At 41.2% G+C, this 57102-nt stretch overlaps 2 protein-coding genes across 3 annotated transcripts in view; both read left to right on the forward strand.

Annotated features, from left to right (window-relative positions):
- CNEP1R1 (CTD nuclear envelope phosphatase 1 regulatory subunit 1) overlaps window positions 1-1981 on the forward strand; it is a 12355-nt gene extending 10374 nt beyond the window's left edge. Inside the window, exon 6 of the mRNA XM_061138459.1 lies at window positions 622-1981. Within this exon, the coding sequence (XP_060994442.1) occupies window positions 622-663 (42 nt within the window). The 3' untranslated portion in view covers window positions 664-1981. The remainder of the gene's footprint in view (window positions 1-621) is intronic.
- A 15324-nt stretch (window positions 1982-17305) lies between these two features.
- Window positions 17306-53285, forward strand: HEATR3 (HEAT repeat containing 3). Of its 2 annotated transcripts, XM_061138460.1 has the most exons (15): window positions 17306-17601; window positions 17733-17905; window positions 19772-19859; window positions 21266-21378; window positions 23720-23829; window positions 25995-26135; window positions 27585-27862; window positions 32290-32380; window positions 32486-32643; window positions 32917-32999; window positions 33991-34127; window positions 39659-39747; window positions 44662-44805; window positions 47988-48164; window positions 52538-53285. In XM_061138460.1, the coding sequence occupies exons 1-15, from the start codon at window positions 17467-17469 to the stop codon at window positions 52658-52660; spliced, it is 2040 nt and encodes a 679-aa protein (XP_060994443.1). In that variant the 5' UTR covers window positions 17306-17466; the 3' UTR covers window positions 52661-53285. The 2 variants fall into 2 exon arrangements, with proteins under 2 accessions (XP_060994443.1, XP_060994444.1); XM_061138461.1 differs by lacking the exons at window positions 17306-17601; window positions 17733-17905 and adding an exon at window positions 18105-18250.
- The last annotated feature ends 3817 nt before the right edge of the window (window positions 53286-57102 follow it).

The following is a 57102-nucleotide window of genomic DNA, read 5'->3' on the forward strand; positions in this document are numbered from 1 at the left end:
TTGAGGCTTGGCACATGATAAGCACTCGGTAAATCCTGTATGAAAGAATAGGGCTAGGACTTAAATGTGCATCCTTACACTTGCATATCTCTTCAGATAAGTTACTAGAAATGAAATTCTTTGGGTTATATGGTATGTACTTTTTTTTTTTTTTTTTGGATAAATATGACACTTGGCCCTACAGAAGTGTTATATCCATGTGCATTGAATACCAACATGAGTGTCTTATCATTCCAACCTTAGGTTTGCATTTTAACTTGAGGAAATGAAAGTTTTGATGTTAGAAAACGGGAAAAGTTTTTGTTCAGATACACAGTTTTATTTATGTTTTATAGACTCCACTTGGTAAGGAGCATAAATCAGCCTACACAAGTCGGGATTTTATTTTATTCAGTGGGTTGTTTGACTTTCAGGAAGATTGTATGTGTGTGTTTTAAAGTACTAAAGATTTTAGAAGAAAATTCTATACAACACTTTGAAAGTATAACTATTAATGGCTTAATCTTGACTAAATATAGAGGAGTGTTCTGGTGCCTTATAAGCTTTCTAGGAAAGTGGTGGTATTTTTAATAGAACTGTGTATATATATTTTTTAACCTTTTTTTCTTTTCATTTTTACAGACAGGAAAACTAATTTTGAAACCTAGGCCTCATGTTCAATGACAATCTACACTCATTGTTTTGGGACTTAAAACAACCTTTCTTCAAAAAGTGATACAGCAAAAAGCCATAAAGGATTCCTTTTACAGTTGGATATGTGACTGTCATAGCAACAACGGACAAGAAACGTGCAATATTTCCCCAGATTGTCTCCGTGATGATGACTCTCATTACCAGTGCTTTGGTACCTTTGGTTATCTGTGTTTCAGTATTAGTGTCACTTTAGTACTTCAGATCCTGCAAAGATCTTTGCAGAAGAAGTATGTATGTAATATGTTACTAAGTTAAACTTAGAAACAGAACCTCATCCAGTTTTTATAATGTATTTTTGCAAACTACTGTAAATAGCCAATCAATGCCAATGTTAAAGAGGAAATGTTATGTGGACATCGTTCTCCTGCACCAGTATTTCGGGAACATCCGCTTGCCATCTCCACAGCTCTTTAAAACCGGCTATTACTTACAGCTGTGCCTTTCACTGTATACTCCTCTTTTAATCATAATGCAGGAAAAACATCGGATTGAGCTTAGACTAAGGAAAATTCGTCTCCATTATGTTGTGAGAAATTGTAGATGTTTTGAGAAACAGTTTTTGTTAAACCAGATAGTGAATTTCAGCCACTGTAGTGCTATTTTCCAGGTTCATTGTTTTCATTTAATGCTAAATATACTTTATATTTTTTTAAATGATTTTAAGAACACTCCAAAGGCTTCTGAGTAGACAAATTTAGTTATAAATTACGTATTGTCTGGGAATTTGACAGTCATTGTTTTAGATAATTGGATTTTATGCTGTGGTAGACATGCTGTTACACTAGTGTTGTGCAGGTGTGATTGGTCATCCACTCCATCTCGGGATCACTTGGGAGCAGTGCCACAAACTAGAGTCTAAAATTCTCACTGTTTAGAGAGTGTTAATGACATACTATGTATGCATATTAGCCACATGTACTATAATAACCCTTAAGATTAAACTATTGGGATTGCTGTAAATATTTTAAAGAACTGGAGGTGCCTTTTACCTGTTTATTAGAAGATTTTGAAAAGGTTTAAATTATTTCATGAGCAATCTTTTTAATTTCATTTAATGTAAAGCTGAAAATTCAAAGACAGGACAAAAAATTTTTAACAAGGCTGCCATTTATCTTAAATGTGTTCATCTTGGCTTTCACATGTATAAAATTTTATTCTTTGAACTGCAGCAATAAACCCTCTGCTCCTACTAAGTCTTAAGAGGGTATTCTATATATTCTTCATTGTTTTATTTCCTGTAAATTTTGTAGGTAAATATGTGCATAAAAATAAATACTTTATATATACATAGTGATTGGGCTTTTCCTTGGTTTAAGTCTGTAGCTGAAAAAAATTTTAAACATACTGTGTGTCAGATACTGGTTAGTTCCAAATGAGATATTTTACTCTAACTGTAGGTCCAGTAGAGCAAATTTCAAGGGACAGTTGAAGGTACACAGTTTATCAGGCTGTCAGTACTTTTAATGTGTCTTATTCTGTGTGCTCAGTTACTCAGTTGCGTTTGCCATGGACTGTGGTCCACCAGGTTCTTCTGTCCTTGGAATTTTCCAGGGAAGAATGCTGGAATGGGTTGCTGTTTCCTACTCCAGAGGATTTTCCTGACCCAGGAAGTGAATGGGGGTCTCTTGCGTCTCATGCATTGGCAGGTGAATTCTTTCTAGTTTCCTCCAATAGTATAAAGCTAAAAAGGGATTTTATATGTCCTAAATCCTTTATGGAATCATAAGCTACTTCGTGTATTTAACAAAAGCCTTGACTCTTCTCCCCTAGAAAACTACGTCTGTTAATGCATATACTTCACATGTACATGGAAAGGATTCCAAGGATTTCCTGATGCCAGGCTGCTTGGAATCCATTGGCTCCAAGAAAGAAATTTTGTTACAGTTCCAAAGACTTTGCATACCTTAACTTCTGGCAGAGCAGTTTATTTTCCAGAAAAGTCTCTACTCTGATTGAAATGGCCCAAGGATCCTTGCCAAGCTAGCTTCTTAACCACCAGCACCCTCACCCTCTTGTATGCCCTTCTACACTGTTAGGAAATTACTGTTGAGACTAGTCCTCTAACTTTACAGGTGGGAAAGACAGTCTTAGATTTTCCAAGTGACTTTATATCCACATGACTTACTGAAGACAACCAACACTAAGTCTCTTGACTCAGATTGAAGTGGTGTGTGTGTGTGTGTGTGTGTGTCACTTAAGTCATGAGCCATTACAATGGTATGGTTAAGAATGTACACTCATGCCAAACTGTCTGGATTCTGACCTCAGATCTACTACTTGCTACTTTTGTAACCTTGGGCAAATTATGTAATGTTAGTTTTCTCATTTATAAAAGTGGCATGATGCCAGTCTTCTAGATAGGGAAAGACAAAATGTATAAGATAAAGGTGTATTGCCAATCATCCAGGCTTATATCCAGTATTACTAATTCATGGAGAGCACTTAACCAGCGCTTGGCTACAGAGTCAATGCTCAGGAAATCTAGTTGTTAAACCAAACACTAAAGAGAGAAAACCTTGTTGTTACAGCTACTTTTCCTAGTATTAATATCTCAGTTGAGATAGCCATGAGGGGAGATTTTAAGTTAGAAGGCTGAATGCTAAGATTTGTAATGTAAAAAGCCATAGTGAAACGAACATAGCTTCATTATAACTTCATTAAGTCAAAAGAAACATCATTTATCCTTGATTGCTGTATTCTAATTTTCCTACAGTTATCTGTCAATATCAGACATTTGCCCATGCCCTACCCTAAAAATTCATGTTTTTAAATCTAACAAATTGTTATGAAAAATTTTAAAGCAAATGTAAAAGAGAAAGTGGTATAATGGACACCCATGGGCCTGTTGCCCAACTTTAACAGTTACTAACCTGCTCCTGCTGCTGCTGCTGCTAAGTCGCTTCAGTCATGTCCAACTCTGTGCGACCCCATCCCTGGGATTCTCCAGGCAAGAACACTGGAGTGGGTTGCCATTTCCTTCCCCAATGCATGAAAGTGAAAGTGAAGTCGCTCAGTCTTGTCCAACTCTTAGCAACCCCATGGACTGCAGCCTACCAGGCTCCTCTGTTCATGGGATTTTCCAGGCAAGAGTGCTGGAGTGGGGTGGTTACCAACATAAACGTAACCAATTTTGTCTTGTGTTCTACTTCCTCACCCCCACAGAGGATTATTTTGAAGTAAAGCCTAGATAATTTTTCATTAAAATTATAAATATTCCAGTAAATGTCTCTAAAGATAAGGACTGTTTCAACATAGTCAATAATACTGTATCACATGTAAAGCAATAATTTTGTACCATCAAAGGTACAAAGGGGCTGTCGCCCGCTTCTGCCTTCAATCTTTCCCAGCATCAGGGTTTTCCAGTGAGTCGGCTCGTGGCATCAGGTAACCAAAGTACTGGAGCTTCAGCATCAGTCCCTCCAGTGAATATTCAGGGTTGATTTCCTTTAGGATTGACTGATTTGATCTTGCTCTCCAAGGGACTCTCAGAAGAATCTTCTCCAGCACCACAGTTTGAAAGAATCCCGGTGCTCAGCCGTCTTTATGGTCTGACTCACATCCACACGTGACTACTAGAAAAATCATAGCTTTGACTATACAGACCTTTGTTGGCAAAGTGATGTCTCTGCTTTTTAATACACTGTCCAGGCTTGTCATAGCTTTTCTTCCAAGAAGCAAGCATCTTTTAATTTGGTGGCTGCAGTCACCCTCTGCAGTGATTTTGGAGCCCAAGAAAGTAAAATCTGTCACTGTTTCCCACTTTTTCACCATCTGTTTGCCTTAAAGTGGTAGGACTGGATGCCATGATCTTAGTTTTTTGAATGTGGAGTTTTCAGCCAGCTTTTTCACTCTCTTACTCTCATCAAGAGGCTCTTTAGTTCCTCTTTGCTTTCTGTCATTCGAGTGTTATCGTCTGCATGTCTGAGGTTGTTATTTCTCCCTGTAATCTTTTTTTTTCCCTCCCTGCAATCTTGATTCCAGCTTGTGATTCATCCAGCCCAGCATTTCACATGATGTACTCTGCATAGAAGTTAAACAAACAGGGTAACTATATAATCTTGATGCCCTCCTTCCCCAATTTTGAACCAGTCCATTGTTTCATGTCTGGTGCTAACTTGTTTCTTGACCTATATACAGGTTTCTCAGGAGGCAAGTAATATGGTCTGATATTCCCATCTTTTTAAGAATTTTCCATAGTTTATTGTAATCCACACAGTGAAAGGCTTTCGCATAGTCAATGTAGCAGAAGTAGATGTTTTTCTGGAATTCTCTTGCTTTTTCTGTGATCCAGTGGATGTTGGCAATTTTACCTCTGGTTCCTCTGCCTTTTCTAAATCCCACTTGTAAGATTCAGGTTCTGTTGAAGAAATTTTTAAAAAGAATCAGATAAATTTGAATAGCCACAGTTTGGGGGGAAAAAACCAACAACCTAGGGTCTGGGACTGGGTTTCTGAAATCCCTATTTCTGAATTATGTCTGATTACATTTGTCAACTCATACATGTAAAATATTTTTTCAATAAATTATGTAGGGTGACTCCAGTCAAGAGCTTCCAGAGTAAACAGCGTTACCACAGTGAACACCACTGCTATCTCTTCCATGTATCAACAACTTCAAAGGAAATGGGGAACCCACACGCAGTCCACCTTGAATGTCCAGTATGACTGCAGCATAGATAGTTCCCAGTCCAGATAAGGGCAGGAAGAAAGGAGAAGGATCACAGGGAGAAACTGGAATGGATATGTTCTAACAGGAGAAATACAGTTGGCAAAGTAATGAAAATAAGGCAATTATTAAGTCCAAGGAAAATGAAGGATTGTATAAGAAAGAGAGTGGTTTTAGTGGACATCTTAGACATTTTAACTTTCCTGATGGCTTAGACATTTTAACTTACCTGCAGGTAAAGAGTTTGCCTGCAATGCAGGAAATCTGGGTTCAGTTCCTGGGTTGGAAAGATCCCGTGGAGAAGGAAATGGCAACCCGCTCCAGTATTCTTGCCTGGAGAATCCCATGGACAGAGGGGCCTGGAGGGCTACAGTCCACGGGGTCACAAAGAGTTGGACATGACTGAGTGAATAATACTTAATACTTAGACATTTAGCAGTGAGTAATATTTGCCTTGTCCAAGTAATTTGAATAGCGACAGTTGATTTAACCAAGAATTGTGGTATGGTTTTGTTGGATGAAATAGAAATGGAGGAGAAGGTACAAGAGAGTAAAGTCTTTATATCTTACAGGGCAAGAAGGCAAGAAAGGAAGAGTAATAATAGCTTAATCTTGGGAATATGGAGATAATAACAGGAGAACCAGAGTTGAGAATGTCTGCTTCCTAGTAGACTTTGGCTTGGGGTTGGGGAAAAGAAAAGCAAGGGACTGCTGTTCTTCCTTTTATAACTTTTCAGGTTGTGTATTTATGTAAGAGACTTCTTTTCAGTGAGGTAGCAAAATAATATAAGTTTGCTGTGGGGAGTAGTTCATTTTATGAAACATACAGAGAGTGTTTTGCCAGTTTGGGAGCCTTGCTCTGCTCTTAGACTTAGTCATTTTCTATGTTCCTCCTTTTACCTGGTGTTACCCAATAAAACTTTGGGTTGTTTTTTTTTTTTTTTCCAATTTGCTAGCTCTTCAGTAAATACCAAAAAATTCATTAGGAGACAACGTATTGGAGTTATTACAAGCCAATTCAAGTCTGCGTATGTAGGGTCAGTCCTATCTTTGTCGTTTACAAATCACGTGCTCTTCGGCAAGTAACTTCTCAGTGCCTCGGTTCTCTCCTCTCTGACGTGGCAATGGATGTCACATGGGGTTGTTGATGGGTTAAACAGCTTAATCCACGCAGAGCTCTCAGAGCACTGTCTGGCACATAGCGATGGCTCAGTAAATACTGTCAAGGGGACCCTCACTCTACGAATAGGGAATGGAATCCATTATAATTACCAATGGGTATGGGGGAGATGATCAAAACAGGGATAGGTTCTGCAGGCTTTAAAAAAAATCAACTTCATTGAGGTTAATTTACATAAAACAACTCTTAATTTTTATCATAAAATGCAGTTTTAACTATACAGTTTGATGAATTTTGATAAACATAGTACCCCTGTAACAATCACTACAAGGAAGATGCAGAACAATCACCCCAAAGGGTTCCCTCACACCATTTGCCAGTCAGGTCCCATCCCCAACCCCTGGCTCTGGGCAACGCTTGTCAGCTCTATCACTATAGACGAGATTTGCGGTTTCTAGAGTTTCACATAAATGAAATCATAGTATAATCATATAGTACAATTCTCTTTTGTCTGGTTTCTTCTGCCAAACATGTTTTGGAGATTTTTATCTATGTTAATACATGTATCTGTAATTCATTCCCTTCCATTGCTTCTTTGTTTCTTCATTTACCTGTTGACGGATATTCCAGTTTGGGGCTGTTATTAATAGAGTTTCTGTGAATATTCATCTACAGGTCAGTGTGGATATATTCACTTTTCCAGGAACACCTGGAGTGGGATTGCTGAATCATAGGCTGAGTATATGTTAACCTTATAAGAAACTACCAAACTGTTATCTTTCTTTTTTTCATTATTTATTTATTTTTATCCTCCTCAATTTATTATTGCAGTGGCTTCTCTTGTTGCAGAACTTGGGCTCTAGGCTCATGGGCTCAGTGGTTGTGGCACATGGGTTTTGTCGCCCCGAGGCATGTGGAATCTTCCCAGACAGGCAGTTGAACCTGTGTCCCCTGCATTGGCAGGCAGATGTTTCACCATTGAGCCACTAGGGAGGTCCCCACCAAAATGTTTTCTGAAGTAGTTGCCCCATTTTACATTCCCACCAGCAATGTTTGAGAGTTCCAGGAGCTACACAACCACTAAAAAGGCTAAAATGAGAAAGACTGACAATCCTGGTTTAGGTGATGCTGACTCTGTTGACTTTTGGGTAAATAGGATGCTCTTAAAATGAACTCCCATCACTCTCTTTGGATCAAAACCATTAAGGTTTGTTGCTTTCCAAAGGTTGATTTCAAACTGTGCTGCTGGAGGAGACTCTTGAGAATCCCTTGGACAACAAGGAGATCAAACCAGTCAGTCCCAAAGGAAATGAATCCTGAATATTCATTGGAAGTTCAGTTCAGTTCAGTCGCTCAGTCGTGTCTGACTCTGCGACCTCATGGACTGCAGCATGCCAGGCCTCCCTGTCCATCACCAACTCCCAGAGTTTACCCAAACTCGTCCATTGAGTCGGTGATGCCATTCAACCATCTCATCCTCTGTCGTCCCTTTCTCCTCCTGCCCCCAATCCCTCCCAGCATCAGGGTCTTTTCCAATGAGTCAACTCTTCGCATGAGGTGGCCAAAGTATTGGAGTTTCAGCTTTAGCATCAGTCCTTCCAATGAACACCCAGGACTGATCTCCTTTAGGATGGACTGGTTGGATCTCCTTGCAGTCTAAGGGATTCTCAAGAGTCTTCTCCAACACCACAGTTCAAAAGCATCAATTCTTTGTGCTTTCATCAAAGCACTCAGCTTTTTTTTACAGTCAACTCTCACATCCATACCCAGCTACTGGAAAAACCATAGCCTTGACTAGACGGACCTTTGTTGGCAAAGTAATGTCTCTGCTTTTTAATATGCTGTCTAGGTTGGTCATAACTTTCCTTCCAAGGAAAAAGTGTTTTTTTATTTCACGGCTGCAGTGATTTTGGAGCCCCCCAAAAATAAAATCTGCCACTGTTTCCCCATCTATTTGCCATGAAATGATGGGACTGGATGCCATGATCTTAGTTTTCTTAATGTTGGGCTTTAAGCACAAGCTGAAATCAAGATTGCCGGGAGAAATATCAGTAACCTCAGATATGCAGATGACACCACCCTTATGGCAGAAAGTGAAGAAGAACTAAAGAGCCTCTTGATGAAAGTGAAAGAGGAGAGTGAAAAAGTTGGCTTAATTCATTAGAAGGACTGGTGCTGAAGCTGAAGCTCCAGTAGTTTGGCCACCAGATGCGAAGAGCCAACTCATGGGAAAAGACCCTTTGCTGGAAAAGATTGAGTGCAGGAGGAAAAGAGGTCAACAGAGAATGAAATGGCTGGGTAGCATCATGGACTCAGTGGACACGAGTTTGAGCAAACTCCTGGAGATGGTGAAGGACAGGGAAGCCTGGTGTGCTGCAGTTCATGAGGTCACAAAGTCTGACACACACAACTTAGCAACTGAACTACAGCAAAGGTTGGTTGAGTTAGATGGAATTTAGGGCGACTCAGGATTAAATCCTATCAGGTAGAAATTATATGTTCTAATCTAGGTATTTTTCACAGTGTTTATTTCAGCTAAACAGCCAACAAAGCAGGCAATAGTTTTCAAGGGCAGAAATGTGGATATCCTGCAACATAAAACTGATTTGGCTCATTTTAGGCAAGACCATTAGGTTTCAGCTTTCTTAAAAAATTTTTTTTAATATTAGTTCTCTATTTGAAGAAAGCTTTAACCTGCTAGGACAAAATAAAAAAATTGAAATGCTATATCAGCAATTGGTATTATTTTTGTCACTTCTGCTGTTGGCTAAACAAGTGAAATGACAATTTAAGTCTGAACTTCTTATAGAGAGGCTGTTACTAAAACCTCGGCCTCTCTATAATACCAGTGCTAAATCAGATTCTGGAGACAGAGTTTTGAGTGAAGTAGGAAAAGACAGCTTCATTGCTTTGCCAGGCCAAGGAAGACACCAGGCTTCTGCCTCAAAAAACTGTGGCCCCCCTCGCTGGAGAACTTGATGAGGGTTTTTGTAATAGTGGATCAAAGGTGGGGTCTCTGACAAGATTAGGGTGTGAGCAGAGTCTCAGGTGTTCAGTCTCCTTATCTCGAGCTTTTCTGGTCCCCTTAATCTTGCATCAGGTGTTATGCTGGCTGCTCCTCCTCTGATTAGCAGCTGTTCCAATCTGACCCTTAGAACCCAGGGAAGGTCATAATGGCTGGAAGTCTTGCCTACAAGAAATGGGGGAGAGAAAGGCCTCTGTGCCTGGGATCCCTGTTTTCAAACCTATATATTTCTTTTGGATGTAAAATGTGGTATCATTAACCATGATCTTTTAATCCATATAATTTTGCATGTTTTATCACATATGATACAGATTCCCTAGGTAGTCAATTTGTAACTTTTTTTTAATGTTTGAGATGCACACAAAAAAAGATGTCAGTCATCTAAAAAAATTCCTTACTTTCAGTTTTACTTGAAAATTTGATAAATCCTGATTTTGATCTGGCTTAGAAGGTAATGAAAAAGCAAAATTGTATAATCACAGTTACTTAAGTGATATTATTCCATGATCAGTTAAAACAAATAAAACATATACAAAAATACAATAATCTTTAGATGCCCTAAAGCTAGTCTTGACAAGCTCATTTGAAAACAGATTGGGAGGACTTCCCTGGGTGGTCCAGTGGCTAAGACTGTCTGCTCCCGATGCAGAGGGCCTGGGTTCCATCCCTGCTCAGGGAACTAGATCCTACATGCCACAAGTAAAGACCCCACGTGCCACAACGAAGATGGAAATTTCTGTGTTCCACAGGAAGACCCAGCACAGCCAAATAAATAAAGACCGACCGAGAAAAACTCAAACACAAATGAATTCTAAAAAACGCATGGGAATATACCGGCTCTTCTCTGGAGAGCTTGGTCTTATGGTCTTTGTGCTCAGTCGCTCAGACATGTGCGATTCTTTGCAACCTCACGAACTGCAGAAGCACCTAGACTGAGAATGGATTCATAAAGAGCTGGGCAAAGAAAGTAAGCCACTACCAAAAGGAAGAAAATGTTGCCTGTCTGGGAGAAAAAAGAACTGCAGAATTAAATGGGTTTATTTGGAAAATTACAATTTTTTTAAAGTGAGAAATTTTTAAGAACTCTACAAACATAAGACTGTTGTACTGCGTGGGACTCATGCTACAACTAACCTGGAAACAACATTCCACAATATTCATATTAAGGGTATTGATCTTAACAAAAGATACGAAATGCCGATCTAGACACAGGAGTCATGGGAGGATCCTTGAATGGGGCAGAGTCTTTTACAGCAGAGTCTCTGGCTCCAGGGGCAGCCACTGATCTGTGGCAGGAGGGTGTGGGATAATACGAAAGGAACAGGGACTACATCAGGAAATTGAGTCACATTTCTTTTTTTTTTTAACATTAAAAAAAACTATTTCTTTTTGGCTGTTCTGGGTCTCCATTGCTGCAGCAGGCTTTCTCTAGTTGTGGCAAGTGGGGGCTACTCTTCACAGCAGTGTGTGTGTTTCTCTTTGCTGTGGCTTCTCTTGTTGAGGAGCTCGGGCCCCGCAGTGCATGGTCTTTGGTAGTTGTGGCACACAGGCTTAGTTGTGCCAAGGCATGTGGAATCTTCCCGGACCGGGGGTTGAACCTATTGAACCCTGCATTGTCAGGCGAATTCTCAACCACTGGGTCACCAGGGAAGTCAAATCACATTTCTTTTAAAATTGTTCATGATTAAAAAATATATATATATGCGAAGACTACCTGCTCATTCTAGAAAACCTCCAAAATAAAACAGTTAAAAAGTAAGATAGTTAGACAATCTCCTTTAATTCCCCCATAGTCAAACACAAGTTACGCTTTGGTATATATGTGATAGAAAAGTGTTAGTCCTGTCCTACTGTTCACAACCCCATGGACTGCAGCCCGCCAGGCTCCTCTGTCCATGGAATTGTCCAGGCAGGAATACTGGAGTGGGTTGCCATTCACTTCTCCAGGGGATCTTCCTGATCCAGGGGTTGAACCCAGGTCTCCTGTATAGCAGGCAGATTCTTTCCCATCTGAGCTACCAGGGAAGCCCTTGATATATATACTTTCATAGATATTCCCTCTGCGTGTGCTTTTCTATAAATGGGATTTTACTATATATGCTGTTCTGTAACCTGCCATTTTACTTCATATCTGGTGAATATCTTTCTTGCCTTATGAATAAACACTGTCAAAGGATGATTTTCAACAAGTTTAAATTTTCATGTTTATCATATAAACATATAGTGATCACGTGTCAGTTCCTTAAGGAAGGGACCAGGAAGATGGAAACATTGGTTTAAAGGAGGAACAGAAATTAGTCACTGAGGAAAACTATACTTAAAGAAGACTGCTAGGAAACCATAAATCTTCTAGAAAGAAGAAAACATAGGCAGAACTCCTTTTTTCTTTTTTATTTTAAAATTAATTTTTATTGGCGTATAGTTGCTTTACAATGCTGTGTTCATAGGCAGAACACTTTGACATAAATTGTAGCAATATTTTTTTGGATCTGTCTCCTAAAGCGAAGGGAATAAAAGCAAAAATATACAGATGGGACCTAATTAAACCTAAAAGCTTTTGCACAGTGAAGTAAATCCTCAAGAATATGAAAAGACAACCTACTGAATGAGAGAATGTATTTGCAAATGATATTACTAAGGGGTTAATATACAAACTAAATAAACGATTCAATATCAGTAAACAGACAACCCAATTAAAACATGAGCAGAGGAACAGAACAGACATTTTTCCAAGAAGACATACAGATGGCCAATCAACACATGAAAAGATGCTCAACATCATTAATCATCAGAGAAATGCAAATTAAAACCACAGTGAAATATCACCTCACACCTGTCAGGATACTATCAAAGCTACCATCAAAAAGAAATGTTGGTGAGGATATTGAGAAAAGGAAATGCTTGCACACCGTTGGTGGGAATGTAAACTGGTGTAGCCACTGTGAAAAACAGTATGGAGATCTCTCAAAAAACTAAAAATAGACCCAGCAATTCCACCCCTGGGTGTGTATACATAGATACACACACACATACATATGTGTACATATATGTATATGGGTATGCACTCATACATATGTATATGTGTGTGTATATATATGTGTGTGTGTATGTATATATATATATATATGTATATATATATACATATATATATACGCTAGTAAAGTAATGCTGAAAATTCTCCAAGCCAGGCTTCAGCAATACGTGAACTGTGAACTTCCAGATGTACAAGCTGGTTTTAGAAAAGGCAGAGGAACCAGAGATCAAATCGCCAACATCCGCTGGATCATCGAAAAAGCAAGAGAGTTCCAGAAAAACATCTATTACTGCTTTATTGACTATGCCAAAGCCTTTGACTGTGTGGATCACAATAAACTGGAAAATTCTTCAAGAGATGGGAATACCAGACCACCTGACCTGCCTCTTGAGAAGCCTATATGCAGGTCAGGAAGTAACAGTTAGAACTGGACATGGAAGAACAGACTGGTTCCAAATACAAAAAGAAGTACGTCAAGGCTGTATATTGTCACCCTGCTTATTTAACTTACATGCAGAGTACATCATGAGAAATGCTGGGCTGGAAGAAGCACAAGCTGGAATCAAGATTGCTGGGAGAAATATCAATAACCTCAGATATGCAGATGACACCACCCTTATGGCAGAAAGTGAAGAAGAACTAAAGAGCCTCTTGATGAAAGTGAAAGAGGAGAGTGAAAAAGTTGGCTTAAAGCTCAAGATTCAGATAACTAAGATCATGGCATCTGGTCCCATCACTTCATGTAAAATAGATGGAAAAACAGTGGAAACAGGGGCAGACTTTATTTTGGGGGGCTCCAAAATCACTGCAGATGGTGATTGCAGCCATGAAATTAAAAGACACTTACTCCCTGGAAGGAAAGTTATGACTAACCCAGACAGCATATTAAAAAGCAGAGACATTACTTTGCCAACAAAGGTCCGTCTGGTCAAGGCTATGGTTTTTCCAGTAGTCATGTATGGATGTGAGAGTTGGACTGTGAAGAAAGCTGAGTGCTGAAGAATTGATGCTTTTGAACTGTAGTGTTGGAGAAGACTCTTGAGAGTCCCTTGGACTGCAAGAAGATCCAACCAGTCCATCCTAAAGGAGATCAGTCCTGGGTGTTCATTGGAAGGACTGATGCTGAAGCTGAAACTCCAACACTTTGGCCACCTGATGCGAAGAGCTGACTCATTGGAAAAGACCCTGATGCTGGGAGGGATTGGGGGCAGGAGGAGAAGGGAACGACAGAGGATGTGATGGCTGGATGGCATCACCGACTCAATGGACATGAGTTTGGGTAAACTCCGGGAGTTTGTGATGGACAGGGAGGCCTGGCGTGCTGCGATTCATGGGGTCACAAAGAGTCGGACATGACTGAGCGACTGAACTGAACTGAACTGATATAGACATATAGTGCATTAATTTAAAAAGACCCATGCACCCCAATAGCAGCATTATTTATAATTGCCAAAATGTTGTTGTGTTGTTGTTGAGTCACTAAGTTGTGTCCAACTCTTTGCAACCTCATGGACTGCAGCACACCAGACTTCCCTGTCCTTCAACAGTGTGAAAGGTGAGAGACAGGAGTCTGAGAAAACAGGTCCTTCCTATTTGAAACAAAATCCGTCTGCAGATAATTGATTACAAGCATTTTTATTGTCTTAAAAGGGAGGAGGATCCTACGCAATCGAATTCAAAAATTCCCTCTTGACAAAGATAATTTGTAGGAATATGAATGGTTGACTGGATCATTGACATTGATCATGTCAATTATTGCTTGGCTGGATTTTTTTCTTTTTTAACAACTGGTTAAGGATAGGGCTTCCCTGATAACTCAGTTGGTAAACAATCTGCCTGCAATGCAGGAGACCCTAGTTCGATTCTTGGATCAGGAAGATCCACTGGATAAGGGATAGGCTACTCACTCCAGTATTCTTGGGCTTCTCTTATGGCTCAGCTGGTAAAGAATCTGCCCGTAATGCGGGAAACCTGGGTTCGATCCCTGGGTTGGGAGGATCCCCGGGGAAGGGAAAGGCTTTCCACTCCAGTATTCTGGCTTTGAGAATTCCATGGACTGTATAGTCTATGGGGTCACAAAGAGTGAGACATGACTGAGGAAATTTCACTTTCACTTTAAGGATTATCAGACAGGTTAAAGGTTGCACTGCCTCTAAGATGATGTGGGTTCTGGAAGGGCTCCTAAGTTCATACAATAGTTTTTTGTTGTTGTTCAGTCACTAAGTCATATCTGACTCTTTCCGACCCCATGGATTGCAGCATGCCAGGCTTTGTCCTTCACTGTCTCCCAGAATTTGCTCAAATTCATGTCCATTGAGAAGGCAATGCTGTCTAACCATCTCATCCTCTGTTGCCCCCTTTTCCTCCTGCCTTCAATCTTTCCCAGCACCACGGTCTTGTCCAACAAGTTACCTCTTTGCACCAGGTGGTCAAAGGATTGGAGCTTTGGCATCAGTCCTTCCAATGAATATTCAGAGTTTATTTCCTTCAGGATTGACTGGTTTGATCTCCTTGCAGTCCAAGGACTCTCAAGAGTCTTCTCCAGCACCACAATTCAAAGGCATCAATTCTTCAGCGTTCAGCCTTCTTTATGGTCCAACTCTCATTAAATAGTTCATTATTCATTTTTTAGCACAAATGTTAATTTCTCACAGGAAATAGTAATTAAATAGATCCCAAAGTTCTCCCTGGGTTTAAGGTTTTGAACTTTTTTTTTTTGCTAATCCCTACAGTGCGAGAAATAGCAAGAATCTGTCTCTCCCTTTTCTGTCTCGATTGCTTGCCCTACTCTTTCTTGATTACGTGGTCTCTATTCATTTAAAAAATGGCATGCTTATTTTGTACCAGGTTTTGGCCAGTGTTGAGAAGACAGTGATGTGTTAAAACAGGCAGTCTTATCCTCACAAGGTTTAGCGTGTAGTTGGGCAGAGCGTGGGCATACTTATAACTTAAATTTACTTGTGTATAGTTGTAATTTTGAACTGTGCTTTGAAGCAAAGGGACAAGATATATGTCATCTTAAGAGAGATCCATCTCAGACTTCAAAATCAGAGGAGGCACCTATGAAGAAGTGACTCTTGCATTCACCAGGACACGAGTCAGGTCTGGGGCTTGTCCAAAATCCTAAGGCAGGAGAGAAGTTGGCCCTTTGGAGGGTGGCTAAAGGGCTGGATGCAAGAGGTGACATGAGATGAAGCTGGAGGCTGGAATGAGACACTGCAGCCGGCCAAGGTTTTGATCCATGTCCTAAGAGAAAGTGAAGCCACTGAAAGGTTTCAAGCGAAGGAGTGCATATGAGAAAGTTGGAAGGATATTCAGTTTGGAAAAAAAAAAAAAATCACTTCAGCTGCTCTATAGATGGGCAGAGTGGGAAAAGCAAGACCAGAAGGCCATGTGGTCAAGACAATAGCAGACAATAGCCTGGACTAGGGAGGTGCACAGATCAGTAACCAGATAAGAGAGATCTAGGAAGTTAAGGTTACCAATGTATGTGTGGGGTTTCAACTTTTCCTTGTACCTAAAGCTGGTCTTTGATAGGCATGAGCTTCTGTACAACTTCAGTTACACCTCCGTGATTATTTTCCAAAATATGCTAAAGTAATTAATCATTTCCCTTACTAGAAAGTCAACTCTTTGAGGGCAGGGTTGCATGGAGTGGAACTTTTCTCCCATACATTGTTGACCTGCAAGCTATGTATCTATTGGGTGCTCAATATATACACATAATTATAAAGAGTACATAAGATTCTCCTATATGTTCCTCCTTTCTTACTACTTACCATAATTGTAATTAAATAGTTATTCATATAATTATATATTATTTAACACACCTCTCACTAAACTGTCAACTCCATAAGGACAAGGGTAGGGTCCATATCTGTCTTGGTTATTGCTTTATCTCAATGCCCCACACTGCACCTGGTACTCAGTAAATATTTGTGAAAGAATCCTTCTGTTAAGTAAACTTAAGTCTCAACCAAACATTTATATCATGCTTATTTTGTGCCAGTTTCTTAGTATTTTACAAACATTAGAACAGTTTTTCTCATAACAACTCCATTGTGTATATATTATTGGTATCCATATTTCACTGATGAGGAAACTGAGGCAGGAAGGTTAAGCAACTTCTTAGGGAGTCCATCTTATAATATATGGACCTTGTCTAGGACAGGACCTGGGCTAGGCACAGTATAAAATCATGGTTAATATTTTGGGGCACTAGTGGTAAAGAAACCGCCTGCCAATGCAGGAGATGCCAGACACGCGCGCTTGATCCCTGGGTCGGGGAAGATCCTCTGGAGAAGGAAATGGCAACCCACTCCAGTATTCTTGCCTGTTAAATTCCACGTCCATGGGGTCGCAAACAGTCGGACAGGAATGAGCACAAAGGATAGGATAGGATAGGATAGGATAGGATAGGATAATATTTTTTGAGCACCTACTATAATACACATACCAGCTTTGGAGTTAGGGGCTTTACATAGTATTTTTTTTAAGCCTCACACTTAAGGTTAGGCAAGTTAGGTATCCTTAATCGCTCTCGATTATTATGGAAATAGGTAAAGGTTTGGCAGATTCAGTATCTTGATAGACGTCACTAGCTGAGGGGAGGCGGAGACAGTACCATCGTTCAAACCCAGCCTTTCCTCTTCCGAGCAGGTCCCCAGGACTTGCCTTTCCGCAAGGCCTGGCCCCGCCCACCGTCCCCTCTACGCCTGCGCGGTCCCCGCGCCTGCCCCCGCCCCCGCCGCCGACTCTCCAGGCGCACGCGCAGTGCTTCTCCATGTGGGCGCGGGCCGTCACCCAGCCCAGCTGAGCAGTGGCACGTAAATCCCTAGGTTAAGACCCTCCTGCCCGCCTGCACCGTCTTGCTGTTGCCCTCCTCTCTCGGTCTTCCCGCCCCCCACCCCCACCACAGCGCACTTCGCCATGGGCAAGAGCCGGACGAAGCGCTTCAAGCGACCTCAGTTCTCGCCTACGGGCGACTGTCAGGCCGAGGCGGCGGCGGCGAATGGGACGGAGCCAGAGGAGGACGACGGGCCAGCGGCGGAGCTGCTGGAAAAAGTGAGGCGAGGGCTCGCCGGGGCCGCGCGGGGAGGGGTGCGGGAGCAGGCGGCGCGCCGTGGCCCCCAGCCGTGCCGCGCGCCCCTGCGCGTGCGCTCTGCCGTCCCCTGACCACTTGCTCTGTCCTGCAGCTTCAGCACCCGAGCGCCGAGGTCCGCGAGTGCGCCTGCGCGGGGCTGGCCCGGCTGGTGCAGCAGCGGCCGGTGCTCCCGGGCCTGGCGCGCCGAGACGCCGTGCGCCGCCTCGGGCCGCTGCTGCTCGATCCTAGCCTGGCGGTGAGGGAAACAGCGGCCGGCGCACTGAGGTGAGCGGGGAAGGGGGGTCCGGGCTGGTGCTCTCGGATCCGGGCATCGGCCTCCAGCCCGCGCCTCCTGTGCGCCTGGCACCGTCGCTCACGGGTTGCATCCCCAGTGCTCTTGTCTGCGGCACAGCTGGGGAGGGCCAAGAACCGGCTATGCTCTCCTGTTTGCAGAGGAGGGATCTGAACTCAGGCTTCGGATTCCGGAGGACCTCATGAGCCCCGGACCACACGTATTCCATCTGCCCGCCTGACTGCTTCAACTGCAGTAGCCATCTGCCAAGCGTCCTCTGCTCAAGGCTTATTAGCGCACGTTGTACCCTCCCCAAGGAGACTTCATAGAGTCCTGAGGTTCGGTGAACTCTTCCATTGTATGTGCCAGATTTTCTAGACGCTAGGGATTTTGAGAAGGCAGAACACTGAGCAAGACAGCCAAGATCTGTGCCTTCACAGAACCATGTTGATGCAGAGACAGGGAACTAGTAACCAGATGAAACGTAATATTAGGTTTTAAGAGGTGCTATGGAGAAACCAAGAAGATAATAGCCGGAGGTGGGGAGTTATTTGAAATTGGATAATCTCTAGATAACATTTGTGAACTAAGAGCTGAGGTAGCCTAGAGCCAGAGGTGGACCCACAAGGGGAAGAGCATTCCTGACGGAGTAGCAACAGCAGAGGGCTTGGCACGGTTAAAGAAAGGGAAGGTCATGTGGCTGAGTAGAGTAGAGGGTGCACATTATAAGGACTGAGGCTGGAGAGACAGATAAGGACTCAGTGGTGCAGAGCTGAAGGACCTATTCTAAGCTAGAGTGACTGGTCTAATTTACCTTTCAAAAGGGCTGGTAGCTGCAATGAGAATGGACTGTAGAGGGGGCCAGAGTAAAGTTAATGTTTGTAGTTCTCATAGCTCTGTATTTATTCTGTTTCATTCATTAATGTAGCAGGTTTATATTGAGAGCCTGCAGTGCCAGGCAGTGGGCTAGTGGGAGTGAACAAGACACATAATTTCAGTCCTTAATGGATCTTAGAGTACTGAGGGAGGCAAGCATTATGCAAATAATCACATAAGTGTGTAATTACAACCAATGATATTTACAAAAGATGCTATGAGAAGGGGTTCCGGGAAGAAGACTAAGGGCAGGATGTTTGAGGTGAGATCTGGGGGATGAGGGGGAATTAACCAGTTGATGGCGAAAACAACACACACACTGGGAGCTCCTGGAAGATGGTGAGGCATCTTCTGATTTCTCGTTTCTCTTCATAGCCTGAGTGCCTAGCACAGTGCTGTGCACTCAGAGGGTGAGCAGTGTCTTCATAATCAAAATTAAATGTAGTTAGGGTTGTTTTAGGGAAGGTCATTCTCAGCAGCCTCACCCTGCCTATCCTTGAAGTCCTGATTCCAGGAAAAGGTCCCTTCTGATTCCAGGAAAAGGTCCCTTCCTACACAATCAGCAGGGGAATTCCCTAGCAGTCCAGTGGTTAAGACTCCGAGCTCTCACTGCTGAGGGAGCAGGTTCAATCCCTAGTCAGGGAGCTAAGATTCCATAAGTAGCACGTCATGGCCAAAAAAATAAAAAATGATCAGGCAGGAATTGATTTACATTAAATAGGAAAAGTCTTCCCTCTCCCTGGGTACTGCCTCAGTCCTGAGAATTACATTGTTATAAGACAAAGTCATCTGTTTACTTCATGTAGATCAAGGATCAGAACAGATGGAGTTCTGTGGATTGGTTCTGCAGCGTCTTACAGAAATTGTAAAGCAATTTCAAACGGGAAATGTTAAGTATGGGTAGACATAGAAATAAACTTGAGTGCTTAGTACATTTTATGACATGTGATCTGAAACTGGTGTGTTTTAAACTTCTTATGTAGAAATCTCAGCGCTTGTGGTGGTTTCGAAGTTTGTGATGACATGGTGACCAAGGATATCATGACTCCACTGGTTGCACTGCTGAAAGAGGTACGCCACTTCCCCAAGTCTCTGTTAGTGCATGCACTCGAACAGTTTGGGGTTTTGTCTTTTTTTTGGGGGGGGGGGGGCGGTTGTCTTGTTTCTAAGTACTTTGGTGTCATTTTGTCTTCCCTCAGAACATTCTATAGGAATTGTGTTTCTTTTCCTGGAAACACTGATCTCTCATCGTTGACACTAGTCTCTAGTTTGTCCCTGCTACTTTTATTTATCTGCTTGTTGGAAAAGACCTTCCTAAAAGTATAGACTGCCTCCTTAGGCTTGAAACTTCATTGGATGAAAATAATTTGTATTTATTGGATGCTTAATTATGTGTCTTGTGTGTTATTTTACCCAATCCTCAAAGCAGTCCTATTTGGCAGGTATTCTTTGTTATTCCTGTTTTACAGATGAGGACACTCAAGCACAGGCATTAAGAATTTGCTGAGAAGACTAGATTAAGTTATCAAATTTTCTAATGTGCCACCTTTATTGCAAGATGCAGTTCAGGGATTAAGGAGTTCTCCCCCTGTCATGCCTCTGGTCCACTGTTCTGTATTGATGGGTAATTTTCACTTGAGGCCATAGAAAGAATATCCAGGTTTGATAAGAGACGTCATCATCAAAGGGACAAGACGTCTTGTCTCTTTAGAACAGTAATTCTCGTAGGGGTGATGTACTCCTCAGGGGACATCTGGCAATGTCTGGAGTTATTTTTGATTGTCACAGCTTTGGGGAAGGGGTTGCTATGGGCATCTTTAGTGCATAGAGGCCAAGGATGCTGCCAAGCATCCCACCCTGGGCATGACAGCAAAGTGTGCCACGTGCACCACAACAAAGAATCATCCCCTTCAAAATGTCAGTAGTGCCAAGTTTGAGAAGCCTAGTTGAGAGGATGCGGTGGATTGTAGGAGGGGGCAGAACTGCAGAGGGGTTCAGAATACCCACTTTGGAGCCAGGATTCCTGGATCTGAATCCTGCTTCACTAGATACTAAGCTACACCTTTAGCAGGCTTTCTGTACCTCAGTTTCCCATTTGTAGCAGGAGATTGGGGATAATAGTTCATCTATGTCATAGGTTTGTGGTGACAATTAAATGACTTAATAGACACAAAATGCTTAGAATAGTGCCTTGCACATAGAAGATGCCATATAGATGTTAGCTCTTATTATGTGTTACTTTTCTTTGCCTTATATATTATCTTTACCACATTAGATAAAATATTTTGTATTGATTTTACATTTTCACTTAAGATGTGAAATGCTTTATATCCAGCTTGTACAGTGACTTGTGAGAATTTGATGGGCTGGTGTTAACTGTCATTTTTGATGTTTCGTTTTTGTGATTCTTCACTGCCTTTTGCATTTGTTCTTTTATTCTTTTGAACAAAGGTGCTAATCATGGTATTTGGTTACAGTGTAGTACTGGACTGGATTCAAATGAGATGTCTCCTCAGAAAAAAAAAGATCAGAACAGAAATTCTATTGAAAACATAGCCAACGAGGCCATAAACGTGCTGTGGAATATATGGTAAGATGCTTTCCAGATGCAGCTTCCTGCTTCAACACTACTCAGGCTTCTACTCTCTCTGTTAAATGCAGAGGAATCTTTGTTCTCCTTGGTAGGCCTGTAAATCTGTTAATGCATCTGTTAATGCCTGGTAGGAGATCTCGTCAAGTGACCTAAGATCAACTGTCCTTAGCAAGCTCTTGTCCCCATAGCATCACTGTATCTTTTTTTATTTTTATTTTTTGCCTTTCTGGGTGGAATGCAGAATCCTAGTTCCCTAACCAGGGATTGAACCTATGCCAGTGCTTCTTGGAGTCTTAACCGCTGGACTGCCAGGGAAGTCCCACTGCATCTTTTCTTGCTTTACAACTATTCTATCCAGTTATTACTACTGACAGAAATAAGAGAAACTGTGGTCATTAGTGTCCCCTGCACCCCTTCCTCCCACACTGCCTGTGTACCTTAAGCAGCAGTTGTCTTAAAGCTGGCCAAGCTCCAGTGCAATAGATACTTTGATCTGGATTGAGACAGGGACCACAGACCTTGGTGAGTGCCATTTGACAGGGAAGTAGATGTCTGAGAAGAGCTCCTTTGACCCCAGTAGAAAGGAGGCCATGCTCCATTCCATCATTGTAGCAGTGGAAGCGGGCTTGGAGATGGGAGCTTGCTTTTAGGAATGGAGATGGCTAGAAACACAGCCTGGATTTTTTTTTCTGCCCCATTTTATTGGACCACATTTCTAGCAGGAGTCTGTCATAGTTCTTATTTTCCATCAATAGCCATGGTTATTTCTGACCTCTTAGAGGTATCTCTCAGAATACAAGGTTAAGTTGGATCCTGGAAAGCTACCTACACTGCTTGACTATCTACAAGCAGTCAAACTCGCCTATGGTTTCTTTCTTTCTTTTTTTGGCTGCACCACTCGGCTTGAGGGATCTTAATTCCCTGACCAGGGGTCAAACCTGGGCCCCCGGCAGTGGAAGCACAGAGTCCTAACCACCGGACCACCGGGGAATTCCCTGTGATTTCATTTTGAACTAGTGGACACATATTCCACCAGGAAAACAGGAGAGGTCAGATTTGAGGAAATGGCATTCAAGCAAGCTAGTGGGTGCTGTTTTTCTAATAACTTTAACTTACATAAATTGTTGAATTTTCAAATTTATTTATTTTTTTTTTAATTTTTGAACTTGGAAATTTAAAACAAATTTTCTTTGAAAAGTGCCTGAAAAAGTGGTCCACAGTAATCTTTCTTTCCTGAGTGCCTGTGAGCCCTATCTATATCATTTCTGGTTATCATAGCTCTTAACAATTTCATTGCATAGTTTATGTTTACATTATGTTTCCACATGTATATGTTTTATTATCTTAACATATATATGCTTTATTTTCCTGACTATGTATGCTTTATTTTCCTGACTATACCTGAGCTTACTGTGGGCTTCTTGAGGGGAGGTTCATAGCAGTGTTGCAGTAACTAGATGGATGGATGGATAGATGGATACGCAGACAGAAAATAGTTTATCTTTAGACAACAGGATTGGATTTAATCATTTAGTCAGCTCTGTTAGTGATTAATATGTCATGTGTGTATGTGGTATGTCTAGAGAAATATGCTTCTCTGGAACCATGAATAAAATTGTTATAATTTTAGTAACTGTTTACCCTATAATTAGCATATATGTCAATTAATCAGTAACTGTTTACCCTATAATTAGCATATATGTCAATTAATAACATTGATTACATTAATTCTGATTCTTGTATTAGAAAATATTGTAATTTCAAAAATATTTTTTTGTAACAGTTTCTCTGTTGAGGATTGCAGAATGTTATCATTATAGCAGTCTAGATGGCATAATTAAAACTTAGCTTTACTTTCTTTTAAACTTGTGCTTTTTATATGATAAAAATAGAGGCCTTTAATCCTTACTTTAATTTATTATTACTGTGATATAGTGGAAAGACCGGTAGACTGGATCCAGGGACTCACCACTAACAAAATGTATGATCATTGGACAGATCACTTTACCTTTGGGGGTCTCGGTTTCCTTATCCACAAAAAGAGGAATTGAAGCAAATGATTTCTAAGATCTTAACCTCCTGTAAGGAAGCTGGCATGTAGGTAAAGAGATTGGCTAATATATTGTACTGTGATGGGAATAAAAATTCAGATAGCTGGCTGTGTTCATGCACAGTGACTATGAATGAGCATTGATTTCTTCATCTGTAAAAATGGTGGGGGTTTGACTACAATTCTGGTTCTTTTATAAAGCCTAATTATTTTTTCATGAATTTCTGTGGTTGATTTCTTAATGTTAAAATGTGAATAGTAAAACTTTTTTTTCCCCCTTCAATTTAGTGAATGCAGTAGTAGAGCAGTATCTATATTCAACAAAGAAGGGTGTTTGGAGATTGTATTAAAGTATTTAAGTAGGTTTTCCACCAATGTTGACCTGGCTATTTCAGTAGGTAAGTGAAGAAAAGTATGTGTGCCCTTATTCAAAATTTTTTATTCAGACATAACTTATTTACTCTATGGGAGTGATTTTTTTTTTCTCATTGTATGTAAATGCATAGCTGAGTTCTATTCTGAATCTTTTAAAATGTGTGATTAATTCTTTACTTACTCATGCAGTTTTCCTGCTCTTGGCTCTTAAGAGGGAGGAAAGTGATTATGTGAGCATATGTGGTTTCTAATGTCTGAACATTCTTAGAAGTTTTTATTAATTCTTGAAAGTTTTCATCTCCCATTTACGGAGAAACAGTAACCCAGAACTGCCAGGCCTTTGAGCCAAAGTTAATTGGAATGTAGACGATAACCTCTGCTTTTTTTGAGAGAGGAAGATAAGTGATTGGAATTTCATGTGGGCCTGCTTCCCTTCCAGACAGGGAAAGCAGAGTCTGGCAGCGTTAGCAGCCTTGGCCCCGTCACTTTCTGTCCATGGGGTTACAAGCCACTGGGGGCCCTCATTCAGCAGGGAAAGTAGACAGAAACCTGCAGGTGGGTTCTGTCTCAGCAGAATGCTGGGGGCAAGTGGAGAAGTAATGGAGAAGAAGTGTTTCTTATCCAACTCTTCATAACGATAGGCATCTGTCCTTTTATTTAACTACACGTTTCTCCTGGCAAGGACAAGTTTATTCCCCTTAGTGAAGTGTGTTCCCCTTGCCTATGTTTCTCTTGGCTCTAGTGGAAATAGAACAGAAAAGGAAAAAATAATAGTGGAATAAATACTACTGGGAAAAATTTTTAAATCAGTTTCTCAGAATGGAATCTTTGGCAGAGGGGAGACTTGCGAGTAAATGTGGATTTTAAAAACACTTGAAGTAGAAAGTTGGCAGGTGACTTTTAGTCTCAGAGGACAGTCTTTATTACAGTAAGAGAATTTCAGGAAAGTTCATAGCTTTGAAAAGAAAAACTTCACTTCTGTTTTTGGACCTTACATTTTATAGATTTGGTTATTTCATTTTTTTCCTAAAGAACTTTTTAAAAGAACTTTTAAAAAAGGGGATCAGAATAAAGTAATTTTACAATGTATAGCAGTATTTTCTTTGGCACTTAGCTAGGTTTATAACTTTTTTAAGGCAAGTGTCAGATTGCTTCTGTTTTGAAAATCAAGCAAAGCTTATATATAGTAAAGTGAAATTCTGAAATTCCATACTATGTATTAATATAGCTTTCTTTGAGCTCATGCTGTCTTAGCAATCACAACTTACCTTGGCTTTTTGTTAAACTGAATTTAATTAGTCTCTTAATGAAGAAAAATTACACTTGGATATATGTATATGTACATATATGCATACATATGGATTTGTATATAAATGTATTTTGGAATGCTGACTAGAGCACAGCAATAACATGTCTTTTGACTACTGATTTGGATGGAAATTATCTGCTTTGGAATTTTTAGACCTGGAAAGAAATGGATTTTATGGAATGCAGTATCTCAAAGAAAATAAATTTGGGCTTCCTCACTTGTGCTTCAGAGGTCTCTTCTGTCAAGCTTTTCATGCAATCCCTGTTGTTTTATACTTTCAGTTAATTATTTCTAATTTATAAGTTATAATCCATGATCTTGTTTTACTTGCGAGAGGAGTTAAGTGCTAAATGAATCACATGTCTATTAATACGTTACCCATCTCTTAATTTACTCATATTTTTATATAAAATACCTTTTTTCTTAAATGTGCTATATCATAAATTAACTTTTAAGATGATGCTAAATTTTTTAAAATGTCCCCAAACCTAGGACTTGTCGTAGACAACAGTTGTCCATGCACTGGTGTTCAGCCTACAGGCTGTTTGCTACTGGTCTGCGACGAGTACAGAAATTGAGGCTAAATCTTTATAAATGTTTATAGTAATTCCACATTGTCATGGCAATTGAGAGCCTTTTAATTTATAAAAGTATAGTTCTGTAAAGGATTATAAATTAAGAAAAAAGAAAAGTCTTTTATAGCTCAGATAATTTGGGAAGCCTCTTTTGCATGAACTATGTTTGAGGAAAAGGGTGAATCTCCTACAAAATGTGTCCAGAGAAGTTGTAAAGATGCAAATTTTTTTGATGAGTCATTTTGGTTTAAATTATCCTAGCAGAGTTCACGTGTTTCTGAATATTTGATTTTTGTCTTTATAGCATATTGTTTGCAGACAGTGACCGAAGATAACCCAGAGCTACTGAAATCTTTCAGTACCCCAGCACTGCATGTGCTGGAATCAGCAATGCTTTCTCCTGTCAATTCCATGGAGTATTTTCTATTGAAGACATTGGTGGCAGGTAAAAGTTAACCACATGCGATAGTATGCATTTTAGTAACTTGTAGCAGGCAGAAATGGAGAGACCAAAATTCAATCAGTCCCCCATTTCACCACATCGGGACCTTCTGTGCTTATGTCTGTTCTGAAATTTTTGATATTTAAATGGAAACCTTTAATTCAAGCGATTCTGCATAGTTTCAAAGCCTTATAAGATTAGATGTGTTTTCAATTTAACAAACTCCTGTTGTCTGATAAAGAAATAGTGCTGTCAGGACCCCCTCTTATTTATGAAGCAGTGAGTTCAGAAGTTGACCGCAGGCATCTAAGACATGACCACTCATTTTCCTATAAGATCTTCACCCCCAATGCTTCTCCCCAGAATTTCTAAATACAGAAATAATCTGATGACATGCAAGTATTAGGTAACTTACTGTGTATCTTCCTCTCGCCCTTTGTTTGGTCTTCAAGGATAATTCATCCTGAGAGATGTTTTGTTTTTTTCCTAAACTGATAAAATACCCACAAAATAAAATTTACCATCTTAACCATTTTTAAAGTTTTTCTTTTTTTGGCTGCACTGCTCTGCTTGCAGGATCTTTACTTTCCCAACCAGGGATTGAACCTGGCCTCCTCAGTGAAAGTGCCGAATCCTAGCTGCTAGACCGGCAGAGAGCTCCCCTGCTTCTTAACCATTTTTTTTTTTTTTTTAATTGGAGGATAATTGCTTTATGATATTTCTTAAGCATCTTCAAGTGTACAGTTGTGTTAAGTATATCCACATTGTTGTGTAACCATCTTGCAAAACTGAAACACTCTACACATTAAACAGTTCCCCGTATGTGTTCGTCCATCCGTGGGTAGACATTTGGGTTGCTTCCACTCTTTGGTTACTGAATAATGCTGCTAATATGGGTCTGCAATGATCTGTCTGACTCCTTTCAGTTCTTTTTTAATGTAGCAGAATATACCCCAGAACTATTTTTATTTTGTCACATTTTTAAAAATTAGTGTACTTAGCAGTAGGTATTGTTCTGGCTTCACAAGTGAAACGCCAAGAACCTGCTCCCTGGTTTGTCCGTGAGATCTTGTGATGCATTCCTTTCCGCTCTTGGGCTGTAAGAAACTGCTCACTAGAACATCTCAGGTTAAGATGAAAGAAAGCCGAGGCAACTTAATTTGTCACTGTAAAAGAAACTCGATTGGTGTCCTCTCGGTCTCTTGGCTCTCTGATCTGTCAGGGCAAGGCATTGTATGCCAGGAACAGGAGACGATGATGAAGGACCGCTGCAGTAAAGGGAGCTGCCTCTGGGCAGAGGTTTTTGACATTTAATAAGAACTCAACAAAGGCAGCAGGACTGAGATTTCTTGAAATTACGCCTGAGCTTATAGAACCAATATGGTAGACACTGTATTTAATAAAAGATTTCACAGTCGATTTCTTTGTCCTCATGCTCATTTTTTTCCACAGGCACAATTTGGAATCTAAAGGACATTATTCCGTCCAAGAGTCAGGCAGAAGTCATAAATGCCATACTAAAGATCTTATCTGAAGTTCTGGAAATGGATGCTGGCGAAACGGTTATTCAAATGAAAGAGGCTGAAACTAAAAGGATAAAAACTGCTGCAGAGACTGAGGACACGTTACAGAATGCTAATGGTGATGATCTGATGGAAGATGATGAAATGGAAGAAATTCCTCATAGAAGGAAAGTCAGAAGGAAAACTTTCATTTCAGATTTACTTCCAGTAAGTGAGATTGGTGCTTTCAAACATAGATTAATACAGCTATTTTCTTTCAATAGATATCCTAAGCTTCATAGGAAAATGTTGTAGCAATTAATTATGAAGTGAATTTCAGTAAAAACAGCCATGTTTTCCCATTAATTCTCATTAAAACATCAGAAATCTCCCAAAGGAGAAAAAAAATCTGAAATGAAACACTTATATAGTAGAGAAGTTGAAAGATGGGTAGACCAGTACTTTTGCAATACTTCAGAAACATAGTCATGTGATGAAGAGTCTGAGCTCCCAAGGCAGAGGACATGGGTTCGATCCCTGGTCGGTGAACTAGGATACTTCATGCGGCATGGTGTGGTCAAGAAAAAAAATTTGTGGTCCTCTTCCTAACATTTGTATCTCCCACTTAAGTTTCCTACTCTCTCCCAGACTGTCTTCAAGCTAAAGGATTTTTACTTTGCTCAGATAGTCCCTTGCATGCTCGTCTCTTCTACTTTAGCGTTTAGCCTTCCTAAGCCAGAGTAGCAAGCCAAACTTATATTTACCCACTACTGTTGAGCAGAGGAGGTGGGGTGACCGTGAGAATTAATGATGGCTTTTAGGTTTGCAGCCTGGATAATTGTGGCTTACTTGTGCTTGGTATGATGGAGTGCGGGTGACCAGTCTCCAGTGCAGGAAGCTTTTCAGCTGAGCCCGTCAGCAGAGATGGAGCTGTTCTTTGGGAAAACATTTTTCCCAAGGAGGAGAGCAGGTCATCAGAAAGAGAGGGAGGATGGCGAGCTGGGCTTTATTCATCCAGCTGTGCATTTTCCATGCTTACGCTGTGTGCCAGAGGCTGCTGGTAGAAAGATGATTAAGTCATATTTCCTGTCTTCAGGGACCTTTTCCATCTTGTAAGGATAGGCACGTAATTTTAACTTATTACAGTGTCTGTGCTCAGAGCAGTGGTAGGGCTGTGCCCTGGCTTCTGAGTGAGCAGCCACACCTGACTCAGCCCTGACGGGAGCAGAAAGGAAGAGTCTCTCAGAAGAGGCTTGGCGGACGGAACACCTGAGCCGTCCGAAAGGATGGGGCAAGAAACAGCGTGGTGAAAGCAGGTTAGTGTTGTTTGAGGGGCTTGGAGGCGGGAGAACCAGTCAGGAGGCTGCCGAAGTCTTTCTAGGGAAAGATGGTGATGCTTGAACTGGAAGAACCCTAGTGATGTCCTCTCACCCTCTCTGCCATCTCAGTGTGGCCTGTCCTGATTTGTGTATGAGAAACTGAATCTGAGACGTGTCTTAAGTCAGTGTCTTCGAGTTTGGATAGATTTATTTTTAAAGAATTCTTTTTAAAAAAAAAAAATGTTATTTATTTTTTGGCCACACCACATGGCACGTGGAATTCCCTCATAGCTCAGTTGGTGAAGAGTCCACCTGCAATGCAGGAGACCTGGGTTCGATTCATGGGTGAGAGAGATCCCCTGGAGAAGGAAATGGCAACCACTGCAGTACTCTTGCCTGGAGAATCCGATGGACAGAGTAGCCTAGCGGGCTACAAGTCCGTGGGTTGCAAGAGTCAGACATGACCTAGTGACTGAACAACAGCAGCAGCAACATGGGCTGTGGGATCTTAATTCCCAACCACAGATTGAACCCATTAGAAGCACAGAGTCCTACTAGAAGCATTAATTAGAAGCATTAGAAGCCCAGAGTCCTAACCGCTGGAACGCCAAGGAAGTCCCTAAAGAATTCTTAATGGGCATAAACTCATCAGTGTACTGCCTTCTTACATTCACGAGGTCTTGTAAAGCTGAATTGGTGACGTTCTAAAGCACTCAAATGTAGTTAAGAGCTGTTTTCTCAGTCCCCACGAATGGCTGTTAGGTGCAGAGCTTTGTGTTAAGTGCTGGGTTGAATACAAAAATGAAAAGGCCATCCTGCCCTTGAGTTACTTGGCAACTCAAAATCATATCTCCTTGTGCATCTGACTCAGAGTGGGTAGAATTTAAAGTCGGTAAACAAGATCGACAAAGGCTTAGCTGTGAGCCTTTTCATCCCAAAGGGTGTTGATAGAACCCCAGCAACAACATCTCAGGTGCCACAAGGAGGTAAGTTACAGATCTGGGATCCACATGTGGAACGTCATAACAGATTGGGGCTCGGAGGCTCTTCTGTAGGGGTTGGCATTTCACTGACCAGGTCACTTTATCCTGATGGACACATCTGTATACTGTGTTTCCCCAGCCCAAAATCCCATCAGGGGAGCAGTGGGAATTCCACTTGGGCTGTCCAGGGACTCTTGAGAGATCGGACGTCCCTGGCTGGGGATGGGAGAAGAACCACCTCTGCGGGTTTGCCCCATCTCCAGCTTTGCTTCTGGGGGACCCTCCAGGGAATGGGTGAGTGGGGATTGGGATCCCAGTCCACCAAGATGATGTGCCACTGCTTGAAAGTATCAGTGTTTAACTGTTATTTAGAGATACACATTCTCAAGTATTACTTACAGATAGAATTTTGGTGCTTAGAAAATGCAGTGTTTTCTTCTAACAAGTTTGCTTTTTAAAGTCTATCACCATAGCTGAGCAGACTGGATGATTAACATGCTGATCAGGCAGCCAGTGTTCCGGTGCCAGTAGAGTGCTAAGCATCGTGCTGCCTGCCGTGTGCCAGGAATACAGATTCACAGGCAGACAGCTCAGGTCTTCTCACGCTGCCCAGTGGCTTGTGCAGGAATCCTTTAGAATCAAAATGTTTTATTGCATCATTTAACTTAAGAAAGTGTAATCACAAACCGGGAAGGAGAGAACCAACCCAAGTTGTTGCCATAACATGCAGAGGTAGAACACTCAGCTTCCGCAGTTCGCAATTATCAAATCACGGTCTATTTTCTTTCATCTCCTTCCCTACCCACTCTTCCCTCTCACTACTCAATACTTTGAAGCAGATCTCAGCTGTCATAACATTTCCTCTAGCTTGGTTCTTTATGTCAATTTGATAACAGTAAGAAGCAGGGGATTGTTCTGAGCAGGAAAGTCAGGTAAAGAAATGGAACTTCTTTCAGAGTTGTTTCTTCATACATGTTAAGTGGATGAGAGGCCAGCAAGGGTGTGTCTTATTTAGATTCTCATCATACACATATGAAGTGGATAGGAATACATTTTCTGGGTTCGATCCCTGGGTTGGGAAGATCCCCTGGAGGAGGGCATGGCAACCCACTCCAGAATTCTTGCCTGGAGAATCCCCATGGAGAGAGGAAGGTGGGCTACAGTCCATGGGGTCGCGAAGAGTCGGACAGGACTGAGCCACTCAGCACAGCACAGCAGAAGAATAAATTTTGGATACATTCTTGCCTGCAATAAAAGGAACATAAATATAGGGATTCCTAAAGTCTATCTATTAAATTAGCAGTCTGCTTTTTTGTTTTTAAGAGTGTGTTTCAAAATTACAGTTAATTCATTGCACAGGAAGTTGCTAGAGGATTATAACTGAGTATGAACATTCTGGTAAAGGAGAATAGAAATATGTCATTGGATCTGTAGACATGTTTTTAACCTTTGATTCGGTAAATCTGAGGAAATAAGATAACCAAGTAATGTGAATTATTCCACACTAGAGGAATGCTTAATAAATTATAAAACATTCCTTTAATGGAATATTGCACAACCGTTGAAAAGAGTTATTAATAGAAACTTTTGAGATTGGGAATCATCCAGACAACAAAATATAAATCATTTTTTAGCATGTGCACTATTTTGGAATATCAGTATAGCTATTTCACTTTTCATAGGTGACTTGAGAATTAAGGTCATATAAATCTATGCAACCCATTTTGAGACTGTTAATTGATGTTAGGTTCACATTATTTATTTCCTCAAGAAAAAGTCCCCCTTTTTCTTCAGTCTTAAAGGAATGCTTTATTGCAATCTTCAAAGAAAGCCAGAATGCATTAAACCCGTCTGCTCCTTAGCCAAGCTCTGTTGGTCACATAAGGGCCTGTTAGTAATTCTGGTTAGTGCAGACTTTTCCGAGAAGACATCTAAGCATCTAAAAGCAGGTTTGTTGTGTATAAGTGCCTGGCATCTGTAACGAACCCTTGTTTTGATCTTTGTATGCTGAGCTACTTCTTAACACAGTATATCAAGTTTCAGGGTGAATTCAGTTCAGAATTCCTGAATATTTATCTGTTCTCTCCAGCTAACTAAGCAACACTTAGAGAAACCGTGCGGAGATGGGAACCCAGGGAACAGTGGTGTGCCGCACAGCGCCAAGCGGGATCATAGTGCCTGCTTGTCCTTCCAGCCTTTTGTGCCTTTTCTTCTGCTTACCCACCCCCACCGCCAGGTCCTCCATTCCAAGTGCAAATACCATTTAGTGGGCTTTAACTAAAGAAAGTCACCTGAAAATAGTTTTCCAAACCTTGGAGTGACAGTTGGTCGTTTGCCTTTTTTTTTTTTTCAGCCCACCGACAAGGAGCTGAGAGAGGCCATGGCGTTGCTGACAGCTCAGCAGACTGCTCTGGAAATCATTGTGAACATGTGCTGCAGCGAAGGTGTGTGACCAGCTCACATTTAGACATCCTCCCCAGCACCAGGAGGGCGCTTGCATGAGGATTATCTTAAACAGTCCAGTTCTCTGTGATCTGCACTCTTCCCAGATCCCACGGACGACGAATGGGAAGAGCTCTCTAGCAGTGATGAAAGCGACGCGTTCATGGAGAGTTCCCTCAGTGAATGCGGCGGGCAGCTGCTCTCTCCTCTCTGCCTGTCCCATGAGGTTCACACGGCTCTCACCCACCACCTCCTCCCAAAGAAGGTAATCTGTTTTCAGTCTGGGCTCACTCGAGAGCATCGAGAAGGTTTCAGAAAGCCATTCTTTCTGTGCACAAAGAAGTGTGCTAACCCCGCCAGGTGTGGGTGATGGGTGAGATCTGGGAAATGAAACCTCGAACAGCACTGGAGGTGGGCTGATTTATCAAGCCTAACCATCTCACTTAGAAGTCGGGCTTTTATAAAGGAATCATGTGTTTAGGAAAAAAAAAAAAACCTCTCCTTTTAATGTTTGCCTTCCTGTCTTTCTTAAATTTAGATTTTTGACAAAACTGCCTTTCCAAACAGCATTGCAGTTGACGTGTGCTCTAGGAACCCCACTTGGAAACCTTTGATTAGAAAGTAAGAACATTTCTCTTTTCAAAACCATTTGTCATTATGTTATTATCGGAAATGATGGACCATTAAACAGAAGATGCCGACTCCCCCTAGATTCAAGAGTTCTATCCCTGTGTCTTGTGTATGTTCCCTGGAGAAGTGAGCGCATGTGTGCACTAAGACGGGAGAAGGCTCAGAGCTTGTGGTTCACAGTTGCCCCAACCTTAGTGTCCATGAGCAGCATGATGGATAAATCAATGCCGACGTGATCGTACAATAGAATACATGCAGCAGTAAAAAGAATCTGAACTGGAACCACTCAAACTAGTGAGTAGTTCATTGAGAGGTGCACACATAGATGGTTCCTGGGCTTCCCTGCTGGCTCAGCTGGTAAAGAATCCGCCTGCAATGCGGGAGACCTGAGTTGGGGAGATCCCTGGAGAAGGGGAAGGCTTCCCACTCCAGTATTCTGGCCTGGAGAAGTCCATGGACTGTGTTGTCCATGGGGGTCACAAAGAGACACGACTGAGAGACTCACGTTAGGGGTCAGGGAGGTGGGTATGATAGGGAAGGGGTAGGTGGGCTGTGAGGGTGCTAGCTGCATTTCTTTTTTTTTCCTAGTGAAGTAGGGTTGATTTCCAGTATTGTGTTAGCTTCAGGTATACATCAAAGTGATTCAGTTATATATATATATATATTCTTTTTCAGATTTCTTTTTGTCCCTTCTAGGTTATTAGAAAATATTGAGTAGAGATCCCTGGGCTATACAGTCTGTCCTTGTTGGATATCTGTTTTATATATAGTAGTGTGTATATGTTAATCCCAGACTGCTAATTTATCCTTCCTTGCCTTTCCCTGTTGGTTACCATAGTTTGTTTTCTATGTGTGTGAGTCTGTTTCTGTTTTGTAAATAAGTTCATTTGTATCTTTTTTTTTTTAAGATTTCACCTATAAGCAATATGTTAGTCTTTTTTCTGTGAGATGGCCAGACAGCATCCTCTCTCTTCCTTTCCAGAATGAACACTATACAGTGCAGAGCCCTCGTGTGTCTGCAGAGCCTCGTCTCCCTGCTGGATGTGGACCATCTGGGAGGACCTGCTGCCCTTCAGACTCTTGCACAGCACCTGTCACAGCTGCTGTTTTCTCAGCCAGGTAAATGTGCTGTGTATGGTATTCTGTTTTTAGTTTTACTGGAGTAAAGTGTTTGTCTCTGCCATATAGCAGAGTGAGTCAGCTGTGCATGTACATGCATCCACTCTTTTTTAGATGGTTTTCTCAGGTAGGCCATTACAGAGTGTTGAGTAGAGTTCCCCGTGCTATACAGTAGGTCCTTATCAGTTACCTGTTTCATGAATAGTGGTGTATATATGTCAGTCCCAGTTTATCCCTCCCCTCTCATCCACCTGGTGACCATACGTTTGTTTTCTAATCTGTGACTCTTGGTACATCTGAGGAAATAGAGTATTTTACACAGTAAAGGAAAATTCTCCACGTTACTTTACGCTGCATGTATGTCTGGAGTGGGGGTTAATATGGGAGATGTGAATCTGCTCTAATGCTTTGCAAAACTGTTTTAACATTTCCCCTAAGAGCTGAAATTCTTAGAAGATCAAAATATGGTCCCTTTTGACTAAATCCAAGTTTCTGTATGAACAGTCCTTCAAGAGTTGCTCCCTGATTCTTTTTTTTTTTGGCTTTGCTGGGTCTCGCTGCTGAGTGGGCTTTTCCCTAGCTGGCGCACAGACCTCTCACTGCCGGGCTTCTCTTGTTGCAGAGCATGGCCTTTATGGGGCTTCAGTAGCTGCAGCTCCCAGGCTTTGGAGCACAGATTCAGTAGTTGTGGTGCATGAGCTTAGTTGCTCCAAGTCATGTGGGGTCTTCCCAGATCAGCGATCGAACCCATGTCTCCTGCATTGGCAGGCAGATTCTGACCACTGGGCCACTAGGGAAGCCTGATCCCTGATACTTGATAAGACATCTATTTTGCTCTCTATGAAGAGGTGCTGTGTATTTAATGGTACCTGTTTTAGAAGTTCTAGGTTAATTTTTAAAGATGAAGTAAATAAGTGTTCAGAAACTCATTATATAGTTGTCAGCATTTGTCAGTTTATAGATGGAGTTTTCAAGTGATCTCAGGCCATGTGTTCTTTGCCTGGTGCGATCATGTGAAAGCCATGCCCGTCCATATCTAAGACAGGGAGTAGACAGGATATGAGCAGTGCCATTCCCATTGCGAGCCTGCACTGAGCCAGCTCTGGAGTGCAGGGGGCCGGTCAGTGGAAGCTGGCCAGGTGATGACTAAAGCTGTGTATTTCTTTCCCAGCCTTTAGACCTGAGAGACCTGGGGCTTCCCTGGTCACCTGTGGCCAAGACTTCACCTTCCAGTGCGCGGGGTGCAGTTCAGTCCCGGGTCGGAGAACTAAGATTCCACGCGACGTGAAGAATGGCCAAAATTTTTTTTAGGAAGTAAACCTGAAGAGACCTGGGTGGCATGGGGAGTAAGGGGGATGGCTCCTGTCCGCCCAGCAGAGTGTCCTATGGAGGGGTGGCTGGCAGAGGGCTGCTACTGCTGATGCCCTCTCCCCTCCACCCGTTCCCATGGGCTCCCTGCAGGGAGCAGGGCCACGCAGGAGAGTCCACAGCCAAGCCCCCGGTGAGCAGGACTTACCCAGGTCTCGTAGTGCGCCCAAGACTCGCTTAACTTGAGTGACCCCTTATATTGCCATCTCTTTCCTCTGGGCCATTTCTCAATGAGAGTCCAGTCAGGGTCCCACTGGCTCCATCCCTTGCCAGCATGAAGAGCTTATTTCACAGGAAATAAGTGCATGTATTCTGCCCCTCTGCTATAGAGAAAACACTTAGGTGCGTTTCTCCTACATCAGCTGGTTGCTTGTGATCACTGGTACATCCCCATTTATCGCCTGGAAAGATCACAGGAAAACCATAACAAGTTGAGTCTTAGGGAAATAATGAAAAGTTTCTGAACTGTGGGGAAGTATAATTAAACACTTTGATTTTTTAGTAAATTTCAGTTTCATAGCTTTGTTGACATAACTGTTTTATCAGAATGAAATTTTATATTTAGAGACAGTATTCTTGTATAGTCCTTCCAGACATTTGGGATTTGATTTATTAAGTCATGTAACCCTGTGAGTTCTGGGTGGCTAATGTGAACTGTTACTGAGGAATTTGGTGGGGCGAAGGGGGATAAAGTTCTTTACATTTTTGTGCTACCGTGTTTGAAAGTAATGTATGAGGATGGTACAGCTGTATTATATTTAACTTCCTTTCATCTTAATGCTTAAGTACAGTCTGAATAGTTATAAAATTTGTGATACATACCTCTATAGGCTTTATGTGGCTGGCATCAGAGATAAAAGGAAAAAGTTTTTAGTAGAATCTGGCCCTTGCATTCAAAACACCTATATCTTTGTCTCCTTCATTTAAAATATTGATCTTCAGAACATCAAGGGATTTTTAGCAATGTTGTATTTTCAAATTGGGTCAGTTTGTCATTTGTTCTATTACATGGGTTCTAAAATCACTTAGGATTCCCTGTTTCCCTAGGTTTTGGGAAGCAGAAAGCTTCTTCTCATAACAATTAAAATGGTCATAGCTCCCATACTGGGATATGCTTTTTATTCCATGTCAACATTGAAAATAGGTCTGTAAAATTAAATATCATTTGCGGCTTGATTACTTGTGGGTTGACTATTTACCTATATTTAGGTGTGCTGCAAATTCTTAGATCCTATACAAAGTTGTTGAGAGGCGAAAAACATTTTGAATCACTTAACTTCTTTTGACATTTACTTAATTTCTTTTGACAACACCATGTGTTGCTGACCTTTTACTGAGAATTTGTCAGAAAGGCAAAGTCATTTGAACTTCCTCCTCTAATTTGGGTTAGATAACCGGAAATATGAATTAAGTAAAAAATCTTCCAAATTTAGGGAAAGTATGAATTTCACGTAATATAAAATAGTAGTGTAGTTTAGATTAGGATTTTGAATCTTAATTGTGTTATGTGCAGCTCACAAATATCCAGGGTTACACTTATAGCTTTAATCAAGCATAAGTTACTTTTCAGAGCCAGTATGGTGACTTTTGGAAGTAACAATTTTGTGCCAGCTTTTGAGGACCTGTTAAGTACTAGGTTTGATGAGCTAGGCATTATCACCCCACTTTCCTGATAAAGACACTGAGATTTAGAGGTCTAGGAACTTTTTCAGGAGCGTTCCTTTTTTGTTTTTCCTAAATTTAAAAAAATATATATTTTTGTGTATTTATTGGCTGCACTAGTTGTGGCACTCAGGATCTTCGAAGTTGGTAGTGGCATGCAGGATTTTTAGTTGCGGCATGTGAACTCAGTTGCAGCATGTGGGATCTAGTTCCCTCACCAGGAGTCAAACCCAGGCTCCCTGCATTGGGAGCTTGGAGTCTTAGCCCCTCGACCACAAGGGAAGTCCTTGGGGCCTTCCTTCTTTTAACAACTATGTATTGACTTACTTAATGCCACACACTGTGCTAGGTCCAAAGGGATCCAGACATGAACAAAATAGGCAAGGTTGCTCTGCTCATGGAGCTTGCATTCTCATATAAATAAAGGTTTAATGTCATTCTGGCCAGACAGGAAAAACTCAAAGCAGAATGGGCCAGACAGGAAAAACTCAAAGCAGAAAGGGAAGAGGTGTCACATTAGTTAGTATGGAAGGATCCCTCTGAGGAGTTAACACTTCTCTGGCTTCTAATAATCTCTGGCTAAGACCAGAATGAGAGGTCACACCATGTCAAAGGCTGCATTCTGTCCCTGTTCTGTCTGACCCTAAAGTATCCTGGTACCTGTTCTGTGATACTTACAGGAATTCCCTGCCTCTGTGCAGGGCATAGATCTAAAAATGAGAGAACCCGAAGAGGTAGCATTCCTTGATTCCAGTCTGTGCAGAAGCTGCCTCGCTCTCATGCACCGAAGAGAGGGCATCAGTATCTTTATACGGCCACAGGCACCGCAGGGGAGAAAGCCACGGTGTCTCCTGCCACATAACAGATCACCCCAAAACCTTGTGGCTTGAAACTGCGGTAATCACATATAATGTTTTTCTCATGGTTTCTATGGGGGAGGGATTTAGAAAGGGTCCAGTGAAGATGGTTTTCTCTACTCCATGATGTCCAGGACAGTGGTTCTCAACTAGTAGCAGTTTTTGCCTCCTAGGACTTCTTCAATGTCTGTTGGCATTTTTCGCTGTTATAATTTGGGAGGTACTACTGGTATCTAATGGAGAAGGAAATGGCAACCCACTCCAGTACTCTTGCCTGGAAAATCCCATGGACGGAGGAGCCTGGTAGGCTACTGTCCATGGGGTCGTGTAGAGTCGGACACGACTGAGCAACTTCACTTTCACTTTTCACTTTCATGCATTGGAGAAGGAAATGGCAACCCACTCCAGTGTTCTTGCCTGGAGAGTCCCAGGGACAGAGGAACCTGGTGGGCTGCTGTCTGCGGGGTTGCACAGAGTCGGACACGACTGAAGCGGCTTAGCTGCTGCTTCCACTGGTGTCTAAAGGGTAGAGGCCAGAGATGCTGTTAAGTGTCCCAGTGCGCAGGGGACCCCACATGTACCACAAAGAATGATCTGGCCCAAAATGTCCACAGTGCTGAGGTTGAGAAACCCTAGCTGGGGGCCTCTGTCGAAAGACTGGGAGGCAGAATCGTCTTGAGGTCTGTCTGCTACATGTCGGGTAGCATGGAGCTGTCAGCCAGAACACCCACAGGTGACCTCTTCATGTGACCTTAACATGATGGCTGGGTTCCAAAAGCGAGAGCTGAGAGAGAGCAGAGAGCAAACGCATGTGAATCAGGTGGAAGTCATGCCTTCTACCACCCAGCCTGCCACTTTCACATGTTCTCTTGGTTGAAGAAGCCACGAAGTCCCACCTAGGTTCAAGGGGAGGGGAAATAGACTCCACCTCTTTGTGGGAATTGGCAGTGTTCTGCAGAATCATGCAGAACTGGAAGTACTGTGGTGGCTGTTTTTGGAAAACATAACATATCACATGCATCAGTCACTCTCCCTTCCCACCAAAGCGGGGAGGGAGCCAGCTCACCTGGCGGCCCTTACCCTTCCGTATGGCTTTGTTAGCATAATTGTTTATTGCTGTTGTGTTCTGTCCTGTATGAGAAGAAGGGACAATAAGAAAAGAGTAAAAATGAACCAAAGTGGGAAGGGGAAGTTGAGTCAGTAAAAACCATGAAAGCCCACTGAAAAGCAGAGAAGCATGGTGGCCCAGCCCTGTGCTAGCAATACTTTGCAGCTGGGCAGTGGGTTTGGGTTGCGGGGTGGCACTCTGATTTGGGTGATGAGTTCACCCTACATCTGCTCAGGACAGTGATAGCGATCAGTGAAAAGCTGACTTCCATCTACAATGGCCCACTCAGGTCTATTGTGTGCTAAAGTGTGAGTTAAGTGAAAATTCAATATCTACAAGTTGAAGACTGTCAGGATTATTTCAGCTGTGGTCATCTTTCAAACTCAGATATTCAGTTCACAGGGGGCTGTTCACTGGAAGTTTGGGCTTAAATATCAACGTGTTTTTAACATTTAACAATGTTGTGCTTTGACTTTTTTCTAAAAACTCGCTCTTCTTAGAAAAAGACAAACTTATATTTCACTTTTGTGTTTTAGATTTTGCTAAGCACGTTGACTTTTTAGAAGCCATAAGTAGTGCCTTGAGGGCCCTTTTGCAAACAATGGCCTCCAAGAACATTCCTCAGGTAAGGTTTTAAAAATTTTTATATGAAACTAGCCAAGATTCTGTATAATGGAGGCAAAATTTTTTAATTTTTTGAAGTAGTTAGTTCTATTAGAAGAGGAGTGCATGTCTTGTAAAGTGAAAGCAAAAGTACCTAAAGCGTAAAAAGTGAAGTCTCTTCCTTGTCGCCAGTCTGCCACCAGAGCGTGGTTTTATTCCTTTGTTTTGTGTTTGGCTGCACCAGGTCTCAGTAGCGGCATGTGGGATGATTTTCCTTGCGGCCCAGGGGCTTCTCTCTAGTTGTGGTGCTCGGGCGCAGTAGTTGCCCCTTGGCACGAGGGATCTTAGTTCCCCGACCAAGGATTGAACCTCGTTCCCTGCATTATAAGGTAGATTCTTAACACTGGACCACCGGGGAAGTTCCCTATACAATTTTATTTTTATATGATATAATGTGTTTGACATGTATTTTATATTTTCTCTGGAAACCATTTGTCTTTTTTTTAATGCTGCATTACAGAAATTTTCAATCATATCCTCCAAATACTCCACAGTGACCTGTCTATGCCTCTCTGATAGGTGCCTTATCGCTTTTATTTTTTTACTTTACATGAAGGAAATTTTCAAACGTTACGAAAAGCAGAGATAATAGTAGTTACCTGCAAGCATTATCACCTAGTGTCAACAAGTCATTCTTTGTTTTCTTTCTTTATTTTTGGCCGCGCTGGTCTTCGTGGCTGCGCGCGGGCTTTCTCGAGTTGTGGCAAGTGAGGGCCATTCTGTAGTTGGGGTTAATGGGCTTCTGCTCATTGCGTTGACTTTTCTTGTTGCAGAGCACGAGTGCTAGGGCTCATGGGCTTCACTGGTTGCGGCACATGAGCTCAGTAGTTGGGGCGCATGGGCTTAGTTGCCCCGTGGTGCATAAATCTTCCCAGACTAGTGGTCGAACCCGTGTCCCTGGCCTTGGCAGGCAGATTCCTAACCATTGGACTGCCAGGGAAGTCCCATCTCGTCTTTTTCATTTCTTTCATTTTCCCTACATTTTCGTTTTTGCTTCTTGGAATAGTTAAGGGAAATCATGTTATTTCACCCATGAATGTTTAATTGTGTGCTTCATTATGTTGTCTGTGACAGAAAATGAACTTTTAAAAAACTTAACCACATTACCATTATCTCAAACCCCCAAATTAACAGATGTTTTAAAATTATCATTTAATATGCAGCCTGAGTTCAGTTTTCCCTGATCGCTTTACAAATCTCTCTCTTTTTTTTTAGTGGTTTGTTCAAATCAGCATCTAAGCAGGATCCACATATTGTTCTTAGTTGATATTTTGGTCTCTTAAATATATATATTTTTATAATTCACATACCATATAGTTCTCCCATTTAAAGTATATAATTCAGTAATTTTTAGTACTGGACAAGGTAATGTTAACCCACTCCAGTATTCTTGCCTGAGAAAGCCCATGGACAGAAGAGCCTGGTGGGCTATAGTCCATGGGGTTGCAAAGAATCAGACATGACTGAGCAACTAGACAACAATTTTTCGCATGTTGACAGATTCTTAAATCTCTGAATCTATAACATCTCCCCTACCTGCCCACCTTTCCTCATACTGTCTTTCCATTGAATAAGTTATCATTTGTCCTAAAGAATTCTCAGATGTGGCTGGCTAAACAATGTTACTATTTAATGGGCCCATCTGTCTTCCATATTTCCTACAAATTGAGAGTTATGTCTAGAGACTTAATTAGATTCAGGATCAGAATTTTTAGACAAAAATAGTTTGTAGTGCTGTATGTATATTTTACTTTTATATCACAAGTGATACACTGTTGTAAAATAGCGGTGTTAAAATCTTAATGTCCATAGATTCACTTGTAGCAACCAGTGATTATTGTATAGATCCATTATTTCATTAGGGTTTGCAAGATGAAAATACCCTAATTTTGTCGTTCCTTTTACATTTATTAGCTGTGATTCTTCCATAAATAAGAACTTATTTCATCAATTTTTGGTAACTTTGGAATACACCTCATACCAAAAAAGGTAGGGTATGGCTCTCTCTCCCCACCCAACCCTTTTTCCCAGAAAATGAGCTGGTGTCCTAGCAGTCTCTAAAAATGATCAGTGAATTTTTTTTTTTTTTTAAGTATCATTATGAACTCATTATTATTTACTTCATCCTATGGCATATAGTTATTAGTTTCAAAGTAACGCTGTTAAACAGTACTGGATGCAGTTTAAGATTTCTTTGTGATTCTTTTTGTCCTTAGGAAGAAAAATCCCTCTAGGACTGTACAAATTACTATGCTTTAAAGTCGCTTTGAACGTATTCTCTTGTGTGGTTTGTTATAAAGTTAGCTTCAGTTTCAGCTTTTTTTAGAAGCATTTTTTGTTCGATAGCTCTAATTTTTATTTTTTAATTATATAAAATATTTACCCAATTTCAGAGTTAAAACTAAAGCAAAATATATTCAGGGGAAAATATAGTGTTTACACACAATGGAATATTATTCAGCTCTAAAGAGGACTGAAATTCTGGTACATATTACTGCATGAATGAGCCATGAAGACATTATGCTAAGTGAAATAACCAGACACAAAAGGACAAATATTGTATGAATCCTCTATAAGGGACCTAGAATAATTAAATTCATAAGGACAGAAAGTAGAAGAGTAGTTACCATGGGCTCAGAGAGCTATAGTTTAATAGGTTTAGGGTTGCAGTATGGGATGATGAAAAAGTCCTGGGGATGGATGTTGGTGATAGTTGCTTACACAGCAATGTGAATGTACTTACTGCCACTGAACTATACATTTTAAAACTGTTGAAATGGTAAGTTTTATACTTTATATGCACACACACACAAATATATGTAGAGGGATGTCTAGTTTCTGTCCATTTGCCCCTGTTCTTTCCTTTGTGCCATTAGTAATCATCCTTATTGATTTTTTTATTTATCATTCTATTGTTCTTTTTCAGAAAACATAAGCAAAATATGTATGTATTTGTATTTCACCCTTTTTTTTAAAAGGAGTGCTTCTGCACCTTGCTTTTCTCTCATTAATCATCATAGTATGCTAACATGTTTCTCATTTCTTTTTTACAGCTAGTTAGCCCTGCCTTGGGTACATATTCTGTATTTATTCACCATGTTTGCATTGATGGATTTTTTTAGTTCTTTCCAGTCTTTTGCTATTACAAATAGAACTGCAATGAGTAGCATTTTTACTGAAGTTCTGCTGTGTTTTTGCCATTATGTCTTTGTGGCCAATTTCTAGAGGTGGGCCTGTGGCTCAGAGAACAGATACATCAGTAGCTCTGCTCTAGGCATTGCTCTCGTCCCCCTTGGAAGTCTGAGCCATTTCAAGTCTCCACCAGCTTTGTTTGAGAGTGCCTGTATTGTCACACCCTCACAGAAGAATATGTTGTCAAAATGTTGGATTTTTACTGGTTTGTTGGGTGAGAAATTGTATCTCAATTTTAATCTGCATTTCTTTCATTATGAGGAGGTTGGAGATCGTTTCATGTCTTTTAAGGGCTTTTGCATTCTTTTTCTGTGACTTTCCTTGTCTTTTGCCAGCTTTGCTCCTGAGCTGGTGGTCTTTTTCCTTTGTATTAATGGGTAGATCCCAGGATTTCTCCCCGTTTACTGAAGCAGAAGCTCTGGGGAGGGGCCCAACAGTGTCTGTGTTTTAACAAGTTCTCCAGGCGATGGTCGTACACACAGATGTTTGAGAATCACAGATCTAAACCATGCTCACTCCCTCCTTTCTGAAATCCTCCAGTTTTGAGTAACATGTCACTAGACCACACCACCTACCTCTCAGTTACAGTCACCCGCCATCCCCAGGGGCCGCTCATTCCTTGAAGATTGCTGTTGTTGGACCCTGTTGTTTGCCACAGGTCCCATCATGATTCTGGGTGATTTCAGAATCCACATGGATACTCTTCCCAGGAACCTGGCTTTGCAGTTCTTGGGCCTCCTTTCCTCCTATGGGCTGTCTGCCATCCTTCCTTCCTTAGTCATTGCATGGCCACGCCTCTGGCTATCCGGTGCTATCCAGACTTGGCCTTCTTTCAGAGTCTAACGGGAAGTTGCTCATGTTTTACTATTAAATATAGTATATGATGTTGGCCTCTAATATATATCTTTTAAGTTTTATTCTTTTAATTTTATTCCAGAAACAAAACTTTTGACCTTCAGTTTCTATGAAATGGAAAGTGACATTTGCACTCTTGTGATACCTGCATCCATATGTGTGTGCACATCAGCTTAAGGCACTTCCCTGGCAGTCCAGTGGTTAAAACTCCATGCTTCTAATGCAGGGATGCAGGGGGCATGGGTTCGATTCCTGGTCGAGGAACAAAGATCCCACATGCCACATGCTGCGTGGTGTGGCCAACAATAAAGTCAAATCAGCTTAAAATAAAAATTATTACTATGTGGTGGAAGCACTGTATAATTGAATGCGTTTTACAGTCTTTAATAACTTGCCATAGCACACAAATCTCAAGAGTCAGCTCTTAGCTCGTGTAGATTCAGCCCATTTTTATTAAAGCTGCATGATCCTGTTTACATTTTCAAAACTTTTTTTTTGTGACCAGTGTTGAAAAGAAGTTAGAATCTCTTTGGTCTGTGTACATCTGAATGAAAATCTTCACAGGAGACAAACAGGAACTGAAGGCTCTTTTACAGGCTGCCGGCTATGATAGAGTAAGCGGTGACAGTGACGTGCGCAGACCTCATCCTAGTTCAGAATTAGTTGTTTTTAGGAGTGTTTAGAATATGTAATAACCTGCGCACCCAGAGTTTGTGTCACTTGTAGAACTGTGCCGCCAGTACAAGAGACTCTCGCCAATCCCAAGGCCTGTGCTGTTGGAATTGGCCGAGTTTAACACGCTAAATACACTCTCCTTCTCTTTCAACAGTGCATGACTCCCGACCAGCTGATGACTCTGTGCACCGCCGGTGTCCACAGTAGTAATGTGGGGGTGAGAGTGAACGTGGTTAGTATTTTGGGAATCACAGGCAGCGTCCTAGCCAAAGAAGATGGCACGCTTGACACCCTCAAGGTAAAACACTGTTCTTCCAGCCTGAACCATTAAATCACTAAAAATGGGAGAAGAGTGACTTTAAAATCACTCCTGTGGATTTTAAAATCTCCTGTGGATTTCATGAGACGAAGTCATATCAAGAAGTTGTTTATTAAGATATAAAGTATACCCTTTGGCCTGGTCTTACTCCATGAGTCAGACTGAAGAGTCGAGTTGCATTTTGCCGTTTAACTTTATTCTGGAGATGTTTTTCAAAAGTAAATTTGTCTTCAGTGGAAGGCCAAGGTTCAAAGTTGTTCAAGTTGACCCTGCGTTGACTGTTGCGTAAAATGTGTGCACATTATATTCTCCTTTGGATAAAGAGCAATCCAAACAGTTTTCCCAGCACACCAGGCTGAAGTGCAGTCTGCACCTGGCCACCCAGTTCATCCCAAGACCACTCCATAAATTTTAAGCGGCGACTCTGGTAGTGCCCACACACAAGGAACTCACTCAGCACGTTTGCTTCCAGCCCTTGGTCTAAGCAAGTTGTTCAGCAACTGCACGGCCAGAGGTACAGCCTAGTAACTAAAGGGACAGTAATAGTCAAGTTACCTTCTTTGTGCTAACAGTAATTGCCGAAGTGTGGATTACTGGTAGTGGGTAATAAACTGGTTATTACAGATTATTTCCTTTTTCTATATAACTTATTTATTTATTTTTGGCTGTAGTGGGTCTTCTTTGCTGTGCAGGCTTTTTCTCTAGTTGCGGTGCACAGACTTCTCTTGTGGAGCACAGGCTTTCAGGCTCGTGGGCTTCAGTCATTGCAGTATACAGGCTCAATAGTTGTGCATGGGCTTAGTTGCCCCAGAGCATGTGGGATCTTCCCAGATCATGGATCGAACCTGTGTCTCCTGCACTGGCAGGCAGATTCTTTACCGCTGAGCCCCCAGGGAAGCCCCTAAAGTACTTCTTAACTTGCTAAGAGCTTAACAGTGTGACTGCTATTTTTTAGAAGCCTGTTTCAAAAAGATGATATGTGCACATCCAAACCGTTTGAAAGTGAGAGTTGCTCAGTCCTGTCCAGTTCTCCATGACGCCCATGGACTGTATAGTCCAGAGCATTTTCCAGGCCAGGATACTGGAGTGGGTAGCCTTTTCCTTCTCTAGCGGATCTTCCTAACCCAGGGTTCGAACCCAGGTCTCCCGCATTGCAGGCGGATTCTGTACCAGTTGACCAACCAGGGAAGCTAAGGCACATCACTCCTACAGTGCCAGTCCCCTCGTTCCACTCCAGAGAGGCAGCCACTGTTCCCCATTCCTTCTGTGTCACTCCAGAGATTCTAATACATAGACCCTGAGTGAGAGAGCATGGCTGTATCGCTCTGCACAGGTACACATGTGCCAGTGAGCACATGTAGGTGTAGTCACTTCCCACCCCTTGAGACTGTAAAGTCCACGGCCCACTTGAGAGGAATAGCAAGTTTTTCTCAGGCATAACGTAAGATTTCCAAAATGTTTTTATTTAGTCACATTTTCAAGCATGAAGAAAAGTAGATAGTACAGTGAATTTTGTATAGCCATCAAGCGTATTTAAGTTATGAGTTTTCTATCATATTTTCTTAAAGTAGTTCCTCTGCTGAATGTGTTAAATTAATGACATCCTGGTATTGTGTCCTAACTGTCCAGTATGTGCGTCTTAAACATAAAGACAGTTTTTTTGTATGGCCACCATTATTATGCCATACACAATTATTTCTTAATATGTCTCCTGCTTGGTCCATATTCAGATTCTTCCAGTTGTCCCCAAGATAACTGTTTACAGATTGTCTGTTTAAAGCAGGACCTAAGTCAGGCCTCCGTGTTGTGCTTGGTTTGGGGTCTTCTAAGTCTCTCTCCATGGAGACCTTTGCCCCGTCTAGTACCTCCCACACCACCTCTTTCTCCCTCCGCTTCTGGGTCAGTTGGCTCCTAGTGTTCGGCCTTGTGGGTTTGTCCTGTTGCCTCCTCGTGGCGTTAAGTTTGTTCCTTTATCTTCTGAATTTCCTGCAGGGTGGAACTTAGATCTAAAGGCTGGGTTAGATTCAGGTGAACTTTTTCAGTAAGACTACTTCAAGGTGATGCTGTACATTTCATGTTTATAATAGGATATTGCATTGGTTTGTTTATATTTTTGGCTGTGCTTGGTCTTTGTTGGTACATGTGGGCTTCCTCTAGTTGCAGTGAGTGGGCACAGATCTTCTTTTCAGTGCAGAGGCTTCTCATGGCAGGGGCTTCTCTTGGTGCACAGCGCGGGCTTGGGCGCATGGGCTTCAGTAGCTGTGACTCCCGGGTCTAGAGTGCAGACTCCGTGGTTCTGGCGCATGGCCCTAACTGCTCCCCCGCGTGTTGGACCTTCCCAAACCAGGAGCTGAACCTGTGTCCTCTGCTTTGGCAGGCGGATTCTCAACCACTGTACCACCAGAGAAGTCCCAGTGGGATATTAAATTTAAATACTCTCCTAGAGGTTTTCTTGACCACTTAAATTTAGATGAGAAAGTGGAGGTCCAGAGTGAGTAGCAAGGGCCCAGAGTCACCCTGCTGCTTACAGTGGAGCTGCATTTCAGACAGCATTTGCACTCTCTCACCCGTGATGACAGGTGTGCACATTGCCCTTAAAGATGTAAATGGTGAAGCAAAACAACCAAAATAAACTAACTTAGCTCTTGACTGGTTCTTCACAGATTGGGAATAGTTTGTTCCTTAGCTAGCTAATGATAAAAAAAATGAGCGGATGTTAAAAATCATCACAGTAAAGCAAAATGAGATTATGTGTTCTTTATTTTTTTAATAGAGTGTTTCTCATATGATTTAAAAAGCAGGAGGTTTTTTGTTACTGATAATATTTATATGCATTTGACACCATGGGAAAAGCCTTCTTGATGGAGATAGATAGAAGGGAAAATTTAATAATTTCCAGTATCAGTCTTTCATATGTCATTTATGGATCTTAATTCACTTTATTTACTAATATAAACTAAGGTTTTGAATTTATCTTGTTTACATTATACTTAGTATTTTTGTAAGTATGTTAAGTCTTTAGTCTTTTAAAAGTGTTAACTTTTCCCTAGCATTTGTATGTAAAACTATGCGTGAATTGTTGTCACATTTAGAGTTAGTGTTTATTTTGAAAACTGACTTAGAATATTGGACGATCCTTTGCTGTATTTTGTTTTCTCCAGACTATCGGGTACTTTCTGCTTGAGGTTGCCACCAAAGACCCCTGTCTTGTGGTAGCGGGGGAGGCCTTGGACGCCCTCTTTGACGTTTTTGCAGATGGTAAAGAAGCTGAAATGGCCTCAGTTCAAATTAAATTGTTATCTACTCTGAAAGAATTCCAGCCAGTCTTCAAAATGAAGGTATGTAACATTTTATTTGGTTTCCCTGGTGGCTCAGTGGTAGAGTCCACCCACCAACGCAGGAGACGTGGGAAGATCCCCTGGAGAAGGAAATGGCAACCCACTCCAGTATTCTTGCCTGGGAAATCCCATGGACAGAGGAGCCTGGCAGGCTTCAGTCCGTGGGGTTGCAAAAGAGTCAGACACGACTTAGTAACTAAACAACAAATGGCTTATTTAGAAATGGTGAAGTCTCAGCATTCTGTGGGACAAGGGTGTGTGTGGTTCCCTGCTTGCAATCTTGGTGATTCACATAGCACTTCATCCCCGGTTCTGTGTAAATGCTTGTCAGCTGAGTCAGGGCGACTGAGCCCTTGCTGTTGAATCACTGTGACTTGAGCCAAAATGGTGTGGACAAGTTCCTCTCTCTGCAGTGGTTTAGCGATGTTAACAGTACTTATGTGTAAGCACTGCAGTCCGGCCTGCAAAGCACTTTCAGAGACAGTGTTAAATTTATTTTATATCGTGTAATGTGTTATAGGCTGACTTCATTTATTTCCCTTTGGTCCTCTGGAAAAAAAAAGGCAAACAAACTCTAAGCCAGCCTATAATGGAGAATGTAGCTACCTTCATTTGCCTTTTTATCGATCAATTGATTGATTCATCAGAGGCATCAAAGTTAACTTTGAGTCAAAAAGATAACTTAAAAAAACTGTTCTAGTGGTTGGGGGAAAGCAATGAAAAATTTTAAAAACAGCCTTTGATCACATATTTACAAATTTAAGTTGGCCAACTTTCCTCTTATCTAAATCTATGTATTTTATTTTGAGAAATAAAAATATTTGTGTTTTTTGACTTTACATTTTGAATTAAACTTTTGCCTTTAAATCTCTGTCAGGAAAGTAGAGGTTTTAATGGAAAATTAGCCTACTTTTGTTGCTTTCCAGTGTGTATTTCTTTTCTCTAACAAGCGTCAAAGGCAGAATTCAATTCCCATAGGCAGAACTCTGTGACAAGTTTTTAGGTAAAATGATAGCATGTCTAGAAATGTAAAATTTTGAATTTTTTTTTTAAGGTGTTAAAAATAGTTTTCTTTCCCAGAAGAAAAAAAAATAGCCACACATGCCATGCACATTCTCACAGGTATATCAGTGTTCATTTAGGAACATTAATAACTGGTTTGCTTTGTAACATTTTCATGTTTTGACATCTTACATTTAAAAATATAGTAATATAGTGGTTGACATTGAGTTAAACTTCACTAGTAGGTGAATTTAGTCTTGAGGGGGAAAAATTAGTTTGCTCTTAATTTTGCTTTGTTTAAGCCTCCAGTTTTGTTTGTTTGGGTTTTGTTTCGTTTTGAGATATAATTGACATATTACAACATAGTTTTAGGTGGGCAACATAATGATTGGATATATATATATATATATATATATATATATATAGCAAAATGATTACCACAATAAATTTAGTTAACATGCATCACCACACAGTGATAAATTTATTTTCTTGTAAAGAAAACTTTTAAGATCTACTTTCTTAGTAACTTTCAAATATATAATACAATGTTGTTAACTGTAGTCACCTTGCATTACACCCTCAGGACTGACTTCACTTACACAGTTGATCCTTGAATGACACTGTGCAGATCTACCTAAATACATGAATTTTCTTCTGTGGTAAATACTACAGTCCTATAGGATCTTCAGTTGGTTGGATCTTGGCCAACAGTGAACTTGTACTTGGATTTTCAACAAGGGGATAGGGAGTTGGCACCCCTAACCCCTGCAGTGTTCAGGGGTCATCTGGAACTGAAAGTGTGTACCTTTTGACCTCCTGCACCCATTTCACCCTCCCCACACCCTGAGGGGTTTATTTTTTGTTTTGGGGTGTTTTTTTTTTCTTTGTCTGTTTGTTTTGGCTGCTCAGTGTCTTAGTTGGGGCACACTGGATCTTCTGTCTTCGCTGTGGCATGCGGGATCTTTAGTTGGCAGCAGGTGGGATCTAGTTCCCTGACCAGGGATCAAACCTGGGCCCCCTGCATTGGGAGCATGGAGTCTTAGCCACTGGACCTCCAAGGACATTCCTTTGGTATTTATTTTTTAAGCAGTGAGAAGTTTTATTCCCACCTGTTCCCAGCCTGCCTTGTGGGTAACCAAACTGAATGGTGTTTCTCTGCACAAAGACAAATGTACGTTAGTATTTTTCCCCTTTATTATCCAACAGATAACATAATAGATTCACAGCCTTGTACTTTATGCGCTTTTACTTCACACTGTCTCCTAGAGACATTTCTAAACCAGTACAGGGAGGGTGTGGTGTCCACATTGTTCTTAAAGGTCACAGGCCCTCTAAACTTCTGAAAAAGGAGGCTGAAGGGAAAAGAGAAAATATCTCCTTTCCCTGAAGCCCCTGGGAAAGCAGATGTGGTTAAGAGTCATCAGACTCTGCAGAAGCAAATGCTTAGAGAGCAGTTATGTAAACTGTGAACTAGGAGAATAACCCTTCATCTCTGGAAAGTCCATTGTTCTGATTGATTTGCATACATAGTATGCATTGCAGTGATAGTGCTATTTAACCGAGTGTTTTTCTTTTCTCAAAGCTATAAAGCCCTGATGAAGTGTCTTTGTTAGCCAGAATGGCAGCATGCAGTTTTTTATATGACTGTCTTTTGAAAATGAAACCACAGTTGCATTAAAGGCTGTTTGGTTTATATTTAGCCCCAAATTGCATTTAAACACAGCACAATGCATTTTACTAAAAAACTTCTCTAGAGCAGACATCCTCAAAAGTGCCCTGTATCAGCAGTGCCAGCATCACTTGGTAACTTGTTGTAAATGCAAATTCTCAGGCCCAACTCCAGACCTATCAAAAATCAGAAACTATGTGGACCGGCCTTGTTGTTGCTTGGTCGCTTAGTCATGTCCAACTCTTTGTGACCCCATGGACTGCAGCATGCCAGGCTTCACTGTCCTTCACTATCTCCTTGAGTTTGCCTAAATTAATGTCCATTAAATTGGTGATGCCATCCAACCATCTCATCCGCTGTTGTCCCCTTCTCCTCCTGCCCTCTCTTTCCCAGCATCAGGGTCTTTTACAATGAGTTGGCTCTTTGCATCAGGTGGCCAAAGTATTGGAGCTTTGGCAATCTGTTTTTTAAATAAGGCTTCCAAATGGGCTTGTCTGGTAGCTCAGCTAGTAAAGAATCTGACTGCAATGCAGGAGATCCCAGTTTGATTCCTGGGTTGGGACTATCCCCTAGAGAAGGGTTAGGCTACCCACTCCAGTATTTTTGGGCTTCCCTGGTAGCTCAGCTGGTAAAGAACCCACCTGCAATGCGGGAGACCTGGGTTCGATCTCTGGGATGTGAAGATCCCCTGGAGAAGGGAATGGGTACCCACTCCAGTATTCTGGCCTGTATAGTCCATGGGAGCGCAAAGAGTTGGACATGACTTAGCAGCTTTCACTTTGACTTTTCCAAATGCTAAAATTTGAGAACTACTGCTTAAGATTAGTGGAGAAGGCAATGGCACCCCACTCCAGTACTCTTGCCTGGAAAATCCCATGGATGGAGGAGCCTGGTAGGCTGCAGTCCATGAGGTCACTAAGAGTCAGACACGACTGAGTGACTTCACTTTCACTTTTCACTTTCATGCATTGGAGAAGGAAATGGCAACCCACTCCAGTGTTTTTGCCTGGAGAATCCCAGGGACGGGGGAGCCTGGTGGGCTGCCGTCTGTGGGGTCACACAGAGTCGGACATGACTGAAGCGACTTAGCAGCAGCAGCAGCAGCTCAAGATTAGAGGTGGGGGTTAGTTCATATACCATAATACTCATTCTTTTCAAAGTCTACAATTCAGTTTTTCTTGTAAGTATCATTAAAAAGGTGCACAGGATTTCCCTGGTGGGCCAGTGGTTAAGAATCCTCCTGTCAGGGTGGGGAACATGGGTTCAATCCCTGGTCGGGGAAGATCCCACATCCCGAGAGGCAACCAAGCCCGTGCACCACAGCTGCTGAATCCCCTCATCGGAGTTACTGAAGCCTGTGCACCCTAGAGCCCGTGCTCTGCAAAAGGAGAAGCCTCCACAACGGGAAGACCATGCCCCACAACTAGAGAGTAGCCCCTGCTCGCTGCAGCTAGAGAAAGCCTGCGCACATCAATGAGGACTCAGCACAGCCAGAAATAAATAAAAAATAAATAAAAGTTGCATGATCTAATTTATCTTTATTACAGCTCATATACTGTGTTCCATCACCTTGGAAGTGAAAATGTTCCACCAATTGCTGGCAACTGTTTGTTCTAAAAATAAATACACCCCAAATTAAATGCTTTCTTATTTAAAGGACTTAGTGGTAGATACCAAATCTTATATGATATTTTTTTGGCAGATACGAAAAGAAGGGAGAACTAAATACAGTCCAGATCAGCTGTGTGTTCTTGACAACGTGAAGATGAATTTGAGAAGATTTGTCGCTTATCAAGAAATTGTTGAGAAAAGACTGACTACTTGAACCATTGAAAGAGACCAGTCCTCACCCCAAAGTTTTCAACAGTGAAGAATACTAGAGGGTTTCCTTTCAGGGTGTTTTTTCTGAAAGTCATTTTTTTTTTTTAATGACTTGGTGTTCTGTGTATTAATTTGAAGTTGATAAAAACTCCAGGACATGTCAGAAACTCTTTTTAAGCTCTGGGATCTGTGTGGCATTTCTAGTGCTCTCATGTTTCCAGCATGTTTTAATCACTGGAAACCCAAAGGTTGGAAACACAGTGAATCTCAGGTGCTTCTTCGTGAGCAGTGTAGACACTGCCAAGCAATCATGTTCCCTTGAATTTTGCAGAAGAAAATCCAGAGCATAACTTGGATGCTCTTTTAAGCCAATATCATTTTATAATAACTAAATATTTAACTGAAATGTGAAAACATGCTTTATAACTTTTTGGTATGAGATCAATTATGCCTACTTTTCATGAGTTGGATTCATATTCCACTATTTAGTAGACTATACTCCTCGCTAGTGAGGCCATCATCACCCTCTGTACAAAAGGATCTGATCCGTAACATCACTCCTTATTTAATTTGAAATGCAATCAAAATTGGGAGAATATGTTTTTTAATAAATAATTTTTAAATTGAAAGCTTTGTGTCTTGCAAAATCTTTTTTAAAATACCAGATAACCCTATTCCTGGGTGTCTGCTTGCTAATGGATCTTGCTTTGAATATATGTGTGCTATTAAAAACAGGATTTATAAAGGGAGGTGGGATGAAATGGGAGATTAGGATTGACATATATCCACTATGGATAGTATGCATAAAGTAACTCATGAGAGCCTACTCCATGGCATAGGAAGCTTTACTCGGTGCTCTGTGGTGACCTAAACAGGAAGGAAATCCCAAAAAAAGGGATAAATGTAAACATACAGCTGGTTCACTTTGCTGCACAGCGGAAACTAACAGCAGCAAAGCAACTACTCCGGTAAAAATTAATTTTTAAAAAAAGACATCTTAATTCTGCGAATCTCCAGCGTCGTTACCAGTGTCCTTGAAGAAGCAGGTGGCGGGTGGATCAAAGGGAGGGAGTTTCAGTGCACGGCCCCTCTCCCAGGTCCGTTGTCTGTCCACTTGCCTGACCAGAGGAGTTGGAGATTTGAAAATTTCCCTACTGTAGATCTCAGTTGATCTGTTAAAAGGCCCAATACCCAGCATAGGACTTTAGTTAACTAACATCCATCACCTCACGTAGTTAAACGTTTCTTTCACCTTGTGGTAAGACTCTTTAGGATCTGCTTTCTCAGCAGCTTTCAACTGTACAATACGATATTAACTGTAGTCAGTATGCAGTACGTTACATGCCCAATAATTTATAATTGGGAGTTGGTACTTTTGACTGCCTTCACCCATTTTGCTTGCCCTCCAGCATCCAACCCCAGCCCCCTGCCTCAAGGCAACTGACAATCTATTCTCTCTTCTCTATGAGTTTTGTTGTTTGGTTGTTAGGTTCCACGCATAAGCGAGATCAAACAGTATTTGTTTTTCTGTGATTTATTTCACTTAGCATAATATCCTCAAAGTATATCCTTGCTGTCACCAATGGCAGGATGTCTGTCTTGTTTATGGTTGAATAATATCCTGTTGTGTATGCACTACATTTTCTCTATCCATACATCCACTGATGGACATTAAGTTTGTTTCCCTGTCTTGGCTGCTATGAATAAGGCTGCAGTAAGCATGCAGTGCAGCTATCTGTTTCCTACAGTGATTTTGTTTCCTTCAGATCTATACCCAGAGTTGGAATTTCTGGATCATGTGATGGTTTTATTTTTAATTTTCTGAGGAACCTCCCTACTGTGTTCAATAGTACCTACACCAATTTACTTTCCCACCAATACTGCACAAAGATTCCCTTTTTCCACATCTTCACCAACACTTAGCTCTTACCTTTTTGAAAATCATTCTAGCAGGTGTAAGGCTCATTGTGGTTTTGAGAGACAAATTCTTTCAGTGAAGAAAAGTTTCAGAGTTCTCCCTGCATCAAATATTTATAGCATATATTCATTTTCAAAGAGAATAAAATTTCCAATTTTGTCATCTTTCCCACACTTTCTAACCCATAAACATTATGTGAAATATCTAGCAAGGGCCTAGTTCATAGTAGGCTCTCGATAAATAAATTTGTCAAATAAATGTTAGTGATTTTCTGTCTTATTAAGCAAGCTTGTTGCAGTTGTTCAATGCAAAATCATTCTATGGAACAGTAGAATGTGAGTTATTACATTGGAAATGTGCCCCCCAGTTTTTTAGGCTCTGAGGCATTAATAGTCTGCACTGCTATCATTTAATTTTGCTGCTCTGAACAACAGGAAAGATAGGAAAAGATTAAATGTACAGCTGTTTATATACTAACTCAGTAAGCATATGAATGTTATTCACAGCACTGCAAAATAGAAACTATAGTTTTTTTTTTCCTGAAGGAAAAAATTTGCTTTAAAATATAGTTGTTTGCAAATTATCCGGAATGGTCCATTAAAAAGATACACTGTTTTTAATAGTTGAAGTATTCAAGCTTATGTGACAGCCTTTGTTCTAGAAGATACCTTTAAGTGTCCAGCCTGCCATGGCATGCTATCCAAGGAAATAAAAAATCACTGCTTTAGTTGTCTTTTTCTGTAACATGGAAACTCATTTTAAGATAGAATTGATTTTGAAATATTAGTCACGTAATTACATTTCTTTATCTGTAGTTTTATCTTTTGCCTTTATCTAGTCTTTTAAAAAAAATACCTCTGAGTTATCAAGATTGAGAAAATTTCTTCTCTCTTAAGCGTTCCTGTTCAGCCAGTTCTGTTGTAGCCTTGCTCCCTGCCTTTTTGAAATTGCATGGACCAATACTTGATTGTACAGGCAGAACTTAGAAACGTTGCAGATTTGGGTCTAGACAACCACATTAAAGCAAGCATCACAATAAAGTGAATCACGAATTTTTTATTTCCCAGTGCTTGTACTATGGTCTATTAAGTGTGCAATACCTTAACTTTCAAATCCTTTATTGCTAATAAAAATGCTACCCATCATCTGAGCCTTCAGGGAGTTGTAATCTTTTTGCTGGGAGAGGTTCTTGCCTTGATGCTGATGGCTGCTGACCGATCAGAGTGGTGGTTGCTGAAGCTTTGAGGCTGTTGCGGCAATTTCTAAGTCACCAAGGAAACATCCATGGCCTCTTTCTTTCGCAAACAAGTTCTTTATAGCATGCAAAGGTGTTTGATAGCTTTTTATCTATACAACTTCTTGCAAAATTGGAGTCAGTCCTCTCAAACCCTGTTCCTACTATGTCAACTAAGTTTTTGCTTATCAGTGAGAAGAACTCCTCATCCATTAAAAGTTTTAAAATGAGATTGCAGCAGTTCAGTCACATCTGCAGACTCCACTTCTGATTCTAGGTCTCTTGCTATTTCCACCACATCTGCAGACTCCACTTCTGATTCTAGGTCTCTTGCTATTTCCACCACATCTGCAGACTCCACTTCTGATTCTAGGTCTCTTACTATTTCCACCACATCTGCAGTAACTTCCTTCATGGAAATTCAGAACTTCTCAAAGTCATGCGTTAGAGTTGGAGTCATCTTCTCCAAAACTCCTGTTAATGTTGCTATTTTGACCTCTTCCCATGAACCATGAGTGCTTTTAATGGTATCTAGAATGGTGAATCCTTTCTACAAGGTTTTCAGTTTATTTTACCCAGGTCCACCAGAGGAATTTCTATCTCTGGCAGCTATAGCCTTATGAAATCTATTTCTTATAATAAGACTTGCAAGTGAAAATTACTCTTTATCCATGGACTTCAGATTGGAAGTTGCATTAGCAGGCATGAAAACAACATTAATCTAATTGTACATCTCCATCAGAGCTCTGAGTGACCAGGTGCATTGTCAATGAGCATTAATATTTTGAAAAATCTTTTCTGAGCAGTAGGTCTCAACAATGAGCTTAAAATATTCAGTAAACCATGTTTTAAAACATGACATCACATAACAGATGTGCTGTCATCTAGACTTCATTGTTTCACTTACAGAGCACCAGTAGAGTATATTCAGCATAATTCTTAAGGGTACTAGGACTTTAGGAGTGAAAAAGGAGTATTGGGTTCAACTTAAAAGTCACCAGCTGTATTAGCCCCTAACAAGAGAGTCAGCCTGTCCTTTGAAGCTTTGAAACCAGGAATTGACATAACCTCTTCAGCTATAAGTCCCAGATGGCATCTTCTCCCAGTATAAGGATGTTTCATCTCTAGGGAAAATCTGTTGTTTAGTGTAGCCACTTCCATAGACAGAGGAGCCTGGTGGGCTGTAATCCAGGGGGTCGCAAGAGTTGGACATGACTGAGTAACTGACCACAAACACACACACACCCCTCATTAACTCTGAGAGCTAAATCTTCTGGATAAACTTGCTGCAACT

This window comes from Dama dama, chromosome 4, assembly GCF_033118175.1.
Source record: "Dama dama isolate Ldn47 chromosome 4, ASM3311817v1, whole genome shotgun sequence".
In the NCBI taxonomy this organism is placed as follows: Eukaryota; Metazoa; Chordata; class Mammalia; order Artiodactyla; family Cervidae; genus Dama; species Dama dama.

Bases quoted from the DNA above. Each gene is read 5' to 3' on its own strand.
- HEATR3 (XM_061138460.1), top strand. From the start codon at position 17,467: ATGGGCAAGAGCCGGACGAAGCGCTTCAAGCGACCTCAGTTCTCGCCT. The intron at 17,602-17,732 runs GTGAGGCGAGGG...TCTGTCCTGCAG, and splicing joins CGGCGGAGCTGCTGGAAAAA to CTTCAGCACCCGAGCGCCGA. The intron at 17,906-19,771 runs GTGAGCGGGGAA...CTTCTTATGTAG, and splicing joins ACAGCGGCCGGCGCACTGAG to AAATCTCAGCGCTTGTGGTG.